Raw genomic sequence first — 72,089 nt, 5'->3', positions numbered from 1 at the left:
CCAAATACAGCCACATACAAGGGAGAAATACCACCACACCGTGACCAGACCACATATTACCACCAAACAGTGAACAAATACAGCCACATACAAGGGAGAAATACCACCACACCGTGACCAGACCACATAGTGACCGAATACAACCACATACAAGGGAGAAATACCGTGACTGACTTACCAGTGACGTCTCTAGCTGACTTTATTCATCTTCGCTTTTTCTCTTCATCCGGCGCTGACCGTCATCACTTCTTCCTGCCAAGACGCGACTCTGCAGAAAATAACAGTCACCTATAGCCGATCACTCCCAGAGTACATTCCTCACTATTTCCCCAATTTCTACACCACGTCAGACTCTTGTTCCCCCATTGGAGACAGTATCCTCAAAATGAACTTATATTTCATCAGTAATAATGTCCCCTAATTTGCCCCTACAGTAATTATGCCCCACGTGCCACCATAAACTAATAATGTATGTCCCTCATTCTGGCCCCATATAGTAATTATGTCCCTCATCCTGGCCCCATATAGTAATTATGTCCCTCATCCTGGCCCCTTTTATTTAATAATGTCTGGGGAAACAAGTGGAATCAGAAGGGGTTGTTAATTGCTTCCTGCACAAAATATCACCCCACAATCCTGCTCTCCAGAATAGCCCCACAAAGTGCCCCTTTCCAAAATGTCCCCCCAAAAATTGCCCTTTCTATAATATCTCTCCCAACTACATCCCTGTATAAATCCCCCCCTCCTCATTATACTATGCTGCCTTCCAAAATCTTTGATGCCTCATAATGTCCCCCATTGCCCTATAATGTTCCAATTTCTTTCACAACGTCCCCCACTGACCTATAATGCCCCAATTTGCTTCATAATGGCCCCCATTACCCTATAATGTCCTTCCACTGCCCTATAATGTCCCCCGCTGCCCTATTATGTCCCCCGCTGCCCTATGATGTCCCCCGCTGCCCTATGATGTCACCCACTGCCCTATCATGTCCCCCACTGCCCTATCATGTCCCCCACTGCCCTATCATGTCCCCCACTGCCCTATCATGTCCCCCACTGCCCTATCATGTCCCCCACTGCCCTATCATGTCCCCCACTGCCCTATCATGTCCCCCACTGCCCTATTATGTCCCCCACTGCCCTATTATGTCCCCCACTGCCCTATAATGTCCCCCACTGCCTATAATGTCCCCCACTGCCCTATAATGTCACCCACTGCCCTATAATGTCCCCCACTGCCCTATAAAGTCCCCCACTGCCCTATTGTGTCCCCCACTGCCCTATTGTGTCCCCCACTGCCCTATTATGTCCCCCACTGCCCTATTATGTCCCCCACTGCCCTATAATGTCCCCCACTGCCCTATAATGTCCCCACTGCCCTATTATGTCCCCCACTGCCCTATTATGTCCCCCACTGCCCCATAATATGCTTCATAAAGTCCCCCACCGCTTCTTAATGCCACTTGTAAAATAACACTGCTCCTCCCCCACCCGCAGCCCCTCATATAAAAGTACATCTTCGGCTCCTCTGGAGCGCTTACCTGTGCCTGCGCGTCCTCCTCTTCATCCCTGCAGCTGCGGCCTCGGTGATGATGATGTCGGTGCAGGACTGAGGCGCGCTCCTCTGCAGCCCTGGCGATGACGGTACGTTGCGGGGCTGAGCAGAGCTGCTCTCCCTCCTGTCACCGGCCGCACTGTACAAATGTATTGCGCGCCTGAAAGACGCGCATACATCTGAATACCGACGCGGTCGGTGCAGGCCTGGGGACTCCCGCAGTGCACCGCTAGGACCTTTGGTGAGTCACATGACACATGTGATGTCACTAAAGGTCCTGCAACTGCGAAAACTTCAGTGATCATACAGAACTTGTACGATCACTGAAGTTTACGATTGAAAGGCTGGGTGCCGGGGCCCACTCAGGCCTGTGCATGGGCGTACCCAGGATCAAAACTGGGGGGGGGGGGCAAGCCATGGTCGTTCACACTGTAAAATATTAGAACGGAAAAGGTGAATGAAACGAAAATTTTGAGAATTAAATGTAACTATAGCTCGATTAATGACTCCGCGCCCCTCTCCACACACACACACACACACACACACACACACACACACAATACAATACATCCCCCCATCACCCACTACATACACACACCCAAATACCATGTACCCCCCATTACCATCTCCCCACGCACACAATACAATTCACCCCCCATCACCCCCTACGCACACACAATGCACCCCCGATCACCCCCTACACACACACACACTACAATGCACCCCCATTACCCTCACACACACACACACACACAATACACGCTCCATTACCCCACACACACACACACAATACATCCCCCCTTCACCCGCTACACACACAAATACAATGCACCCCCCATCACCCCCTACACACACACACCCACAATACAATGCACCCCCACTACTCCCCACACACACACACACAATGCACCCCCATTACTCCCTACACACACACACACACACACACAATGCACTGTCCATAAGCCCCTACACACATACAATGCACCCCCCATCACCCCCTACACACACCCACCCACAATACAATGCACACCCACTACTCCCTACACACACAATGCATCCCCATTACTCCCTACACACACACACACACATAATGCACCGTCCATCAGCCCCTACACACACACACAATGCACCCCGCATTACCCCCTACACACACACAAACACACACACAATGCACCCCCCCATCACCCCCTACACACACACACACACATACACACACACAATGCACCCCTCCATCACCCCCTACACACACACACACAATGCACCCCCCAATCACCCCCTACATACACACACACACACACACAAAACAATGCATGACCCCCTACACACACACAATACAATGCATGACCCCTTACACACACACACACACACACACACACAATACATCCCCCCATCACCCACTACACACACACACACACACACAATACCATGCACCCCCCATTACCATCTCCCAACGCACACAATACAATGCACCTCCCCATCACCCCCTCCAACACACACACACACACACAATGCACCCCCATAACCCCCCACACACACAATGCACCCCTCCATCACCCCCTACATACACACACAATACAATGCATCCCCATCACACCCTACACACACAATACAATGCATCCCCCATCACACCCTACACACACAATACAATGCATCCCCCATCACACGCTACAAACACACACACACACAATGCACCCCCCATCACCCTACACACACACACACACACACAATGCATCACCCCCTACACACACACACAATACAATGCACCCCCCATCACCCCCTACACACACACACACAATGCAGCCCCCCATCACTCCCTACACACACACAATACAGTGCACCCTCCATTACCCCTCCCCAGACATAATAAATTGCACCCCACATCACCACTCCCTGCAGACACAAATTACACTACCCCATCACTACACACTCCTGCCTCCCCCCCTCCCTCGTAATACAGTACTCCTCCTCTGCCTGTCACAAAGCTGTGTCTCCTTCACAAATGTTCCCCGTTATGTGTTCTCAGCTCCTCCCCACACATCTCCATTAATTACACCTGTCTCTTCGGCTCCTCCATGGAGCGCTCGCTTCCTGATGAATCCAGTGTGGCGCCCGCAGCACTGTGATGACGTCGGCAATGTGCTGATCTCTTCACGTTGCTACACGTCGGGGGCGGGGCCCAGTCCCGGCGCGCTGTTCAAATGTATTTACATCTGAAAGACGCAAATACATTTCAATAGGAAGAAGCTGCGGTCACCGGCACCGGCGCGTTCCTCATCAGTGTGTGCATGTTGGGCACACAGCAGGGCCGGAACAGCACAGCGCGCTGCCTCCTGCTAGTGTGCCCGGCATGCACACACTGATAGATACAGGCAGGTGACTGGTAAGAAGAAGAGCCCCCCCGCACATACCCCCGGGGCCCCTCCTCGCTCCCCGGGGCCCCCGCACCCCCCCCCCGGCCCCCACACACGCCCCTGCACACCCCCCCCCGGGGCCCCTGCTTGCCCCCCTGGGCCCCCGCACCTCCCCCTCCCCCCGGGCCCCCACCTTCTATACTCACGCACTCCTGCAGCTGCCAGCACCTGCACAGGAAGGAAGCAGTCAACCCTCTGAGACTGCCTCCTCCTGCAGTGTCGCTGCGCAGATGAGTCAGAGCCACGCGGCACTGACAGTGACAGCAGGCAGAGCAGGGAGATCGCTCTCCCTGCTTGCCGCTGCAGAGGAAATGGGATTGTCACTAATCATATCAGCAATGTGCCAATATGATTAGTGAAATTACCGGCGGGGGGGGGCCCTCTCACACATATCCATAGGGGCCCAGGGGGGTAGGGGGGCGGGACCTAGGGGGCGTGACCATCAATAGCAGGGGCCCACCGGGGGTTCTTCCGACCTCCTGGTGGGCCAGTCCGCCCCTGATGATAGCACAGGGTCATGTGATGACTCCTGTAGCTCACATGACTCAGGTCCTGTAAGAAAAAGCCAAATACTGGCTGTTACAAGAGATGATAATTTCTCCCAGTCTAAATGGTGCTGCTCTGATCGGGATAAATAAATGACTGATCAGACAGCTGATCCTAATAGCCCCCTAGGGGTACTAGTCAAATTTAAAAAAACATTTAAGAAAAAGTTTTGAAAAAGTAAAAAAAAAAGTGAAAACACCTAAAAGTTCAAATCACCCCTCTTTTGCCCCACTGAAAAATAAAGGGTTAAAAAAAATATATTCACACATTTGGTATCGCTGTCTTCAGAAATGCCCGATCTATCAAAATATAAAATCATTTGTTCTGATTGATAAACGGCGTAGCAGCAAAAAAATTCCAAATGCCAAAATTACGCTTTTTGGTTGCCACAAATTTTAAGCAAAATGCAATAACAGGCAATGAAAACATAGCATCTGCGCAAAAATGATACTGTTAAAAACGTCAGCTCGAGATACAAAAAAAAGCCATCACTGAGCCATAGATTTAAAAAAATGAGAACGCTTTGGGTCTCAGAAAATGGCGCAAAACGTCCGTCACTTTTTTCGGACAAACTTCTGATTATTTTTTTTTTTAACCCCTTAGATAAAAGTAAACCTATTCATGTTTGGTGTCTACAAACTTACAGTAACCTCAGGCATCACAGCAGCACATCAGTTTTACCATATAGTAAACACAGTGAATAAAATGTCTCAAAAACAATAGAGCAATCACACTTGTTTTTTTCAATTTCTCCACATTTGGAATTTTTTTGCCATTTTACGTACACTGCATGGTAAAATTATGGTTTCATTTAAAATTACAGCTCATTGTGCAAAAAATAAGCCCTCACATGACCATATTGACTGAAAAATAAAAAAAGTTGCGTCTGTCAGAAGAATGGCAAACCTCCCCCCCCAAATACCGGAAAGTGTAAAGTCGGCCGATCGTGAAGGGGTTAACCTTTCCTCGCGCCTGCACATTACAGTACTTTGATCTGCCCTCAGCAGCGCAGATGAATACACCTGCGCAGGACCGCAATGTCGGCTCGTGTGGATGACGTAGACACATAATCCACACCGGACTAGGAAGAAGGAGGCCGAAGATAGCAGCAGAGAGGATGAGTAAGACCTGAAAGAGGAGGCACCGCACTGGAGAGCTGCGACACCCATTGGACTGGACCCACCCTAGGTGAGTATTATAAAAGTACTTTTTCCGTTTTACAGAGCGGCCTAGGCTCTTATATACAGTATTTTGGAATGCTGTATATAAGAACTCAGTGGTATTGGACACAGCTTGTAGTCCCCAAATCTGGTGACAGATTCCCATTAAAAAATCGGAAGGAACACAAACTTACACAATAAATCACCAACATATTTGTGCTTCTAAGGGCGTGATTTATTACGCCCAGTATCCATGCCAGAAAATCTACATAGGAATGACCACAAGAGACTTAACCTCTTACAGACATCGGACGTACTGGGTACATCGTAGATAATGGCGGTGTAATCATCGTCGGCTGCTGCAGTAAACCGGCACCGATTTCCGCACATATATGCTGATCTGAACAGCAGACATGTGTAGCTTACAAGCAAGGGTGGATCCACGATTCACCCATGCCTTTTAATCCCTTAGACCGCGCTGTCAAATACTGACAGCGCAATATAAATGGCCATGGCAGGGAAATTTCCTTTCCTCGACGCCATCGGAGTCCCCGTGACGCGATCACGGGAAGCCGATGGTTGCCATGGTAGCACAGGATTATGTCATGACTCATGTCGCTATCATGACTCACATCCTGTTACAGCCGGCTGGTTGTAACAGGACAGCAGCATTTCAGCTGAAAACCCTACCAAAACATTTCCAATTGTACCATAAATCTGACTCAAGCAAATTAATTATAAAGGCCATAGATCAGAGGTTAGAGGTGGTAACCTATTTAAGGCCCTTGCGCAACTTGAGTCACTGGATTTATAGATTGGACACAAGGACTCCTATTGGGCTCAATGAGAGCTTTGGCTGCTTTCTTTAATTGGGTATTTTTATGTGGTGTGAGAATGGGACTGTTTGTGTTAAAACTATTTTTAATAGTTTTTTTATCCATAATTTAGAGGTGCTAAATTGATGCTAAAACCATACCTGTGGTGGTCTGCAAATTTTGAGGTACTTCACTCGACCCGCTCAGTAACTTAGATGTTGATTTTGATTGGGTCTTTTCCCTGAATGAAGTGCCTATGAGAAAATAAGAAAAAAGATTATTATCTAAGAAAAGTGGAGAAAAACATTGTACAACAATTTAATTATAGTTTGGATACAACTAATATTTAATACATTTACTCAATAATTTAGTTTCTTGCATTTCTTGATTTTGCTTGCCTAATGGCATGTCATTTTTAATTTTGAATATCATATTTCTGTTTACACAACTACATAAACACCATGCACTTTTTTGTTTGTCTATTGATTAGTGATGGACAGACCCGGACTGTAAAATTTAGGATCCGAGCGATTTTAAAAATACCCGAGTACCGGACCCGGGCCTGGAGTTCTCAGGGAACTCCGGATCATGATCCGGAACCTTTGGAAATAAAAAATAAAGGAAAATTAAATAAAATAAGATTAAAGCAGGCGCGTTATAACAATAGCAGCCCACAGCCACCCAGGATTGTCACATCCATTATATGTGACAATCCTGGCACTTTACCCGGCTCTTCCCGATTGCACTGGTGCGGTGGCAATCAGGCTAATAAGGGGTTAATAACAGCTCACAGCTGCCACTAAGCTCTAGATTAGTAATGGCAGGGTCTATGAAAACCCTACCCCCATCACTAATCTGGAAGTGAAAAGAAATAAACACAAACACAAAATAAGATAAAAACAATACCCTATTTCACTCCTTTATTAACCCCAAAAACACGCAGGTCTGTGGAAATCCACACGAGGGCTCATGACTATTCCAATTGGCTTTCTACACCGCCATCGGAGGCCCCGTAACGCTATCATAGGAAGCCGATGGTTGCCATGGTAGCACAGGGTTATGTGATGACTCCTGTCGCTATCAAGACTCACATCCTGTTACAGCCGGCTGGCTTTAACAGGACAGGAGCATTTCAGCTGATCAGAGCTCTGCCGCTCTGATCAGCAGAAATGAACAAGCGATCAGACGGCTAATCCTTACCCCTAGAGAGACTATTAAAATTAAAAAAAGTAAAAAAATAAGTTTTATAGAATTAAAAAAACAATTAAAAGTTTAAATCATTCTCCATTCGCCCCACTAAAAATCAAAGGGTTAAAAAAATAAAAAATATACACTCATTTGGTATCGCAGAGTTCAGAAATGCCCAGTCTATCAAAATATAAAATGAATCAATTAGATCGGTAGATGGCGTAGCCGTAAAAAAACAATTCCAACCGGCAAAGTTACGTTTTTTGGTCTACGCAAATTTTGAGCAAACTGCAATACCAGGGAGTCAAAACGTAGCATCTGCGCAAAAATGGTACAGCTAAAAATGCAAACAAATAAGCCATCAGTGAGCCCCATATCCCGAAAAATGAGAACACTACAAGTAGCAGAAAATGCCGCAAAAAGTGATCCAATTTTTTGGACAAACCTTTTTTTAACCCCTTAGATAAAAGTAAACCTAAACATATTTGGTATCAACAAACTCATACCAACCTGAAGTATCACACCCACCCATCAGTTTTACCATACACAGCCCACAGCCACTCAGGATTGTCACATCCATTAGATGTGACAATCCTGGCACTTTACCCGATTCTTCCCGATTCCCCTGGTGCGGTGGCAATGAGGCTAATAAGGGGTTAATAACAGCTCACAGGTCTATGAAAACCCTACCCCCATTACTAATCTGTAAGTGAAAATAAATAAACACAAAATAAGATAAAAACAACACCCTCTTTCACTCCTTTATTAACCCTAAAAACACCCAGGTCTGATGAAATCCACACAAGGTCCCATAATGATTGCAGCTCTGCTACATCTGAAGTGACAGCGCGTGGGCATAGAATATGACCACCCGCTGTGATCTTAAGGCAGAGAATGAGTCGCAGCGATGTGTGGTGACGTAACTTAGGTTATTTGCGGTCACAGCTGGAGCTGCCCATTGTCATCCACCTATGATCGCAGGTAACCTGACCTCAGGTGACCTCATTGAACTGAGTGACCACTACTATCCATAAAAGTGGCGAAATACTTTAGCAAAATTACTCCCAGAAATAAAATGTGAGTCAGAAATAGATTCAGGCATCTTCCGCATGCTGTTGCCATTCAGTTTCAACAATTTTCCATCCATTGCAATATTTTTACAGCTCTCGCAGGCCTATTTCCAACGTCCTCTGGAAAATTATTCGAGTTTCCCATTGACTTGGGACTCAGAAGGAAAAATGTATGTAACAAAATTAAAACATTGTCGTCCATTTGGCTTATCCCTAATCTATTAATTTTACATCTAGGTGGTAAGATAGATGACATCTTCATTATCTGGAGAAGTACCGGTCCTGAACTGCAGAGGTTCATGACTTGGTTGAACAATAACCCATATAACATCAAACTAACCTATAAGGCAGATCGGGAGGCAATTGATTTTCTGGACTATAATATAAAAATGGGGTACCAGACAGAAAAGGGTTCTCCACGGGTACAATTATTATCAACAAGTAAGAGGGAAGAATCTTTTCCCTCACAGATACATTTCATCTCCAAGTTAACAGTCAGAGGGGGGCGATCAGGCAGATCTTGAACAAACACTGGTCGTTACTGAAGACCGACCAGAGTTTGAACGACGTTTTACTCATCGCCCACTCTTACCTGTTAGAAGGGGGAAAAGCCTAAAGGATATGCTGGTGAAGAACCATTACGTACCTAGGGTGGTATCTCGCTTTGAGAAAGGGAGTCCCAAATTTGGTTGTTTTCCTTTTGTCTGCCCAGAGATGTTGTCATCTTGGGATGGACCTAAAGAGTATAAAATAAAAAGTTACAAATCATGCAGTAAAAGTCACGTTATCTATTATGCAGTATGTTGCTGTAGCCTAATTTATATTGGGTTAACATCAAGGGAACAACGCGTCCGCACGAGGGAACATGTTAGGGACATAATTGCGGTGTGTGATGTTGTGGATCTTGATTCCCTGAGGATGATCCAGAGACATTTCCAGCTGCGCCATGACTGTGGTCCCACAGGATTGAAAATTTGTGGTATCGCAAGGTCCATTTAGAATCTAGGGGTATATATATATATATATATATATACACACATATTACTATATGAATTTTGTCTCTGCATGATATAGGGACATTAGAAAATCTTTTAAGGACTATACATGGTCATATTCTTTAGGCTAAGGCTGATTCTCCTTATGTTTGGATGATTTTCTTACCACCCTGGTCGTGCCCTTTCACTTGCCAGTAGTAGATATGGTCTCGTTGGGTGCGCATGTGCGGGGCTGCCTCAGCATGAGTCCCCGCCAAGGGAGCTTCCTTAGAAGGATGCATGGGTTAACTGACGTTAGTGGAAGTATTCTTCCAATCCACACTTCCCCTGGAATGACCGGCTGAGGCGGACTCTATGTGCGGCGTCCCACCCCCTGCACGCGCCCAAACAGCGACGATCTCGCCCAAGATAACACATATAAAAACATGCACATTACACTTTCCTCAAGCGAGGAAGCCTGAGAAACGCGTGTCAGGGCTACTCAAAACATCCAGTTATAAGTGCACTTTATAGGTGAGTCCGGATCACGATGATTCATGGCTGTTAGCTCTATCGGTAATAGTAATGGTAGCCTTTGAGGCTTAGGCTGCGTTACATGGGTGATATTAGATTTTTGTGTTATTATAGCGCTACCCGGTGGCTATCTGTATTAGTACATGCAGTGGTACCTGCAATGTATTTCAATGACCCCGATCCTGCTGTACCGGAAGTCGCCGGATCCTGATAGACAGAATCCTGTTTTTTGTACTGAGCATGCCCAGAAAGCAACTTGGCATGGTCAATACAGAAATCTCCCTCTCTCTCAGACAGAAGACCAGGATCGTGAAGGGGTGAGAGGGAGTAATAAAGATGGAGTCCCTAAGTGTGTCTGTGTATTTATTTCTAATAAAGTGTCTGTGTATTTATTTCTAATAAAGTATTTTTTCTGTGTGATGTCTTTTTTTTTAACCCTTTATTGGATATTCTTAATGGCCGGGTCAAACTTGGCCTGACATTAGCAATCTCAGGCTTTATACCAGCAGGTAAAACAAAGCTGGTATTAACCCCTTATTACCCAAGGGCCAGGGCCGCAGGGAAAAATGTTGGATACAACGCCAGAAGATAGCGCTTTTAAGAAAGCGCCATTTTCGGGAGCGACTGTAGACTGCGATTCGCAGCGGGGGGGCCAAGAAAGCTTGGGCCACCCTGCACTGCGTATTCCCATCCCCAGCTGCCTAGTTGTACCTGACTCGTCACAAAAATTGGGCGAAGCCCATGCCGTTTTGTTTTTTTTTTAATTATTTCATGAAATTCATGAAATAATTAAAAAAGGGCTTTCCTGTATTTTTGGTTCCCAACCGGGTACAAATAGGCAGCTGGGGGTTGTGAAGGTCATATGAGCAGTGGGGGTTAGCAGCCAGTAGCTGCTTGGGTTACCTTAGCAATAGAAAATGCAGCGGGAGTCCACACATTTTATTTTTTTTACCCCCTAACCCTAGAGTTAGGGTTATGTGTTTGGGGTTTTTGTTTATTTTTTAATGAATTTAAAAAAAAAAAATACTCATGGGCTACCGAGAACCCGAGCATTTTAGTGCTCACTCATCCCTACTTCTAACCATACAGCCAGCAGATCAAGAAATCTGATCAGCTGACTCCAGTGTTAGCCGATTACTTGTTCTGTGTCCCCCTGCATCCATCGCAGCATGTGCTGCCTGTGAGGTCAGCTGAATTCGGCCGACACTGGAGTCAGCTGATCTGAACTCTGTTGAACTCCAGCCCGCACACTCTGCGATGGATGCAGGGGGACACAGAACAAGCAATCGGCCAACACTGGAGTCAGCTGATCTGAATTCAGCTGAACTCATGACCACACAGCCCGAACATGGTCACACGTGATCGGCAGCAGGCAGTGATTGCTGTTAACCTGCATCCATCACAGCGTGTGTGGGCTGTGAGATTAGGAGTTGAGCTTATTCCCGATCAGCTGACTCCAGTGCCAGCCGATAAATTCTGTGTTCCCCTTCATCCATCACAAGTAGAAATAGAAGCATACAATAAAATAACAATTGCGGTTGCATGCGTTGCACATTCAATCCACAGGATCCGGTCATATGCGGTGTGCATCCTGTCAAATGTGAAAGTAGCCTTACAGCTGGAGCAGGAAGAAGAAAGACAAGATGGCAGACTTACTTTGGGAGCTTACAGGAAGAAATCGCACAGACCAATTTTTGGGGCTCCACTCTAGGGGATCTGGGGCTGAGAAAAAAAGGAGACCGTCAGCTGATGATGAAATAGCTAGCAAAGTTATTGATCATTATCTCAAACCCATTGCCTCCTCTCTCTAGTCCGGCATTTCCTCTCTGTGGCGATCGCCATCCACCTTCTTCTGAGGCCCATCTGCATGACGCGTCCTACATCATGCTCACTAGCTGGCATTGAGGTCCTGCGCAGGCGCACTTTGATCTGCCATGCTCAAAGCAGATCCATGTAACATATCATGTGCATATGCGTAAGAGATCTTTAACCCCTTAACGATCTGGTGGCTATCATGATAGCACAGGGTCATGTGATGACTCCTGTAGCTCACATGACTCAGGTCCTGTAAGAAAAAGCCAAATACTGGCTGTTACAAGAGATGATAATTTCTCGCGATCTAAATGGTGCTGCTCTGATCGGGATAAATAAATGAGTGATCAGACAGCTGATCCTTATAGCCCTCTAGGGGTACTAGTCAAATTTAAACAAAAATTTAAGAAAAAGTTTTGAAAAAGTAAAAAAAAAAGTAAAAACACCTAAAAGTTCAAATCACCCCTCTTTTGCCCCCACTAAAAAATAAAGGGTTAAAAGAAGGGAATTTTGTTACTTACCGTAAATTCCTTTTCTTCTAGCTCCTATTGGGAGACCCAGACGATTGGGGTGTATAGCTACTGCCTCCGGAGGCCACACAAAGCATTACACTAAAAAGTGTAAGGCCCCTCCCCTTCTGGCTATACACCCCCCGTGGGATCACGGGATGCTCAGTTTTAGTGCTAAAGCAAGAAGGAGGAAAGCCAATAACTGGTTTAAACAAATTCACTCCGAAGTAACATCGGAGAACTGAAAACCGTTCAACATGAACAACATGTGTATCCAAAAAAACCCAAAAATCCCGAAGGACAACAGGGCGGGTGCTGGGTCTCCCAATAGGAGCTAGAAGAAAAGGAATTTACGGTAAGTAACAAAATTCCCTTCTTCTTCGGCGCTCCATTGGGAGACCCAGACGATTGGGACGTCCAAAAGCAGTCCCTGGGTGGGTAAAGAAATACCTCGCGTTAGAGCTGCAAGACAGCCCTCCCCTATGGGGAGGCAACTGCCGCCTGCAGGACTCTTCTACCTAGGCTGGCGTCCGCCGAAGCATAGGTATGCACCTGATAATGTTTGGTGAAAGTGTGCAGACTCGACCAGGTAGCTGCCTGGCACACCTGTTGAGCCGTAGCCTGGTGTCGTAATGCCCAGGACGCACCCACGGCTCTGGTTGAGTGGGCCTTTAGCCCTGAAGGAACCGGAAGCCCAGCAGAACGGTAGGCTTCAAGAATTGGTTCTTTGATCCATCGAGCCAGGGTGGCTTTGGAAGCCTGCGACCCTTTGCGCTTACCAGCGACAAGGACAAAGAGTGCATCGGAGCGGCGCAGGGGCGCCGTGCGGGAAATGTAGATTCTGAGTGCTCTCACCAGATCTAACAAATGTAAATCCTTCTCATATCGATGAACTGCATGAGGACAAAAGGAAGGCAAGGAGATATCCTGATTTAGATGAAAAGAGGATACCACCTTAGGGAGAAACTCCTGAATGGGGCGCAGCACTACCTTGTCCTGGTGGAAGACCAGGAAAGGAGCCTTGGATGACAGCGCTGCTAGCTCAGACACTCTCCGAAGAGATGTGATCGCTACCAGAAAAGCCACTTTCTGCGATAGTCGAGAAAGTGAAACATCCCTCAGAGGCTCGAAGGGCGGCTTCTGGAGGGCAACTAGTACCCTGTTCAGATCCCATGGATCTAACGGCCGCTTGTACGGGGGTACGATATGACAAACCCCCTGCAGGAACGTGCGCACCTTAGAAAGTCGTGCTAGACGCTTCTGAAAAAAGACGGATAGCGCCGAGACTTGCCCTTTAAGGGAGCCGAGCGACAAACCTTTTTCCAACCCAGATTGCAGGAAAGAAAGAAAAGTAGGCAATGCAAATGGCCAGGGAGACACTCCCTGAGCAGAGCACCAGGATAAGAATATCTTCCACGTTCTGTGGTAGATCTTAGCAGACGTGGGCTTCCTAGCCTGTCTCATGGTGGCAACGACCCCTTGGGATAATCCTGAAGACGCTAGGATCCAGGACTCAATGGCCACACAGTCAGGTTCAGGGCCGCAGAATTCCGATGGAAAAACGGCCCTTGGGACAGTAAGTCTGGTCGGTCTGGTAGTGCCCACGGTTGGCCGACCGTGAGATGCCACAGATCCGGGTACCACGACCTCTTCGGCCAGTCTGGAGCGACGAGTATGACGCGGCTGCAATCGGATCTGATCTTGCGTAGCACTCTGGGCAAGAGTGCCAGAGGTGGAAACACATAAGGGAGCCGGAACTGCGACCAATCTTGCACCAAGGCGTCTACCGCCAGAGCCCTTTGATCGCGAGACCGCGCCATGAAGGTCGGGACCTTGTTGTTGTGCCGAGACGCCATTAAGTCGACGTCCGGCACCCCCCAGCGGCAACAGATTTCCTGAAACACGTCCGGGTGAAGGGACCACTCCCCTGCGTCCATACCCTGGCGACTGAGGAAGTTTGCTTCCCAGTTTTCCACGCCCGGGATTTGAACCGCGGATATGGTGGATGCTCTGTCCTCCACCCACATCAGAATCCGCCGGACTTCCTGGAAGGCTTGCCGACTGCGTGTCCCTCCTTGGTGGTTGATGTATGCCACCGCTGTGGAGTTGTCCGACTGAATTCGGATCTGCTTTCCTTCCAGCCACTGTTGGAAGGCTAGTAGGGCCAGATACACTGCCCTGATTTCCAGAACATTGATCTGAAGGGTGGACTCCTGCTGAGTCCACGTACCCTGAGCCCTGTGGTGGAGAAAAACTGCTCCCCACCCTGACAGACTCGCGTCTGTCGTGACTACTGCCCAGGATGGGGGTAGGAAGGATCTTCCCTGTGATAATGAGGTGGGAAGAAGCCACCATTGCAGAGAGTCCTTGGCCGTCTGGGAAAGGGAGACTTCCCTGTCCAGGGATGTTGACTTTCCGTCCCATTGGCGGAGAATGTCCCACTGAAGTGGGCGCAGATGAAACTGCGCAAACGGGACTGCCTCCATTGCTGCCACCATCTTCCCTAGGAAGTGCATGAGGCGCCTTAAGGGGTGCGACTGACCTTGAAGGAGAGACTGCACCCCTGTCTGTAGTGACCGCTGCTTGTCCAGCGGAAGCTTCACTATCGCTGAGAGAGTATGAAACTCCATGCCAAGATACGTTAGTGATTGGGTCGGTGACAGATTGGACTTTGAAAAGTTGATGATCCACCCGAAAGTCTGGAGAGTCTCCAGCGCAACATTCAGGCTGAGTTGGCATGCCTCTTGAGAGGGTGCTTTTACAAGCAGATCGTCTAAGTAAGGAATCACCGAGTGTCCCTGAGAGTGCAAGATTGCTACCACTGCCGCCATGACCTTGGTGAAAACCCGTGGGGCTGTCGCCAGACCAAATGGCAGAGCTACGAATTGAAGATGGTCGTCTCCTATCACGAAACGTAGAAAGCGTTGGTGCTCTGTAGCAATCGGCACGTGGAGATAAGCATCTTTGATGTCTATCGATGCAAGGAAATCTCCTTGAGACATTGAGGCAATGACGGAGCGGAGGGATTCCATCCGGAACCGCCTGGCGTTCACATGCTTGTTGAGCAGTTTTAGGTCCAGAACAGGACGGAATGAGCCGTCCTTTTTTGGCACCACAAAGAGATTGGAGTAAAAACCTTGCCCTTGTTCCTGAAGAGGAACAGGGATCACCACTCCTTCTGCTCTTAGAGAGCCCACCGCCTGCAGAAGGGCATCTGCTCGGTCGGGATGTGGGGAAGTTCTGAAGAACCGAGGCGGAGGACGAGAACTGAACTCTATCCTGTACCCGTGAGACAAAATGTCTGTTACCCACCGGTCCTTGACCTGTGGCAGCCAAATGTCGCAAAAGCGGGAGAGCCTGCCACCGACCGAGGATGCGGAGAGAGGAGGCCGAAAGTCATGAGGCAGCCGGCTTGGAAGCGGTTCCTCCGGTTGCTTTCTTGGGGCGTGAGTGAGCCCGCCAGGCATCTGAGCTCCTTTGCTCCTTCTGAGTCCCTTTGGACGAGGAGAATTGGGGCTTGCCCGAGCCTCAAAAGGACCGAAACCTCGACTGCCACTTCCTCTGTTGAGGTTTGCTTGATCTGGGCTGGGGTAAGGAGGAGTCCTTACCCTTGGACTGTTTAATGATTTCAGCCAATTGCTCACCAAACAGTCTGTCTCCAGATAGTGGCAAGCTGGTTAAACATTTCTTGGAAGCAGAATCTGCTTTCCATTCCTTTAACCACAAGGCTCTGCGCAAAACCACAGAGTTGGCGGACGCCATTGAGGTACGGCTCGTAGAGTCCAGTACCGCATTGATAGCGTAGGTCGCAAACGCAGACATTTGCGTAGTTAAGGACGCCACTCGCGGCACTGCTGGACGTATGATAGAGTCCACCTGTGCCAGACCAGCTGAAATAGCTTGGAGTGCCCACACGGCCGCGAATGCTGGAGCAAACGACGCGCCGATAGCTTCATAGACAGATTTCAACCAAAGGTCCATCTGTCTGTCATTGGCATCTTTAAGTGAAGCCCCATCCTCCACTGCAACTATGGATCTAGCCGCAAGCCTGGATATTGGGGGATCCACCTTTGGACACTGGGTCCAGCGTTTGACCACGTCAGGGGGAAAGGGATAACGTGTATCCTTAAGACGTTTGGAGAAACGCTTGTCTGGATAAGCATGATGTTTCTGGACTGATTCTCTGAAGTCAGAGTGGTCCAGAAAAGTACTCAATTTACGCTTGGGATACCGGAAATGGAACTTCTCCTGCTGTGCAGCTGCCTCCTCTGCTGAAGGGGCTGGGGGAGAAATATCCAACAGTCTATTGATGGCCGCTATAAGGTCATTTACCATAGCGTCACCATCAGGGGTATCTAGATTGAGAGCGGTGTCAGGATTAGATTCCTGATCACCCACCTCTGCCTCCTCATACAGAGACTCTTCTCGCTGAGACCCTGACCAGTGTGATGACGTCGAGGGTCTTTCCCAGCGAACCCGCTTAGGCTGCCTGGGACTCTCATCCGAGTCAGAGTCTTCAGCCTGTGATGCCTGGGACCCCCTTGAAGTACGGATTAGTTCCAACTGAGGGGGACCGGGGAGCATAGACACAGCCGTGTCCATGGTCTGAGTAACTGGCCTGGACTGCAAGGTCTCCAGGATTTTTGTCATAGTCACAGACATCTTATCAGCGAAAAATTGCAAATTCTGTCCCCGTCACCGGGGCAGGGTTCACAGGCGTCTCTGCCTGGGCCACTACTACCATAGACTCTGGCTGCCGAAGTGGCACAGGGATTGAACATTGCACACAATGGGGGTCATTGGAACCTGGCGGTAGATTAGCCCCACATGCGGCACAAGCAGTGCATACCGCCTGTGCCTTGGCACCCTTGCGTTTTGCGGATGACATGTTGTTGTCTCCTCAGAGCAATATAGGGTATAAGCCAAGAAGCGACTGTACAGTGCAATATAAATATATATGGTACAGGGAAAAAGTGCACCAAATAACACTGTGGCACTAGTGGGGCCAGCACTTATGTGCAGCTTACCGCCCGCATAAACGCGGGTGTGTGGTCGCCAGAGCCCCTTGTCTGAGTCCCCCAGAGCCTGTGTCCGTTCTCCAGCCAGACTGCATGCAGGAATGGCTGCCGGCGTCCTGTGGAGAGGGGCGGGCCCTGGGCGTGTTGAGACCAAGAGCGGGAAACTTGCGTCCCCACTGTGCCCAGTGAGAGGGCTGGAGTATGTAAATAAGACTCCAGCCCTCGGCGCTGATTATAGAACAGCGTCTCTCCCTTTCCCTGATTGACAGGGTGGGGGCGGGAACGAAGCAGAGCTAGGCCGCAAAAGCCGGGGACTAGATTTATGAGCGCTGCCGCCGTAAAAGCGCGGTCAGCGCGAGTCCCCGGCGCACTACAAGTCCCAGCCGCGCCGCCGCTCCCGGAGCGGCCGGCGCGGTAGTTCCCAACACATAAAATCACTCAGCTAAGCTGCAGTGACTCTAACCCGAGCGCGCAGCGCTACTGCCCCCGGCGCACTAGCACACCCAGCAAGTCTGGCGTGTGCGTGGCCTGTCTGTGCGGGGACACAGAGTACCTGAATGTTGCAGGGCCTTGTCCCTGACGGTACTCAGCTCCTCCAGCAGGGTCTCTGGGTCTGTGGATGGAGCCCGGCCTCAGAGTTTGGGGGCCGGTAAGATCCCACTTCCACAGAGCCCCTCAGGGGGATGGGGAAGGAAAGCAGCATGTGGGCTCCAGCCTCCGTACCCGCAATGGGTACCTCAACCTTAACAAACCGCAAGTGGGGTGAGAAGGGAGCATGCTGGGGACCCTATATGGGCCCTCTTTTCTTCCATCCGATATAGTCAGCAGCTACTGCTGACTAAACAGTGGAGCTATGCGTGGATGTCTGACCTCCTTCGCACAAAGCTTGAAAACTGAGCATCCCGTGATCCCACGGGGGGTGTATAGCCAGAAGGGGAGGGGCCTTACACTTTTTAGTGTAATGCTTTGTGTGGCCTCCGGAGGCAGTAGCTATACACCCCAATCGTCTGGGTCTCCCAATGGAGCGCCGAAGAAAAATATATTCACACATTTGGTATCGCTGTCTTCAGAAATGCCCGATCTATCAAAATATAAAATCATTTGTTCTGATTGGTAAACGGTGTAGCAGCAAAAAAATCCAAATGTCAAAATTACGCTTTTTGGTTGCCACAAATTTTAAGCAAAATGCAATAACAGGCAATGAAAACATAGCATCTGCGCAAAAATGATACTGTTAAAAACGTCAGCTCGAGATACAAAAAAAGCCATCACTGAACCATAGATTTAAAAGAATGAGAACGCTATGGGTCTCAGAACTTTTTTCGGACAAACTTCTGATTATTTTTATAGCCCCTTAGATAAAAGTAAACCTATTCATGTTTGGTGTCTACAAACTTGCAGTAACCTCAGGCATCACAGCAACACATCAGGTTTACCATATAGTGAACACAGTGAATAAAATTTCTCAAAAACAATAGAGCAATCACACTTTTTTTTGCAATTTCTCCACATTTGGAATTTTTTTGCCATTTTACAGTACACTGCATGGTAAAACTCATGGTTTCATTTAAAATTACAGCTCATTCTGCACAAAACGAGCCCTCACATGACCATATTGACTGAAAAATAAAAAAGTTACGTCTGTCAGAAGAATGGCAAACCCCCCCCAAATACCGGAAAGTGGGCCGGTCGTGAAGGGGTTAACCTTTCCTCGTGCCTGCAGATTACAGTACTTTGATCTGCCCTCAGCAGCGCAGATGAATGCGCCTGCGCAGGACCGCAATGTCGGCTCGTGTGGATGACGTAGACACATCATCCACACCGGACTGGGAAGAAGGAGGCCGAAGATCGCAGCAGAGAGGATGCGTCAGACCTGAAAGAGGAGGCACCGCACTGGAGAGCTGCGACACCCATTGGACTGGACCCACCCTAGGTGAGTATTATAAAAGTACTTTTTCCGTTTTACAGAGCGGCCTAGGCTCTTATATACAGTATTTTGGAATGCTGTATATAAGAACTCAGTGGTATTGGACACAGCTTGTAGTCCCCAAATCTGGTGACAGATTCCCATTAAAAAATCGGAAGGAACACAAACTTACACAATAAATCACCAACATATTTGTGCTTCTAAGGGCGTGATTTATTACGCCCAGTATCCATGCCAGAAAATCTACATAGGAATGACCACAAGGGACTTAACCTCTTACAGACATTGGACGTACTGGGTACATCGTAGATAATGGCGGTGTAATCACCGTCGGCTGCTGCAGTAAACCGGCACCGATTCCCGCACGTATATGCTGATCTGAACAGCAGACATGTGTAGCTTACAAGCAAGGGTGGATCCACGATTCACCCATGCCTTTTAATCCCTTAGACCGTGCTGTCAAATACTGACAGCGCAATGTAAATGGCCATGGCAGGGAAATTTCCTTTCCTCGACGCCATCGGAGTCCCCGTGACGCGATCACGGGAAGCCGATGGTTGCCATGGTAGCACAGGGTTATGTCATGACTCATGTCGCTATCATGACTCACATCCTATTACAGCCAGCTGGTTGTAACAGGACAGCAGCATTTCAGCTGATCAGAGCTCTGCCGCTCTGATCAGCAGAAATGAACAAGCGATCAGACAGCTAATCCTTACCCCTAGAGGGACTATTAAAATAAAAAAAGTTTAAAAAAAGTTGTAAAGAATTAAAAAAATACAACTAAAAGTTTAAATCACTCCCCATTCGCCCCACTAAAAATCAAAGGGTTAAAAAAATAATAAATATACACTCATTTGGTATCACAGAGTTCAGAAATGCCCAGTCTATCAAAATATAAAATGAATTAATATGATCGGTAGACGGTGTAGCCGAAAAAAAAATTCCAACCGGCAAAGTTAAGTTTTTTGGTCTTCGCAAATTTTGAACAAAATGCAATACCAGGGAGTCAAAACGTAGCATCTGCGCAAAAATGGTTCAGCTAAAAATGCAAACAAATAAGCCATCAGTGAGCCCCATATCCCGACAAATAAGAACACTACAAGTTGCAGAAAATGGCGCTGAAAGTGCTCCAATTTTTTGGACAAACCTTTTTTTAACCCCTTAGATAAAAGTAAACCTAAATATGTTTGGTATCAACGAACTCAAACCAACCTGAAGTATCACACCCACCCATCAGTTTTACCATAAAGTGAACACGGTGAATAAAGAACCCATAAACCATTGTCCAATCACACTTTTTTGTAATTTTTCCGCATGTGGAAATTTTTTGCTGTTTTCCAGTACCATATATGGTAAAACTCATGGTTTCACTTAAAAGACCAATACGTCCCGCAAAAAACAAGCCCTCTTATGGCAAGATTGAGGGGAAAAATAAAAAAGTTACGACTCGGAAAAAGGGGAGCAAAAAACAAAAACGGAAAAATCGTCCAGGGGTTAGGGGGTTAAAGGTGTGAGTCCGTGAGCACATCAGGGACATTGAGAAAACAAAGACTCTGCATGAGACGGAACACCTAAAATCCCTACCAAAAAATTTCCAATTGTACCATAAATCTGACTCAAGCAAATTAATTATAAAGGCCATAGATCAGAGGTTAGAGGTGGTAACCTATTTAAGGCCCTTGCGCAACTTGAGTCACTGGATTTATAGATTGGACACAAGGACTCCTATTGGGCTCAATGAGAGCTTTGGCTGCTTTCTTTAATTGGGTATTTTTATGTGGTGTGAGAATGGGACTGTTTGTGTTACAATTATTTTTAATTGTTTTTTTTATTCATAATTTAGAGATCTGTATATGCTAAAACCATACCTGTGGTGGTCTGCAAATTTTGAGGTACTTCACGCGACCCGCTCAGTGACTTAGATGTTGACTTTGATTGGGTATTTTCCCTGAATGAAGTGCCTATGAGAAAATAAGAAAAAAGATTATCTAAGAAAAGTGGAGAACAACATTGTACAACAATTTAATTATAGTTAGGATACAACTAATATTTAATACATTTACTCAATAATTTAGTTTTTTGTATTTCTTGATTTTGCTTGCCTTATGGCATGTCATGTTTAATTTTACATATCATATTTCTGTTTACACAACAATATGAGCACTATGCACTTTTTGTTTGTCTATGGATTAGTGATGGACGGACTCGTACTGTAAAGGGTGCTTTACACGCTGCGACATCGCTAGCGATCTCGTTAGCGATGTAACACGCCAGATCGCAAATACGATCTGCCGAGATCGCACATGTGACCGGCGCTACAAAAACGACCTATGTGCGATCTCAGCAGATCGTATGTGCGATCTGGTGTGTTACATCGCTAACGAGATCGCTAGCGATGTCGCAGCATGTAAAGCACCCTTAAAAGACAGCTTTCAATCTAGATGCACATGCTGTCTACATCTAGATTGGTGTAAAAATAAATAAAAAAAAATGGCGTAGGGTCGTCCCAACAAGGACAAGGCATACAGCTGCAGGCTGCAGTCCCCAACTTTGCACGTTATCTTGGCTGTGTATCAAAATTAAAGGAACCGCATGCAGCTTTTAAAAATAAAAAATATTTAAATAAATAATTTTTTTTAAAAATGTTCTGCGGTCCTTTCCCCGCCCATTTTGATACCCAGTCATGATTAACCGACAGCTTGGAGCTGGTATTCTCAGGATGGGTCGGTCCATGGTTATTGTGCCCCCCCAGCCTAAAAAAAGCAGTCCGCAGCCATCCAGGACTGTAACATCCATTAGATGTGACAATCCCGACACTTTACCCAACTCTTTCCGAATGCCCTGGTGCGGTAGCAATTGGGGCAATAAGGGGTTAATAACAGCAGTCATTAACCTTCCCTCACACCTACGCATTACAGTACTTTGATCTGCCTCAGTAGGGCAGATCAAAGTGCACCTGGGCAGGACCGCAATGTCGTCTTTTGTGGATGATGTAGACGCGTCATCCAAACTGGCTAGGAAGAAGGACAGAGATCGCAGCAGAGAGCAGGCGTCGGACCGGAGAAAGGAAGTGCCGGGCTTGGACAGCAGCAACACTCATCAGACCAGACCGCCCCCCCCCTCCCTCCAGTTATTAAAAAAATATTTTTTACATTATACAGAGGTCTCTGGGCTCTTATATACAGTATTGTGGAATGCTGCAAAAAAGGACTCAGTGATAGTGTCCACAGCTTATAGTCGCCAAATCTGGTGACAGGTTCCCTTTAAAAAAAATCAGAAGGAACACAAACTTACAAAAAATCACCAACATACTTGTGCTTCTAAGGGCGTGATATATTACTCCCAGTGTCCATGCCAGAAAGTCTACATAGGGATGACCACAAGGGATTTAAAGGTGGGAGTCCGTGAGCACATCAGGGACATTGAGAAAACAAAGACTCTGCATGAGACGAAACACCTAAAAACCCTACCAAAACATGACTGATGGATTAGTGAATTGCGCTCCTGGTAACCTAATAAATAAGACACCACACACTACGTGACATGGATTAAAATTTTTGGCCACAGCAGCCCTTTATTTTATAAGAAAAACATCAACAAGAAAAAACAAGATTATCGGCCCAGAGATGTGGTTGTTATAAGTCCCAGCCCCATATCCCCCTCCGCCGTGTACACCTAGCTCAAGGGGGAATCTGGGTATACCCCTTGATCATTTTCCTTGTGTCCGCTGAGCTACTCCCCAGGGACCCATCTATTCCACTGTCCACTGAGCTCCTCCCCAGGGACCCATATTCCACTGTCCGCTGAGCTCTGGCCCAGGGACCCCATTAAAAACATAATTCTCCAACCAACAAAGAGGGGGTTTAAACAACCACATCCCGCCAAGACTCGCTCTTGTGACACCTTACAAGAGTGAGTTCCTCCACAACTTAATGGCTCGTTCTACTCCTTCTTGTATTCCCAACATCCATATATCAATGCCAATGTCATTAAGATGTACCTTATCATCTCTGCAAAAATGTTCCTTTGTATTTTCAAGCATCTGGTGACGTATGGCCACCCCTCCATTTTCCAACACAAATTTTGTTATTTTTTTATTAACCTTTATCCTTGTATTATTGATGCGAGCCACTGATCGCGCTGTTCTCCACATTTGTCTAGCTACTATATCCGACCAGACCACCACTGTTTCTGGGTAAGACCTCCATAAATTCAACATATCGAGCTTTATGTTCCTAACTAAATGTCTTGATGTTCTTATTGCTAAATCATTACCACCTAAATGGATAAGTAAGACGTCCGGGAGGCGGTAGAACTCCACATGATACTGGATTTCTTTTAACAGCTGATGCCACTGCATTCCCCTCTTTCCTATCCATGTCACCCGTGCCAAGGAACTGGGCAACCCCAACTGTTTGCCATTAGGCCTGACTGCTGCACGTAAGGCCCCCCAAAAAACAAATGAATGTCCCATGATCCAAACCAGGCATTGCTGTTCAGCTAAAAACAAAAACAAAAAACACAATTATCACACAATTATCTAAATGAAGACACAACTACTATAAGATTACCAAAATGTACACATATATATACATGTACGCCATTTATAATAAATGCAATCTAATGTAGCTCTTAAATCTGCTCGATTCCCATCTCCCGATTTTTTTAACTATGTCAGGCCCTAAGCCCCATCTAGCAGCTTCTCTTGCTGCTCCTATCCTAAATGAGTGTGAAGTGAATGCATTTGGAGACTCTCCCAATATTGTCAGGCATTTTTTAAGAACTGCTGTGAATTGAAATTGTGACAATGACTTACCCATCATGTACGTTACGGCTATCTGCCTTCACTCTGCTTTTCCAATTGTACCATAAATCTGACTCAAGCAAATTAATTATAAAGGCCATAGATCAGAGGTTAGAGGTGGTAACCTATTAAAGGCTATGTGCACACGTGTGCGTAATTCATGCAGTTACGCTGCGCTTTGTAGCGCAGCGTAACTGCATGCGTCCTGCGTCCCCTGCACAGTCTATGGAGATTGTGCAGGGGCCGTGTGCACATGGCGTTTTAGAGCGCAGCGCTTCGGCTGCTGCCGAAGCGCTGCGTTCTAAGAAGCGACATGTCACTTCTTCCGTGCGCTTTGCCGGCAGCCCCTGCTCTGTCTATGGGAGGAGCTGCAGGCAGAGCGCATGGAATCGGCTTTTTTTTTTTTCACTACGGACATTTCTGCAGCGATTTAAAGCGCACATGTGCTCTTCAGATCGCTGCAGAAATTTCTGCAGGGACAGTACGCAACGTGCGCACATAGCCATAGATCAGAGGTTAGAGGTGGTAACCTATTTAAGGCCCTTGCGCAACTTGAGTCACTGGATTTATAGATTGGACACAAGGACTCCTATTGGGCTCAATGAGAGCTTTGGCCCTTTAATTGGGTATTTTTATGTGGTGTGAGAATGGGACTGTTTATGTTAGAATTATTTTTTAATATTTTCTTTTATCCATAATTTAGAGATCTTTATATGCTAAAACCATACATGTGGTGGTCTGCAAATATAACGCAATGCTAGTCTCTCATATAGGCCCTTTGGAAAAATAATTGCTCACCCCTGATCCATGCTCTTTTATGATTTTATTGCTAATGTTAGAACATTTTTACATGTACCTTTTCCAAAATCTATAAAACAAATTGTGAATAAAATATAAAGTCACAGATGTAATCATACCAGATGTAGAAGAATCCGAAGGAAACACCTCACTGCAGATTAAAAAAAAAAGAAAAACACAACACATTACTACATGCATGTAAAACTTATCAACTACAATAAAAAAACTTTCACAGAACTGCTTTCACATACAGCACTCGTATTTTTGATGTTCTATGGGGCTATGCACATGTCTGATTTTTTTTCCTCATAACGAGTGGTCAGCATGGAAAAAAAAAAATCGGTGACATGTCAGATTTTGATCCAAGTGTGGGATCAAAATAGGCAATGTAAGGCCTATTTCAGACATCAGTGATTCTGGTACGTATGTGCTAGTGTTTATACGTACCAGAATCATGGGCATACGCAGACCCATTATAATCAATTAGTCTGCGCACACATCAGTGATTTCTCACTGACCGTGTCTCCGTGCGGTGTACACGCATGTCTGTGATTGCCGCAAGGAGACATGTCCGTTTTTCTGGCATCACTGATGTTCCACGGACCACACAGTGGTATGATCTGTGAAACACGTACCAGAAAAACATGGACATTGAAAATAAAAAACATTTTCAACTCACCTTCTCCAGCGACGCTGTGTTCAGCCTGTGCTTTCAGCTTTTTCCTGGCTGTCTCATTATGGTATGCATATTCATTTATGCAGCCAGAGACGGACCCAGAAGAAGCTGCAGAAACTAGAGACAGTGGCAGGCAGATGCTACAGAGCTGGAGACTTCAGCACCACGGACAGTAGCAACAGGACAGGTGAGTATATCTCCATGTGCAATCACGGATGACGGAGCACGGATCACGGATTGCACACGGACAACCCACGTTGAATGCATCACCGAACACCGAACATGGAGGGACATATGCATTTTTTACACGTCAGTGAAAAACATCCGTGATTTTCACTGACGTGTGAAACAGGCCTAAGTCTGTGTGTCCGTGGCAATAATCAGAACTGCATTTTGATGACATCTGACCGATTTTCGCGGTCTGGCAGAATGTAAAACATGGAGATTTTTTTCCTCTCCAACTCTGAGGAAAAACTGATGCAACCCTGTTCATACTCATTGGACTGGTTTTCTCGAGTGTGGAGAAAACAATGGCGTAAACCTCCCCTTTTTGTAAGTTGTGGGCGCTCAGTAACTGCTTTTACTGAAGTCTGTCTTCTTCACTATAATTTGTGTAGGTTTCTAGAGCAATTATAACACGTTTTTCCTACCATGGTTAGTCATTTTTACATTTTAATTTAGTTTAGAAATGTACTGGACAATTATTGTAGGCATTATTTTATTACCGATATTTTCCTACTGCTCTATAGATATACTGTTACAGCAGGTCAGTTGCAGGAGTTCAATAACGGTCTTTATTAACATTCAATTACAGCATTATACACTTTAATGTTCTTATATATTTTTCAGTTCTCTTCCTTTCTTCTAATTTTTTTCTTCTTTTATTTTTCGTTTACTATATAAACACATCTGAATAAAATTTGGTTACACAACACACGTGAAAACGCTACAAACACACAAAGAAGCCATGAAAAAAAAAGTGCCATTCATCCCAAACAGTGTATTCAGCTGAGGCACACGCATGCATCTGACAGAGTGAGGGAGAGGATTCAATATTCCTCTGTGTTTCCACCTCCTCTTCTAACTCCTCTAGTGAGAATGAACCCCCACCTAGACGCCCCCGGACTTCCGATGAGGAATGCCGACAGATAGTGATCCCCAATGGTCCTCACACCCTGGCAATTAGGAGTCTCTGATTCCCGGTTTTGTGGCTTCATCAGGAATCCAATTTGATACTGCAGGCCTCATAGAAAGAGACTATTTTAGCTCGTTCACCACTCAAGCCCGTTTCCACCAGTTTATAACCTTTTACATGCTTCACAGGAAAATAAAAAAAGCAATATGGAAGGAAAAAATGAATCTAACTTTTTCCCACAAAAATGTTACTATAGCACCAAAATTTTGCACTTTCACAAGGGTAACAGGAGAAAATGCAATGTTCAGTTTGTTGTTCAATTTCTCCTAAATAAACCAATACCTAATATGTGATGGAAAACTACTGTTATGGCACATGGCAGGGCTTGGAAGGGAATGAGTGCCATTTGACTTCTTGAATGCAAAACTGACTGGAATAATTATCAGACGCCATGTCATGCTTGGAGAGTCGCGTATTTGCCTAAGCAATGGAAACCGCCCACAAATTACTCTAATGGACACACCAATTCTTGGGCGATTGCGGGCTGCTATTTTTATCCTGAGGGGGCCCAATAACCATGGAACTCCCCTGCCTGAGAATACTAGCCACTTTATCTTGGCTGGGTATCAAAATTGGGGAAATGTCACAACGATTTTTTAATGTATATATTTAAATAATTAAAAAACGCATGGTGTTCCTCATATTATCATATACTGCCAAGATAAACGCACACAGCTGGGTGCTGCAGCATGTGCTTTATTTATATTATATTATATTAAAGCATCTGCTTTATTTGTGCCGGGTACCAAAATACGAGGGACCATACATAATTTTTTTTTAAATTATTTACTTATTTTTAGTCCACGCTAGGGACCCAGACAGCTAGTGTGATGGCAACCAATCACAGACGCTGGCACAGAGTGTGGGTGGGGGTAGCAAGACTGCAACAAATCACCAACACTGTTACAGAGAGTGGGCGGGGAAATAGTGCATATTCATGAACTTTAATGATCGGACCGGACGCAGTGTGACAGCAATGGGGAAACTCACTAAGCATAATTCTACTGCTTTAATGACTACAAGTCATTTTTTTTCCACTGCGCCTCCCATAATGCCAGTAGTTAAGATGGCTACAGCATTACTGTGATTGGGAAGCAATCATCGCATGTGTAGAGGCTGAAAATCAGGCAACAAATATGTGGTGAGGAGACTCGAAAATCACGAGGCAAGGAGAAAAATACAAAAATAATCAATATGGTGTAAGATTACCCAAAATTTATGATAGAAATAGCAGGGCAATACTGATATGTGGGTGCCAAAAACAAAGTAAAATATAACTTTTATTAATGAATAACAATAAAAAACACACTGACAGACAAACAAATAAGCTGTAATGAAACAGGCAGAGTCCCAAAAAGAATTCACATAGGAGAAAGATCCAATGGGGAAAAAAAAAAAATCCAATTAAATACTTAAAATGTCCATCTAGGATATAGGAGGGGGGGGACAGTCGTATCTTTATCACAACCATAGGGATGATATGAACAAAAAGCAGTAAGAGAAAAAGGTCACCATAAAATAGAGGGGGAGTTCAAATATTATTACCACACCATACTCTCCTTGGTGGCAACCCTTTGACTTCAGTCATCAAAGCTCCTGGACCTCCCGACACAATTTGTTACACTCATCAGGGGAGAGACAGTAGCCAGTAGAGCAGTTAGATCTTACTCATGAATAATGCTGGGCAAATACAGAAACATCCGGGCGGTGTATTTTATTAACCATAGGATACATTCTATGTGTATAGCTCTTCATTTGACCTTCTCACTCATACATGGTTCCTGCCTACAGACTGCCTTTATCCAGGCTTTGAGTGGGATGGGTTGTTTAGGCTATACTCATGAACGTGTTTTTCTCTGCTATGTGTGCTTTGAATTAAGCTATATCTCCCCCTGAATTCTTTTGGGAGGTTTATGACTGCATAATAACAGTTTATTGATTAATAACTGTAATTGGTCCCCCCACCCCCCGGTTATTTCTCTTATGAGAATTCACTTTGGGACACTGCCTGTTTCATTACAGCTTAGGCTAGGTTCACATTTCCGTTGTTTTGCATCAGTCACATGCATTGCTTGACGCATGTGACTGATGCGTTGTACAATGGATGACAAGAATTGAATTGTCGGACTCTGTTGTAAAAGAGAGAACGATCAGCCACCGACTTTTGAGAGCGAATAGATGATCTCCCGGCGGCCGGCTAATGAGAGCGATCAGATGATTGCTCACAGCAGCCGGCCGCCAGGTGATCAGCTGATCGCTCACAGCAGCCGGCCGCTGGGTGATCAGCTGATAGCTCACAGAAGCCGGCCGCCGGGTGATCAGCTGATCGTTCGGCCGCTGAGTATGGTTCCGGGGGGTGGAGTGCGGGGTGAGTGGAGCCGAGCAGGGCCATGGCGTTGAGGACGTCAGTGTCGGAGACTGCATGGCTGGGGACAGGTGAGAGTGTGTGTGTGTGTGTGTGTGTGTGTCTGTGTACATGCGGAGTGCGTGAGGGGGCAGAGCTGAGCGGGGAAGTGTCGGGCTCCCTGCACACGTAGCCAGGGTAAATATCGGGTAACTAAGCTAAGCACTTTGCTTGGTTACCCGATATTTACCTTGGTTACCAGCGTACACCGCTTAGCGCTGGCTCCCTGCACACGTAGCCAGGGTAAATATCGGGTAACTGAGCAAAGCGCTTTGCTTAGTAACCCGACGTGTACCCCGGTTATGTGTGCAGGGAGCCAGAGAGAGCATGCGCAGCGAAAGCCTACGGATTGCACTGCTCAAAAAACTTTACAGGCTGCATTCCTGCCGCCCGACGGTCAGTCGTTCCATGACTGATCAGTCGGGCGGAGGATGCAACGCAGTGTCATCAGTCACAATCCACCGCTAATACAAGTCTATGGGAACAACGGAATCCGCCAAACGGATTCTGTTGTTTACCAGAGCCGCGGATTGTGACTGATACAAATTGACGGAAATGTGAACCTAGCCTTATTTGTTTGTCTGTCAGTGTGCTTTTTATTGTTAGTCATTAATAAAAGTTATATTTTACTTTTTGGCAGACACATATCAGTATTGCCTTGCTAAGGACCAAAATACTCAACGAGTAACGAATAACGTGAACACTGTACTATTCGTGCGAGTAACAAAAATCACGAGGCAGGGACCGAATGACTCGAGTAACGAATAACGTGAATACTGTACTATTTGTGCGAGTAACAAAAATCGCTCATCACTAATTATAACTAATGTACTCAATGAGTTTATTCGAGAATTTTAGATCTAACAGCATGATCTATTTAGTTTCTATCTTTAGAAAAGGTTTTTTTTAATGTCTCCTCCACAGATATAAACATTTAGGGTAAGTTCACACAGTGCGTTTTTCGCGGCGTTTTTGCGCAGTTTTCGGGTGCGTTTTTGCTCAGAAAACTGCATGACTTTGCTTCCCCAGCAAAGTCTATGAGTTTTCATTTTTGCTGTCTGCACACAGCGTTTTTTTTCAGCTGCGTTTTTGTGGTGCCACAAAAACGCAGCATGTTAATTATTCTCGCGTTTTTCACTGCGCTTTTCATCCATTGAGTGCAATGGGATGTTGAAAGACGCAATGAGAAACGCAAATAGCTGCGTTTTGGTGCGTTTCCAAGACCAAAAACGCAGCTATAAACGCAGGAGGTGGGTAGTAAAGTGACATGTACAGGAAGAGGATTCCTTCTGTCAGTAAACACAGAAGCGTGAATCCTCCCGGTACCGTCATCGTCGCGTCCACCTCCAGTCCTGTGCATGTATGCTGCCGTGCGGCGCCATGTCTGGGCGGGAGGTGGAAGCGGCTGCGAAAACAAAAGTGAACAGTAGAAAAAAAAAAAAAAAAGTTATACTCACCTGCTTGCAGCCTCCCGGTGCCATGCCCGCTCCCATCTCCTCTCACGGTATCACCGCTCCGGCTGTGTGCAGACAGCCGGGACATCTCCGATAGATGCAGGACCTGGCGATGGATCACCTGATGCAGTCACCTGACGCATCAGGTAATCGTAAGTATCGCGGTGACGCGGGCGCCCAGCCGGTTTAAGCTATCAGCGGATGCGTCAGGAGACTTCATCCCTGATTACCGGCAGCTGCTGCAGCGATCGGACAGGATCAGACTCCCGCCCCATCGCTCCAGGAGCTGCCGGTAATCAGCACATAAGTGAGTATTTTTTTTTTTTTTTTTTTGCACCGATGCATCTGCTGATTGCATAAACGGCTTTTATACAATCAGCTGCTGTGTGATGTGCTTCAGCCCCTAGAACCTGACACATCATCTGATCGCTTTGCCTTCCAGCAAACCGATCAGATGATATTGGATCCGGATTGGACGGCGCGAGACCCTTGACCCAGGATTACTGCGGAGGGGGGTTCATTATTTCAATAAAGATGGAGTCACTAATTGTGTTGTGTTTTATTTCTAATAAAAATATTTTTCTGTGTGTTGTGTTTTTTTTTTATCTTTACTAGAAATTCATGGTGGCCATGTCTAATATTGGCATGACACCATGAATTTCGGGCTTAGGGCCAGCTATACAGCTAGCCCTAACCCCATTATTACCCAGCGAGCCACACGGCATCAGGGCAGCTGGAAGAGTTGGATACAGCGCCAGAAGATGGCGCTTCTATGAAAGCGCCATTTTATGGGGTGGCTGCGGGACTGCAATTCACAGCGGGGGTGCCCAGAAAGCATGGGCACCCTGCACTGTGGATTCCAATCCCCAGCTGCCTAGTTGTACCCGGCTGGACTCAAAAATTGGGCGAAGCTCACGTCATTTTTTTTTTAAAATTATTTCATGAAATTCATGAAATAATTAAAAAAAAAAGGGTTTCCCTATATTTTTGGTTCCCAGCCGGGTACAAATAGGCAGCTGGGGGTTGGGGGCAGCCCGTACCTGCCTGCTGTACCCGGCTAGCATACAAAAATATGGCGAAGCCCACGTTATTTTTTTTGTTTGGGGGGGGGCAAAGAAATCCTGCATACAGTCCTGGAAGGAGGATGCTGAGCCTTGTAGTTCGACAGCTGCTGTCTGCTCTCCTGCATACACTATTGGATGGAGGATGCTGAGCCTTGTAGTTCGACAGCTGCTGTCTGCTCTCCTGCATACACTATTGGATGGAGGATGCTGAGCCTTGTAGGTCTGCTCCCCCTGACTCTCCCTCAAGCATACAGTCCTGGATGGAGCATGCTGAGCCTTGTAGTTCTGCAGCTGCTGTCTGCTCTCCTGCATACACTATTGGATGGAGCATGCTGAGCCTTGTAGTTCTGCAGCTGTCTGCTCTTCTGCATACACTAGTGGAGAATGAAGAACACATTGAAGAAGGAAATGACATCAGACCTTTTTTTTTTGTTCACTGATAAAAAACGCATAAAGACGCAGTGAGCAAAAACGCAGCAAAACGCAGCAAAAAAACGCACCAAATCGCGGCAAAACACGTGCGTGTTTTGCCGCGTTTTTTTGCCGCGGGTGCGTTTTTGTGCGTTTTTGCCGCAAAAAACGCACAAAAACGCAGCGTCAAAAAAACGCAGTGTGTGAACCTAGCCTTATGTCGTCTGTTCCTCCAATATGGAAACTTTTGAGATTACAATGATGGAAGTCATGAAAATGTAGTGGAATTGGATGTCATTTATCACTGCTTTTATATTTTTAACATGTTCAAGGGCACAGACTTTTAGCTATTGAGTCGTTATGCCTGCATATGCAAGGTTGCAGGGACAGGTTGCTAAGTAGATGACTGACGTGGCATTGCAAGTAAGATTATGCACAATTCTATATCTCTTCAAACCTTTTGAGTCAGAAAAAGAGAATGTTCTGACCATGTATAAGGTGGGCCATAAGTATGGATGGATACACTCTGATAAAAAAAAATAAAGTTGAATTAAAAATGGCTGCTTTGCAGATGGCCACCATGGGCATGACCCGGCCTCAAATGTTTTGCCCCTCCCATGTACTAATAAGCCACAAACGGTAAGGTGATATCATCAGGGTGTATCCATACTTATGGCCCACCCTTTATTTACATTTACATTCAGAACAATTACTGCATGCCAGCGGCTGGCTGCCAGATTTTGGCCTGGGGGGAAAGTACACAGGAGTGGCCCATGAATAGCAACCCATTCTTAATAGGAATCTGTCATTAGGTTTTACTGATATATAAAGTACAGCCACCGCCTTTAAGACTTCTTTTACAGTAATCTAGTAAGCTGCATGTATTTCCCCAAGCCCCTCTGCATAGTACAGAAAAAGAGCTTTTATTATACCCACCGCCATTGCGGTCCGGTCCGATGGGCATCTCTGGTCTTGATCCAGTGCAGCTTCTTCTTACAATCGCCATCGCCATTAGGCTGAGGAAAGTATTGCAGTGTGCATGTGGCGGCTTTTTTTCTGGGTAATCAGCACTCTTTAGCCTTACCCAGCCCTTGCCACATCAAAGAGAAGTATGCCTGTGCAGGAGCGAGGTCGGGAAACACATGTGGATGACGTAGGACACATCCGCTACACAACGCAGGGAAAGGCAATGGCTATTGTAGGAAGAAAAAAGGCTCCAGATCAAGACCAAAGGTCCCCATCGGACTTGGTCGCCAGCTGTGGATATAAAAAAAAAAAAAATCCCTTATTTGTGCTATGCTTGGCGTCATACACGCAGCTTACTATAATGCTGTAAAAGCGGATTTAAAGGTAGTGGCCGTACTTTATATTAGGAAAAACCTTGTGACAGGTTTATGTTCAGCTGCTTCATAGGCTGTATTCACTCAGCCATATTGTCTGTGAGTACGGCCTGTGGAAAAAACTGACAGCACTTGGACCGGTTCCTCTGAGCTCTTGCACTTCTCAGGTGTCATACATGGGTACGTATTACAATCTTTAAGCCAGATATACGCTTTCAAATATGCAGTAAAGCAATGTACACTGTGCTTTTCTACACTCCTCAAAAAAACATATCCTGAGTAACAGTGGTCACACATAAGCATATGTAGCACCCCATGGGGCAGGCGGATTAACCTACTCATCGCCGGGCCGTCGACTGGGACGGTCACGGGCGGCCTAGCCCGCTTCCGTTGCCCCGTGGTGTACAGAAGATGGCAGGGAAAGATGATGGGTGTACTTGTGAGGTGGTTGTCGTGACGCCACCTGGGGTATGCGGCCAGGGAATGGGCCACCGCTGCTGTCACTGTCCTCTGGAGCAGATGGTAGTAGCAGCCAGGGATGGGATTGCTCTCCACAGGTAGAACGGGCCCCAGGGAGGATGATGAGGGGACTAGTAATGGCAGCAGGGAGCAGCAGTACGGTTAATAAGGAGTCAGAGTCTATAGCTGTGGTTCCACGTTGTTTACTCACTTTTGTACAATGCCGCTCACTCAGATAATATCGGTCATGTGCTATGATGGGCTCAGTCTAACCTGAATCCCTTTAGAGATTAGTCCGGTTTGGTGTTTGGTTGGTTTCTCCTTGTAACGGCTGTCTGTGGATCCCCTGGCTTGAAGCTACGAGGGGACCCTGGGTTTCACAAGATGCACTCTTGTCCCTATCTGCAGGTGCCGCAGTTCCGATGTGGGGTCCGGCTTGAAGCGAGGCCCCGGATCCTATATGGCACTGTGCTGTCGGGTGCTGTGTGGGCAAGGAAGCTTGAAACTTTCCCCGACCGGACAGATTCTGGAAATCCAACGTGAAGTATGATATTCCCTAGGGTCCTGCCGCCCTGTGTGGCACTGACTCCGTGGGGAGCAGGTTCACTCTCCCCATGGCAACCGTGTGAGCTCTCTCCTCCTTCCCACCGGAGCACCTGTAAGATGCGACTGCTCCCTTCCTCTCCTGCTGGAGAACTCTCTAACTGTTGTGTAGAGTTGAGCGATGTTCGATTCAAACGGTTCGCCAATTTCAAATTCAAATGATTTGGGGCGGTGTTCGACGAACTCAAACGATTTGCTTCAAATTCGGCAGTTCGAGTTACATTCGATAATGGTTCGATCACCATAAAGCGTAGCTAGTTACTAGCTGGCTTTTCACTGTATTACTGTGAGTCACTGTGAATCATGATATTATCAAAATTCAGCGTATAGTGTGCGGGGGGGGGGCAGGGTTTAGATCAGTGCTGCTGCTGAGTGCTGAAAGAAAGGTGATCACCATTTTTTTTTTCCTAACCGTGCGTACAGTGGGGCGGGCCAGGCTGTCAGCCAATCACAGACACACACACAGCAAAGAGGATTTTTGCCAAACAAGCAAGGGCATGCGTCATTGGCTGTGCATGTCACATATCTTTGCCCTATAAGACCTGGTCATTTTCCCCGTCGCCACCATTATCTCTCTGCTGCGGGTGGGTGTCAGTCACCGCTCCCGCTGCTGCTGTGTGCGCTATAGACATACAGTGCAATCTACGCATCGCTTAAGGGATTAGGGACTACTTGTAATTTCAGTCCTTTTCAGGGCTACATTACAGCCGTTCATAGCAATTTTTGCTAGGCAGGTTTGTGCCAGCGCTGTGCAGGGGTTTATATCACAGCGTCTGGCTAAATCAGCTCAGGCAATTCCTTGGGGCATTGTTTCATTGGCAGGGATAGAAATTGAGGCTTCCTCTGCTGACAAGCTAGCTACAGCACCTGTGCATTCTACACACCTCTCCATTTTTGCTTTGCAATTTTAATTGCAAAAATTGCTGCCACTTTTAGGGGCATACTAAAATTGTCTGGGATACTAACTTAGGGTTCCTCTGCTGTCAAGCAAGGTACACCAACTGTGCATTCTACACACCTGTCCATTTTTGCTACGCAATTTTAATTTCAAAAAGTGCTGACACTTTAAGGGGCATAGTTTCATTGTCTGTGATATTCAGTGTTGGTTCTTCAGCTGTCAATAAAGCTAGACCAACTATGTATTGTACACCACCTCTCCATTTCTGCAACGCAATTTTTAACTGCAGGTAGTCCATCAATCTGTGACGAAGGTACAGGCGTGGATATAATGTTGCCTTCATCCAAAAGGTGGTTCTCTCAATGTCTGAGACAGCTCAACACCAGCAGCTGTTTCCACTTCAAAAACAACTGATGACCTGCCAATGACACTGCTTGTTGCGGGTACAGGGGTGGAAGGTCAGCGTCAAAAAGCATATGTGACTGCTGTCCCCACAGTCACAGAGGATGAAGAGCACACAGATGCCATTGATGGGGCAGACGGTGGTTGCACCGCCCCGCTAGGCCGCATTGTAGCATAGTGACCCTTCCACATAGACTTATGCTTCATTTAAAGTAGTGTATAGGGTGGGCTCCCCAGTATACAGCAAAACCACGCAACAGGAAAAGGACTCTAGGCAGTTGGGTTGATAAATGATTGTTTAACTCTCCCAAAACAAACAATAAGGACCATGCATAAAACTGAAAGAATAGAACAATCTATTCACAAGTCCAAAAGCCTACACCCCTATGCTGCAACACTCGTAATGGCAATTTATAGCCCCTTCTCACCAACCTTTGCCTAACCAAGGGACTGTCTAAACTGTTGCCGCCTACCTGGTAATTGTGTGTGTGTGTGTGTGTGTGTGAACACGACTTACCAGTGGCGCATCACAAGAGCTTACAACTTATCTACCTAAACATAGACAAAACCCATTAACCCCCCTGAATACCCTTGTTAGCTGAAGCCTCACAGATAAGGCAGATGATAACAGTGGTGAGTCAAACCACACAGCTCAGCAACACAGTCCTGGAAATCTTGTAAAGCAACAGTCAGTGCAAACATGTGTTGCTGTCCCTCTAGAATTTTAACTGTAACTGACAAATTGACAGAGCAGAAGCAGCAAATCTTATTGTCTATATAGTCTGCCTAAGCAGAACAGATGTGTTTTGTTAACAAAAGTGTTGCGTGCACGCATTACTGTCTGGGCCCAGCCTACCGTACCCGGGTACTGTGGTGTCCAGTTGCCATAAATACAGAGTTTACAATCCTTTCACGGTAAACAGTATAGACAGCACCGGGAGAATGTCGGTCTCCGGCACAGGATGCTGCTCACATGCATTATGGTCCTCCTCACCAAACTCCAACACGAGTCTCCTCACAATCCACCATAGTGTTTCCGCGGTGGCTACTTGCTGTAACGCACACCTTTAGCGTTTTCTTAAGTTCACAGACAACACCTAGTCCGGTCTCCAAGTCCACAGCCGAAGACCGTTTTGCTATTGCTATAGTGACCAAACAGTCAAAGGCAGATGCAAAAAAACAGCCGCCCCTTGTGGGTAGTCTGCAACAATGCATACAATGAACGGCAAATAAGCATGTTGCATTCACAGTGGATAAAGCTCATCAATACACCCTCACACTATCACTTCATATCCATGTGACAGTTCATGGACGAAGTACTCAAAGCAGTGAGTTTTTGGCCTCTACTTAGAGATTGGTGACAAATCTTACAGATGACGTGACTTGGGTGATCTTTTGCGATGTAAAAAAAGCACCAGGCTAGGCAAGGCTTACAGCCCATGCGACCTGCAGAGCCACCATGACTTCTGCTCAGAGGCAGAGTTATGGCTGAGAATTCAGTTGTTGACGTGCTTCCAGTACTTTGTCTCTGTCCAGGAAGACGCAACCTAACCTCGTCGTCAGTAGCATCCTCCTCCAACTCCTCTGCTGACCTCATCGACTGGCTGACTGTGGTTTGACAGTAAGTGGGGTCTCCAACCTCATTATCACCCTGTGTGTTTTCATTCCCCTCGTCCAGACTCCTCCGAGCCAACCTCTTCCTGCCCTGACCGAATAGTAAAGTTGACGTTCCAATCAGGTATCGGAGTCTCATCAGCATGTTCTCCATTGTCTCCACCAGGAGGATTTATAGTTTGGGAATGAGGGTGTACATTATGCTCAGAACCTTCTTCATCGGGGCCTGGATCCGACTCACAAAGCTTCTGGGCATCAGTGCAGATCATTTCCTTGTCTGGACTCACTGCAGCTTTGGAGCAGACCTCTGATTCCCAGGCTATAGTGTGACTGGACAGCTCTGCAGACTCAACCATCTCTGTCACCCCCATACTCAGCAGGGCTGGTGGAAACTTGAGAGCTGTTAGGAAGCAAGTGCGATTGGGTTGACACCACAGAGGAATGGAGTATTTTGGATATTGAAGTTGAGGTGGAGAGGCCACTTGATGGAGCACTTGAGATCCATTGAAGCACCTGCTCTTTTGGTGCCTCATCTACATTTGGTAGCGATGGTCGTGTCCGTAAGAAAGGGATCATATCAGATTATCCATGGGAAGAAATACACCTCTTATTTTGGCTGGTAGTTGGTATTACGAATCGGTGCCGCCGTTGACGCAAGCAGCCTGCTGCGGTTCCAGTTGCGCCCAAGCGTCAGCTGCCATTTTTGGCCATGCCTTTGGTCGTCCAGCTGGCTGCTTCCTCCTCCACGTCTAAGTGTGGAGAGACGGCTAGTGCGGATGCGTGTGCCGATTTACCCCAGACACAGCCTAAGTCCAGTGTTTCGCCTAGTGAGCATGCTTAGCATGACTGTGCCATTCCTGATCCTAAGTCCTCAGTTCGTGCTACAGAGCATGCTCCCACACTTAATGAGAAAAGCCTCTTTGCACAGGTACTTGGACTCCGTGCCGTGTCTAAGTCCTGTGTTGTGTCTACAGAGCATGCAGAAGCTGATAGTCTGTTTTCTGAGACTGTTGTTCAGGCTCCTGAGCATGCTCAGGCACTTAGTGCATCAGAGGCTAGGTACATTAAGGAACTCACTGGCCATGTCCATGAGGTGGCAGTCCATGCTAGTCCAGAGGACATCAGGTGTCCTGATGATGTGGCCACTCCGGACTGGCTCGCAGAGGCCCGCCCCTATGATTTTGCACCTCATCATTGTTCGTCAGACGATGACTGGTGAGGTGTTTGGGGCGTGGCTGACATGAAGTCATCATTGAAGTGGCGGTTCCGGATAAGCTGCTGGTTATGTCACTGATGACGTGGCACTCTGCTATTGGCTCCTGGAGGTGCCTTGTGGTCCACCCTGCGTTGGGGCGGACCCAGGTTATAAAAGGGGCTGTAGACAACAAGGAGGTGCGCATTCTTCTATTATGCTGAGACAGAGCACACGTCCATGTGTTGAACCCATTGCGGCTTTAGGCCAGAGGTAGGCAGGGATAGGGCGTCGGTGCAGGACGCCACCACACTTGGTAACGCAGAACGGTTACGACCAGCTCCTGTCCTACCAATCCTGCTAGTGCAGCTCAGTGGCATTAACTGGGCTGCTGCTGCGCCTGCTGTCCAGAGGTGTGCCCCCTACGCACACAGACAACGTACCCAATAGCCCCTGTGTTGTTAACAGGGAGTTCCTGGGCTGGGTGTGTGGACCCTGTGACGCTAACAGGGTTCACAGTCTCCAGAACCGAGTGTCGTCTAACTCAGTTCAGGCTACTATTAGTTTGAGAGCCACCCAGCTCTGTATCCTCCGCCTAACCTTCGGGTTGCCAGCATCTCCTTCTCCATCTGGGAGCACGGTGGACCCCGACTGGCAATTGGGATATATACCACCTTATCCAAATCTGTTAGTCCCCCCGTAACAGATGGTGTTTCTTCAGAAGATGTTACTGTTGCTTAACCACCAAACCCACGGACACAAACTTTTTTCCCCTTTCCAACACACGTGTTCCCCTTTCCACCAGCATCTGTCCTTTTTCCACCTTTTTGACCAAATTTGCAACTCTGCAGGGACACCCTACTCAACGCCGTCTCAGCACAGCAGCCAGCCCTCGGTCCCTTAGATGTGGACAAGTAAAATACCATTTCCTCTTAGCCATGACAAAGCGTTGAGATTCACTCTGTGCAGCACTGGTGTTTAATGTAAAAGCAGATCAAAGATTGAGTACCAGCTTCTGCGGATACTCCTGCATACGTGCGTCCCTTTCTATGGAAGGGCTTATTTCGCCAAATTTTGTCTTGTACCGGGGATCTAACAGTGTGGCAACCAGTAGTCAGCATTACTTCGAATTGTGACAATCCGAGGGTCATCTTGTAGTGTAATGTAGTGAAACCGGGACTGACCTCCTCAGGAGGTAATGGCAGATACTATAACAGCTTTTAAAAAAGGGCTGGATGATTTCCTCAGTACACACAACATTGTTGGTTATAAGTGACTTAATGTAACTTAAATGTAGAATTGGTGGAGGAAGGTTAAAGAAGTTGTCCAGTTACCAAAACTGATTTTTTTTTTTTCTGATAAATCTTGCTAATATGTGCCCCTCAACACATCTATTATGTTTTTTTCCGCAAAATTACCTTTTATTGTGCACTAGCAGCACATGCTCCTTGCTGGCTCCAGCTCTGATGGGGTTAATCTCTCCTCTGACTTCCTGGGTTCAGTTACTACAATTTCCATAATCCTTTGCAGTAACTAGCAATCTATCTCCCAACCCTCTCTGACTGTTCCCTCCCCTCAGATCTCCACCACAACAGTTCCCTCCCCTCCTTCCTGTGTGCACTGCCTAATCATGGTAATAGAGCTTTTATCATTTGGTCTTTCTGATCTATTTCATAGTATCTATTTCAGGATATATTTATAAGCTATATATATATATATATATATATATATATATATATATATAGAGAGAGAGAGAGAGAGAGAGAGAGAGAGAGAGAGAGAGAGAGTTATCTAACTCCACACATGTTTCTCTATGGCTATATATGCTTGTGTATATGTGTGTTTATATATAATGTATATACACACACACAAATATAGACAGTACATGTGTGTGTAGCTATATCTTTCTACATATACTTGTATGCGTGCTTATCATATTATATATGTGTGTGTTTTTTACATGATGGGTTGTGTCAGCCAGAAGATGCACCTGTCCTGGAAGAATATTTTAGTAGCCCCTCATACTACATAATTCCTCCTGTTTTGGAGGTATAAGTGGCCCCCTCACCTTTTGTACCCCTGTGCGTGGAATGTGATCCCTGATATACACACAAGAATTTTTTTTCCTTATACATACTCAAGGAACACGTATACAGTCTCAAGGAACACAATACTTTTTCCGGTGTGTGGCCATGAAAATCTCAGTGGCGAACATGGCCGTGTATCAGATCCCTACAATCACATAATGATGTATTATACTAAGGATACACCATCAATATAACAATATTGCTCTAAACATTTATTGTTACAGAATCTAATCTCCAATCCTCTAATGATTGCAGGGATTATCACAACTTGAGCCACTCTGGGACTTGTTGTGCAGTTGAGAGTGGAGAAAGTGTGTCCCATGCATCACAAGTAACAGTGTGGATTTCGGCTAAGTTCACACACTGCGTCGTTTTATTTAAGCGGCGTTTTTGTGAGTTTTTTTGCGTCAAAAAACGCACAAAAAAGCATCCGTGGCAAACAACAGACGCGTTTTTATCGTGTTTTGGTGCGTTTTTTGCTCTCTGTGTTTTTATGCTTTTTTTTATCAGAGAAAGATTGTTGAAAGAAAAAAAAAATAAAAAAGGTCTGAAGTAATTTCCTTCTTCAATATGTTCTTCATTCTCCACTAGTGTATGCAGGAGAGCATACAGCTGCAGAACTACAGGGCTCAGCATGCTCTATCCAGGACTGTATGCTGGAGGGAGAGGCAGGGGGAGCAGAACTACAAGGCTCAGCATCCTCCATTCACTAGTGTATGCAGGAGAGCAGACAGCAGCTGCAGAACTACAAGGCTCAGCATCCTCCATCCAATAGTGTATGCATGAGAGCAGACAGCAGCTGCAGAACTACAAGGCTCAGCATCCTCCATCCAATAGTGTATGCAGGAGATCAGACAGCAGCTGCAGAACTACAAGGCTCAGCATCCTCCATTCACTAGTGTATGCAGGAGAGCAGACAGCAGCTGCAGAACTACAAGGCTCAGCATCCTCCATTCACTAGTGTATGCAGGAGAGAAGACAGCAGCTGCAGAACTACAAGGCTCAGCATACTCCATCCCGGACTGTATGCAGTTTTTTGCCAAAAAAGAAAAAAAAAATGACATGGGCTTCGCCATATTTTTGTATGCTAGCCGGGTACAGCAGGCAGGTACGGGCTGCCCCCAACCCCCAGCTGCCTATTTGTACCCGGCTGGGAACCAAAAATATAGAGAAGCCCTTTTTTTTTTTATTTCATGAAATAATTAAAAAAAAAAAAATGACGTGAGCTTCGCCTAATTTTTGTGTCCAGCCGGGCACAACTAGGCAGCTGGGGATTGGAATCCACAGTGCAGGGTGCCCAAGCTTTCTGGGCACCCCCACTGCGAATTGCAGTCCGCAGCCACCCCAGAAAATGGCGCTTTCATAGAAGCGCCATCTTCTGGCGCTGTATCCAACTCTTCCAGCTGCCCTGATGCCGGGTGGCTAGCTGGGTAATAATGGAGTTAGGGCTAGCTGTATATTATCAGCTAGCCCTAAGCCCGAAATTCATGGTGTCACGCCAATATTAGACATGGCCACCATGAATTTCTAGTAATGATAAAAAAAAAAAAAAACAACACACAGAAAAATATTTTTATTAGAAATAAAACACAACACAATTAGAGACTCCATCTTTATTGAAATAAAGCACCCCACTCCGCAGTAATCCGGGGTAAGGGTCCCGCGCCGTCCAATCCGGATCCAATATCATCTGATCGTTTTGCTGGAAGGCAAAGCGATCAGATGATGTGTCAGGTTAAACTACGTGAATCACATGACACATCAGCTGATTGTATAATCTGCTTTTATACAATCAGCTGATGCATCAGTTGAAAAAAAAAATAAATAAATACATACTCACTTATGTGCTGATTACTGGCAGCTCCTGGAGCGATCGATTGGACAGGAGAATGATCCTGTCCCATCGCTGCAGGAGCTGACGGTAATCAGCTGATGAAGTCCCCTGACGGCAGGAGCAGCTGATAGCCGGCCGGGCGCGAAAAAGCCGGCAACACCGCGAGAATCGATGAGCTGATGCGTCAGGTGACTGCATCAGGTGATCCACCGCCAGGTCCTGCAAGCTTCGTACGTGCCCCGGTGAGACTGCACACAGCCAGAGCGGCGGTACCGAGACAGGGGCTGGGAGCGGATATGGCACCGTGACCCTGCAGACAGGTGAGTATGACATTCTTTTTTTCTTCTGTTCACTTTGGTTTTCACCGCTGCCTCCACCTCCCGCCCAGACATGGCGCCGCACGGAGCTGACATGGCACCGGGCGGGTTGTGGACGCAGCGGTGACGGTACCGGGAGGATTCATGCTTCTGTGTTTAACAACAGAAGGAATCCTCTTCCTGTACACGTCACTGTAGTACCCACCACTTGCGTTTATAGCTGTGTTTTTAGTCATAGAAATGCAGCTATATGCGTTTTTCATTGCGTTGTTGAACATCTCATTGAACTCAATGGGTGAAAAACGCAGTGAAAAACGCAGAAATAATTGACATGCTGCATTTTTGCGGTCAACACAAAAACGCAGCTACAAAAAAACGCTGTCTGCGGACAGCACTTATGAAAACCCATAGACATTGCTGGGGAAGCAATGTCACTGCGTTTTCAGCACAAAAATGTTGTAAAAAACGCCGCAAAAAACGAAGCAAAAACGACTAGTGCGCACAAGGGCATAGACTTTACTCGGGAAACAAAGTCATGCAGTTTTCTGAGTTAAAATGCACCAGAAAAACGCGCAAGAACACCACGAAAAACGCACTGTGTGAACTTACCCTTAGTTGGTGACATGCAGCATCGCAGGTGACAGAGCAGAGCAAGTTGGTGACATGCTCTGCTCTGACACATAGTGTGCTGCATGTCACTGTATCCACTCTGAGACTTGTTGTGCAGGTGACCGGATGCTACATGTCACTAACTGTCTCCACTGTGGTACTTGTTCTGCAGGTGAGAGTGTATACAGTTGGTACTATGCAGCAGAAATCACAGAGTGGAGACAGATAGTGACATGTAGCATCCGGTCACCTGCACAAGTCCCAGAGTGGATACAGTTAGTGACATGTAGCATCCGGTCACCTGCACAACAAGTCCCAGAATGGAGACAGTGACATGCAGCACACTATGTGTCAGAGCAGAGCATGTCACTGTCTCCACTCTGGGACTTGTTGTGCAGGTGACCGGATGCTACATGTCACTGTCTCCACTGTGGGACTTGTTGTGCAGGTGACAGAGTGGAGCAGATTGGTCCCATGCAGCGTCCGGTCACCTGTGCTGCTGGTGGGAGTATATGATCACACTGCCGACACCGCCCGCTCTCCTGACAGCTGAGCACAGCGGGCGGGTGGACAGTGTGATCACATACTTGCGTGACAGGGGGGATTTCAGTGGAGGAAACCCCCCCTGTACTCCACACTGGAGCCCATACCTCCCACAGCTGAATGATGGTAAGCGCGCGCTCTGCCTTCACCGCTCCACACACTGGCGTTCTCCGGATCCTCCCCTCGATGCTGGGCTGTGACGTCAGGTAGTCACCGCCCACAGCCCAGTCAATCACTGTGAGTGGCGCCGGCATCCTCTGACGTACCCGTCCAGTTTGAGAGCCCGGAAATGCCGGGACGTCAGAGGATGCAGGCGGCCACAGCTCCAGGGGGTCATGTGACCGGCACTGAGCATGCAGGATAGCGCCGCTCAGTGCCAGAACTGGAAACTGAAGCCAATGCAGAAGCTGCAGACAATGGTAAGTGGCAATCATTGGGGAAAAAAAAAAATGGGTGAACCACCCCTTTAAACTAGATGGACATAGGTCATTTTTTTAACCTATGTAACTATGTAAAAGGGAACTGGGTTTAGCATTACACCCAATGTTAGGTGCAATACTCTGAAGCCTCAGGGGCGCCACACATGCGTCTATGAATATTTTTTTGTGTATTTTTTCAGATGCTTGATCAACCAAGTCACCAATGTAAACTTCAACACCACATCAACAAATAGTGGTTATAGTATATGATGTACCAGTCACTTATCCTGTGTATACCATATGATGTCTAGATATTCTACCAGTCACATATTACCTGTATATAACCTGAGATATCTGTACATACAGTATATTACATAGAGTTTACAGAATAATACATTTCTAGCATACATACAGGGGTGAAATAAGTATTGAACATGTAACTGATTTTAGTAAATGCTACTGAAATGCATTTCTTACCAGATGTTGCACACATGAAATGTAATTAATATTTTGCACGAAAGCCTTTTATTATTTGCTTCCAAAGTGTTGGTCTCATCTGACCAGACTATGTTCGCCCATTATTTCACAGACTTGTCTAAATGTTGTTGAGCAAACTTTAAACATTTCCACAGAAAAGAATTGCCGCATCTACTGACCCACTAGCATCAGCCTTAATACACAAAACGGAATATGGACAGGGATCCTCCACGTAACTGGCTGGGAGGAGCACGTCCAAAGTGACTTATAGTTCATAGGCAGAATCCAACTCAGAGAAGGGCACTCACCGGAATCCAGCAAAAATTCTTTATTGAAGTGCGGTGCAATAAAAAGACAGGAGCAGAGCTGACAGCGAGCCTTCTCACGAACGATGGCCGTTTCGCATATGGATACGCTTCATCGGGTCCATGTGGACAGGCATAGACCGTCGCCTTATGAGAGGGCTGTGTCAGGACTACGTCACTGCCAATTAAAAACAGATGAGGAGTGCAACAAGTAACAGCATAGTGCATGATACTGACAATGTTATACAAAATACAATTAAAATCAACATGGTAAAAAACCATTACAAACAGACACATACAAAAATATGCGGACACATAGAGATGTGCAGAAAACCGAGAGATCATTTTTGTCATTTAACCCCAAATCCCCTTGGGCTCTATATTTAATAATAAGTCTTGCCTCGGTTTGTAGGAGCAATTTGTGTAAATCACCTCCTTGAGGGGGAGAGATACTCTCTCTAAGCCTGCAAACCGCAGTATATTCGGATCACCATTATGCACATTACAAATATGCTCAATTAACTGAGGAGAGCCTTTACCAGACATCACAGAGTTAAAATGTTCTTTGAATCTCACATACATTGTCGGTCTGATAGTCTAACCCAGACCTGGGCAAGGGGCGGCCCGCGGGCGACATCCGGATCGCCTACTCTCTGTGACCGGCCCGCCTGGTTCAGGGCGTCCTTGCTGGCCGGTCAGTGATCAGATCGCCGTCATCACACGCTGCGTGCCGGGCAGGGAGCGATCCTGCAGCACCGCACAGTGTAGGCAGCGGAACGCAGGAATCTCTCCTCTGTTTCCTGCCCAGCACCTTTCTCTGTGACACACGCGCGCCCTGATGTCGTCAGTACGGCGCGCATGTGTCATTTGAAAAGGTCCCGCCCGGCAGAAGAAGAAGCTGCAGCAGCCGGGGCCGGTACGGAGAGAAGCAGCGGCAGGGGCTCCTAGGAATACAGCATCGGCGCAGCCAGGGCATGTAAAAGAGAAGCAGCTCAGCGGGGGGGGCACATACGGATGTGCCTGAGGAGGGACAGTAAGAAGGGAGAGGTGAGTGGTTACTAGTAACCTGCAGTGACAATGGGGTGCGGTGGGGAATTGGGGGAGGAGGTAACTGTTGACAAATATTTGGGGTGTAGTGATGTACAGGGGCGGACTGATCATTGACGCAGGGGGGCCGGGCCGGTCTATGAGCAGCAGTTTCGGGAAGCCCGACTATCTGTCTCATTGGTGTGTGCGGCCGCTCCGGCCCTGAAGCTCCCTGTCTGCAGTGACAGGAGGCCGGCAGCCGCACACACTGCTCTACGGAAGCTGCATTCCGCCACTCACACGGAGCAGACCTGGGGGCGAGGCCGGAGCTTCACTTCAAAGAAGCTGATTCCTGACTTCCTGCACTGTTTCTGCTCTCCGCTGAGGCCCTCCACTGCTTGTAGAGACACTTTTTTTGAAGGTAAATATACATATGTATACACACACACACATATATATAATGCCGGACTACTATCATTAACTCGGTTCTACATCTTTTTATATATATATATATATATATATATATATATATATATATATATACTAGCTGTATTACCCGGCTTCACCCGGGTTAATAACTGCTGTTAACAAAATAGAATGTATTAACAAAAATTTATTCTGCACACAAAAACCACAAAACAAATAGATAGAAATGTAATTATAATGTCTGTCTCCCCCTCTGTATATATCTCTCTGTTTCTCTCTCTCTCTTTGTCTGTCTGTCTGTCTCTTTCCCTGTCTGTCTCTGACTGTCTGTCTCTTTCTCCATCTGTCTCAATCTCTTTCCCTGTCTGTCTATCTCTTTCCCTGTCTGTCTGTCACTTTCCCTGTCTGTCTCTTTCCCTCTCTTTCCCTGTCTGTCTCTTTCCCTCTTTCTCTTTCCCCGTGTCTGTCTCTTTGTCTCTTAACCTGTCTCTCTCTTTCCCTCTCTTTCCGTCTGTCTCTTTCCCTATCAGTCTGTCTCATTGTCTGTGTCTGTCTCTTTGTGTCTGTCTCTTACCTTGTCTATGTCTGTTTCTTACCCTGTCTATATCTGTTTCTTTCCCTGTCTGTGTCTGCCTCTTTCCCTGTTTGTGTCTGTCTCTTTCCCTGGCTGCATTGTGACACGCCAACATTCCATATAAGGGCGTGGCTGCGCATTCTTCTGAAGTTCTGGCTGCACTGTGGCTCCCAGCTCCATTCGCTTTAATGGAGGCAGGTTTTTTGGCGAATAACTGTAAAGAGCGGGGTTAAAATTTCCCCTCAAAACATAGCCTATGATGCTCTCGGGGTTCAGAAGTGTGAGTGTGCAAAATTTTGTGGCTGTAGCTGCGACGGTGCGGATGCCAATCCCGGATATACACACACACATACACACACACATTCAGCTTTATATATTAGATATATAATGATGTAGAACCCAGTTAATTATAGTAGTCCGGCCCTCTAAAACCAACACAATTTCTTATGCGGCCCCATGTAAAAATTAATTGCCCACCCCTGGTCTAACCGATGTAAAAATGACCGCAACTGCAAAATACAATGTAAACAACAAATTTTGTCCTGCACGATATAAAACGCCTGACATGATGCACAAAAGAACCGATTGTTATCGGATTACCCGTAAAATGCAGTTGACAAAATCTGCAATTACCGCACCTGTAGTTACCGACCGGGCTACTCCTCTCTATCCACGTAGACAGCTGAGTTAATCTGTTTTTTACCAACACATCTTTTAGGTTATTACCCCCAGTAGGTAACTAAAGGTTTAGCAGCAGTCATTTCTTTTAGGTCACTATCTTGTTCTAAGATGTGTCAATTTTTGTACAGGGTGTTTTTTATTACTGATTCCAGTGGGCCGAATTTAAAATTGAAAATAAAGCTACGGAGCTGCATCCTCCTAGTCGATCGGTCAACGAAGCCAGAATCCCTTATTGGAGCATAATTTGATATACATTTATTAACCTCTTAACGACCGCGGGCAGTAAAATTACGTCCTAGCGGTCGGCGCATATCTCAGCTGATTTTCACAGCTGAGATGTGTGCCTGCTAGGCACCAGCAGAATCGTTATCTGCTCGTGCCGTTTAACCCCTTAAATGGTGCTGTCAATATGTTACAGCGCCATTATAAGCGCGATTGCGGTAAACTTTTACTTACCGCCCGATACCGGAAGTCACGTTACGTGATCACGTGACTTTCGGTAGTTGTCATGGTAGCACAGGGTCATGTGGTGACTTCTGTACTGCACATGAATTGCTTTCACTTTCACTGTGGCCGCAGCTCAGTGAAAGAGAAACTGAGCATATCTGCCGTTTACAGCGGTGTAGCTGTGATCAGCAGATAGTGCAGAGCGATCGGATTGCTGATCGCTATAGCCCCCTAGGGGGACTAGTAAAATTTAAAAAAAAAGTAAAAAAAAAAAAAATTAAAAAAACCCCTAAAAGTTCATATCACCCCCCATTCGCCCCATGGAAAATTAAAGGGTTAAAAAAATTAAAAATATACACACATTTGGTATCGCCGCGTTCAGAAACGCCCGATCTATCAAAATAAAAAATCAATTATTCTGATCAGCATACGGCGTAGCGGCAAAAAAATTCCAAACGCCAAAATGACGTTTTTTTTGTCGCCACAACTTTTGCGCAAAATGCAATAAGAGGCGATCAAAATGTAGCATCTGCGCAAAAATGGTACCGTTAAAAACGTCAGTTCGAGACAAAAAATAAGCCGTCACTGAGCCATAGATCACGAAAAATGAGAATGCTACGGGTCACGGAATATGGCGTAAAACGTGCGCCACTTTTTTCAGACAAACTTCCGATTTTTTTTTAACCCCTTAAATAAAAGTAAACCTATACATGTTTGGTGTCTACGAACTCGCACTGACCTGAGGCATCACACCCACACATCCGTTTTACCATATAGTGAACACAGTGAATAAAAAATCTCAAAAACAATAGTGCTATCGCACTTTTTTTGCAATTTTTCTGCATTTGGATTTTTTTTGCCGTTTTCCAGTACACTATATGGTAAAACTTATGGTTTAATTTAAAAATACAGCTCGTTCCACAAAAAATGAGCCCTCACATGACCATATTGACTAAAAAAAAAGTTACGTCTCTCAGAAAAAGAATGTCGAAAAAAAACCCGGAAAGTGAAAAATCGGCCGGTCGTGAAGGGGTTAAAGGAGGTCTCTATCACCTGTTCTGGGTACCCTCTCTCTCTTAATCTCAGTTTCAAATCTGCAGATTGTTGCAGAAAACCCGCATCATCACTGTTAATACGTCTTAACCTCACAAATTGACTGTATGGCAACACATTTTTGGTATGAGCCGTATGAGCACTATCAAAGTGCAGAAAAGTATATGAAGCAGTAGGCTTGCGGAACACCTTAGTTTGAATCACCCCTTCTACAATCGTCACTGCGACATCCAAAAAATTCAAGGATTGACCTCCAAAATCATAAGTGAATGACATATTCATTGTGTTACATGTATTCATGTATGTATTTTGGAGGGCAATCCTTGAATTTTTTGGATGTCGCAGTGACGATTGTAGAAGGGGCGATTCAAACTAAGGTGTTCCGCAAGCCTACCGGTTCCAATACTTTGCTGCACTTTGATAGTGCTCTTACCAAAAATGCGTTGCCATACAGTCAATTTGTGAGGTTAAGACGTATTAACAGTGATGATGCGGTTTTTCTGCAACAATCTGCAGATTTGAAACTGAGATTAAGAGAGAGAGGGTACCCAGAACAGGTGATAGAGACCTCCTTTAATAAATGTATATCAAATTATGCTCAAATAAGGGATTCTCGCTTCGTTGACCGATCCACTAGGAGGATGCAGCCCCGTAGGTTTATTTTCAATTTTAAATTCGGCCCACTGGAATCAGTAATAAAAAACACCCTGTACAAAAATTGCCACATTTTACAACAAGATAGTGACCTAAAAGAAATGACTGCTGCTAAACCTTTAGTTACCTACCGGAGGGGTAATAACCTAAAAGATGTGTTGGTAAAAAACAGATTAACTCAGCCGTCTACGTGGCTAGAGAGGAGTAGCCCGGTCGGTAACTACAGGTGCGGTAATTGCAGATTTTGTCAACTGCATTTTACGGTTAATCCGATAAAAATCGGTTCTTTTGTGCATCATGTCAGGCGTTTTACATCATGCAGGACAAAATTTGTTGTTTACATTGTATTTTGCAGTTGCGGTCATTTTTACATCGGTAAGACCATCAGACCGATGTATGTGAGGTTCAAAGAACATTTTAGCTCTGTGATGTCTGGTAAAGGCTCTCCTCAGTTAATTGAGCATATTTGTAATGCACATAATGGTGATCCGAATGTACTGCGGTTCGCAGGCTTAGGCTGGAAACACATCTATGCGAGTAAAATCGGTCCGACTGGGCTGAAAAAAACTCGGCTGATTTTAGTTCACGTTAGGTCCGAGTGCAACGCAAGTGCGATGCTTTTTCTGAATAAATTAATGATTTTACTAGCGTGTGTAATGCGTGTGTAATACGTATTTTTTACTATGTCATCTGCCATTCAGCGCTGCTACATGGCCGCTGACAGCAGACACAGACAGCCATGTAGCAGAGCTGAATGGCAGATGACAGCAGACACAGACAGAGCCACACTGTCAGAATGAACTCGGGTGAACTTCACCCGACTTCATTGTCATGCTGCGGCTCTGTCTGTGTGCCGCGTCCTGATTAGCGGTCACCAGTGAAGGACTCACCGGTGACCGCTAATCCCCTGAGTGACTGAAGTTAGCAGCCCTCTCTCATACTCACCGATCCCCGATCCCCAGCGCGGCGCTGCATGGCATTCACACTGCTGCGGCGGCTTTTACTATTTTGAAAAAGCCAGCCGCTCATTAAACAATCTCGTATTCCCTGCTTTCCCCGCCCACAGGCGTAATCCACGGACCTCCAGCGTCGCTTCCAGCTCTGCTGCATGCAGGTGACAGGAGCTGCAGCAGACACCGTCGCTCCTGTCACCTCCACACAGCAACTGAGGTGAGTATCGCGATCAGCTGAGCTGTCACTGAGGTTACCTGGATCCAGCGGTGGCCGCGATTAACCTCAGTGACAGCTCAGCTGATCGCGATACTCACCTCAGTTGCTGTGTGGAGGTGACAGGAGCGGCGGTGTCTGCTGCAGCTCCTGTCACCTGCATGCAGCAGAGCTTGAAGCGACGCTGGAGGTCCGTGGATTACGCCGGACATGGAGGGCTTTTTGGGGCTTATTAAATTGCTGAACCAGGGAATTTGTTAGTGTTTTTAATTTCTAATAAAGGATTTTTTCGGGTGTGTGTGTTTATTTACTGTAACTTACAGATTAATCATGGAAGGTATCTCATAGACGCCTGACATGATTAATCTAGGATTTAGGGGCACTTTGCACACTGCGACATCGCAGGTGCGATGTCGGTGGGGTCAAATTGAAAATGACGCACTTCCGGCATCGCATGCGACATCGCAGTGTGTAAAGGCTGGATGATACGATTAACGAGCGCAAAAGCGTCGTAATCGTATCATCGGTACAGCGTCGGCGTAATCCATAATTACGCTGACGCAATGGTCCGATGTTGTTCCTCGCTCCTGCGGCAGCACACATCGCTGTGTGTGAAGTCGCAGGAGCGAGGAACGTCTCCTACCGGCCTCACTGCGGCTTCCGTAGGATATGCGGAAGGAAGGAGGTGGGCAGGATGTTTACATCCTGCTCATCTCCGCCCCTCCGCTCTGATTGGCCGCCTGCCGTGTGACGTCGCAGTGACGCCGCACGACCCGCCCCCTTAACAAGTAGGCGGGTCGCCGGCCACAGGGACGTCGCACGGCAGGTGAGTGTGTGTGTGAAGCTGGCGTAGCGATAACTTTCGCTACGCCAGCTATCACCACATATCGCTGCTGCGACGGGGGCGGGCACTATCGCACTCGGCATCGCAGCATCGGCCTGCGATGTCGTAGTGTGCAAAGCCCGCCTTAGTGGCAGCTGTGGGCTGCCATTAACTCCTTATTACCCCGATTTGCCAACGCACCAGGGCAAATCGGGAAGAGCCGGGTACAGTCCCAGAACTGTCGCATCTAATGTATGCGGCAATTCTGGGCGGCTGCTGACTGATATTGTTAGGCTGGGGGGCTCCCCATAACATGGAGCTCCCCATCCTGAGAATACCAGCCTTCAGCCGTATGGGTGTATCTGGCTGGTATTAAAATTGGGGGGACCGCACGCCATTTTTTTAATTATTTATTTATTTATTTCACTGCACAGTATAGACCCGCCCACCGGCTGCTGTGATTGGTTGCAGTGAGACACCTGTCACTCAGCGTGGAGGCGTGTCTCACTGCAACCAATCATAGGCGCCGGTGGGTGGGTAAAGCAGGGAATACGAGATTGTTTAATGAGCGGCCGGCTTTTTCAAAAGAGGAGAAGCCGCCGGAGCAGTGTGAACGCCGTGCAGCGCCGCGCTGGTGATCGGGGATCGGTGAGTATGAGAGAGGGACGGAGAGGGATAGACCGACATGGACAGAGAGTGAGGGACAGAGATAGTGACCGACCGACAGACCGACAGAGAGATAGTGACCGACGCAGAGAGAATAGAGTCCAAGAGGGAGACACCGACTGACAGAGAATAGTGATTGACAGACATTGTGACACATCACTCGTTTCCAGATTTTTAGGAAACATGCGAGAAATGTATTTAGAAAATCGCATGTCACTAGGATGGTGTGAGTGCCGTCCCGTGACATCCGATTATTTACACGCTCCCATAGACTTGCATTGGAGAGACTCGCAGTAGAAACTCGCAAAAAAGCAGCATGCTGCGATTTTTTTCCCAGTCCGATTTGGACTGAGAAAAAAATCGCTGATGAGAGCTGAATCATTCACTAACATGTGTCCGATTCCAATGCGAGATTTTCTCGCATTGCTCTACTGCGAGAAACTCGCAAGTGAGAAGCAGCCCTTAGAGAGAGTATTTCTCCCCCCTCAAGGAGGTGATGTACACAAATTGCTCCTACAAACTGAGGCAAGACTTATTATAAACCCCTTCATGACCCTTGACGGATCTTTCCGTCATGGATCGTGTGAGGTTAATCCCCGCCCCCTGCCATTGGCAGGTCGCAGCGACCCGCGTAAATATCAGCTGTTTTCAACAGCTGACATGTGTGCCTGCATGTTCTGAGTGGAATCGCATTTCACCCAGAACATTTAACCCCTTACATCTCGCTGCCAAAGTCTGGCAGTGAGATGTATATGCTTGTGGCCATTATTTTCACTTACTGCCGCCCCCACCGGAAGTCACGTGCGTGATCACGTGACTTTCGGTGGTTGCCATGGTAGCACAGGGTCATGTGATGACACCTATAGCTATCATGAGTCACTTTCGGTTTCACTCGGCCGGGGACCGAATGAATCAGGAAGTGACCATATCTACTGTTTACAGCTGTGTAGCTATGATCAGCAGATAGGGCAGAGCGATCGCATTGTTGATCCATATAGCCCCCTAGGGGGACTAGTAAAATAAAAAAAAAGTAAAAAAAAAAAAGTTTTAAAAAATAAAAAAAAAAACAAAAAACCTAAAAGTTCAAATCACCCCCCTTTCACCCCATTGAAAATTAAGGCGTTAAAAAAATAAAAAATGTACACATATTTGGTATCACCGCGTTCATAAATGCCTGATCTATCAAAATATAAAATCAATTAATCTGAGTGGTAAATGGCGTAGCGGCAAAAAAATTCCAAACGCCAAAATTACGTTTTTTGGTCGCCGCAAGTTTTACGCATAGTGTAATAACAGGTGATAAAAATGTAGGATCAGGGCAAAAATGGTATCATTAAAAATGTCTGCGCGAGACGCAAAAAATAAGCCATCACTGAGCCATAGATCCCAAAAAATGAGAAAGCTACGGGTTTCGGAAAAAGGCGCAAAACGTACGCCACTTTTTATGGACAAGCTTGTGAATTTTTTTTAACCCCTTAGATACAAGTAAACCTATACATGTTTGGTGTCTGCAAACTCGGACCGACCTCAGGCATGATAATGACATATCAGTTTTACCATATAGTGAACAGGATGAATAAAACATCCCAAAAACTATTGTGCGATCACACTTTTGTTGCAGTTTTTCCCCACTTGGATTTTTTTGCTGTTTTCCAGTACATTATAAAGTACAACTTATGGTTTTATTTAAAAGTACAACTCGTCCCACAAAAAACAATCCCTCACATGGCAAGATTGACAGAAAAATAAAAAAGTTACGGCTCTCGGAAGAAGGGGAGCAAAAAGCAAAAAACGGAAAACACCCGGGGGCTGAATGGGATAAATATAGAGCCCATGGGGATTTGGGGTTAAATGACAAAAATGATCTCTCGGTTTTCTGCACATCTCTATGTGTCCGCATATTTTTGTATGTGTCTGTTTGTAATGGTTTTTTACCATGTTGATTTTAATTGTATTTTGTATAACATTGTCAGTATCATGCACTATTTTGTTACTTGTTGCACTTATCATCTGTTTTTAATTGGCAGTGACATAGACCTGACACAGCTCTCTCATAAGGCGATGGTCTATGCCTGTCCACATGGACCCGAGGAAGCGTATCCATACGCGAAACGGCCGTCGTCCGTGAGGGGGCCCGCTGTCAGCTCTGCTCCTGCCTTTTTATTGCACCGCACTTCAATAAAGAATTTTGCTTGATTCCGGTGAGTGCCGTCCCTTCTCTCAGTTGGATTCTGCAAACTTTAAACATGCTTGAATATACACTTTGGTCAGAAATTGAGTCTTTCGTGGTGAGCGTGCATACAGGCCATGGAGGGGGGTGTATTGCGTATTGTTTTCTTTGCAATAAGGCTGTGTGCGCACATGTGCATTTGTCCTGCATTTTGGCTGCGTTTAAAACTGCAGCACCTCAATGACAAAATGCATGCGTTGTGCTTCCCCAGCAAATGAGAAGTGTGCAAATTTCCATGCGCACGTTGCTTTTTTTTAGGCAGCGTTTTGGATGCCAAATATTTGACAAAATCGATGCGTATAAAAAAGCAGTATGTCACTTCTTTTGTGCATTTTGGTTGCATTTTCTACCCATTGAAATGAATGAGGTGTGTCAAAACGCAACCAAAATGTTTAGCTGTGCACTTGCACTACATTTTTGTTGCATTCTGCATGTTTTTTTGACAAACAAAACACAGGTCTTTCGGTCTTTCTCTCTGTCCGTATCGGTTTCTCTGTCTGTCGATCTCACTCACTCTCTCTGTCGGTTGGACTCTCCCTCTCTCTGTCGATCTCACTCACTCTCTCTGTCGGTCGGTTGGTTTCTCCCTCTCACCCCCTTTCTCATACTCACTGATCACCGGCGCGGCGCGACGCTGCACAGATGTCACACTGCTCCAGCGGCTTCTCCTGCTTTTGAAAATGCCGGCCGCTCATTATTCCATCTCATATTCACTGCTTCGCCTCGCCCACCGGTGCCTATGATTATTTGCAGTCAGAAGAAACCCCACGCTGAGTGACAGCTGTCTCACTGCAACCAATCACAGCCGCCAGTGGGCGGGTCTATATTGTGCAGCAAAATAAATAAATGAATGAATGAATGAATGAATAAATAAATAAATAAATAATAATTAAAAAAAAAAAAACGGCTGCGGTCACCCCTAATTTTGATACCAGTCAAGGTAAAGTCACATGGCTGAGGGCTGGTATTCTCAGGATGGGAAGACCCACGTTATGTGGAGCCCCCAGCCTAAAAATATCAGCCAGCAGCCGCCCAGAAAGGCCGCATCCATTAGATGAGACAGTCCAGGTACTCTACCCAACTCATCCCGATTGTTCTGTTGCGGTGGCAGTCGGGGTAATAAGGAGTTAATGACAGCCCATAGCTACCACTAAGTCCTAGCTTAGTGATGGCAGGCGTCTATGAGACACCCCCATCACTAAACTGTAGTGAAATAAATAAACACAAACAGTGAAAAATCCTTTATTTGAAATAAAAGACAAAACAACACCATCTTTCACCACTTTAATAAACCCCAAACACCCCTCCAGGTCCGATGTAATCCACACGAGGTCCCACGAAGCTTTTGGCTCTCCTACATCGGAAGCTGACAGGAGTGGCTGTAGAGCACGACTGCTCTCTCTGAGCTTCACGGAGCAACTGAAGTGAGTCACGCTGTCAGCGGTGACGTGACTCAGGTTACCCACGGCCACATCTGGATCCTCCAACTGTCTCAGGTGGAGGAATTCAGCTGTGGCCGCGGATAACCTGAGTGACGGCACCACTGATCGCGCGGCTCACTTCAGTCACTCAGGTGATTTGCGTTCACAGGTGAGTCCTTCACTTGTGATCACAAATGAGGCCGCGACACAGAGAGCCGCACGATGACAATGAACTTGGGTGAAGCTCTGACATCACTGCTGCGGACCCCTGTGTCCGGCCACTGACCTCAGAGGTTCATCTGAGTTCATGACAGCACACAGTCACGGGATGACAAAGAAGTCGTGTGAAGTTCATCCGAGTTCATTCTCATCCCGCGGCTCTGTCTACTGTCACCGGGCATGTAGCAGAGCTGAATTGCCATGGAACCGCACTTTCAAAAATGCATCCAAAATGCATGTAAAATGCATTTATTTTTGTCAAACGCAGTGTTTACAGTTATCAAAGTCTGCCAGAGGGTGCATGTTTTTTTCACAATTACAGAGCGCAGCCTGCGCACACACCTTAATTCTACCTACTGATTCCATGTCTTTCTCTAGCTCTCCACAGTTAAGGGGGCTCTACACGCAGCGATATTGCTAGCGATATCGCGAGCGTACCCGCCCCCGTCGTTTGTGCATCACGGGCAAATCGCTGCCCGTGGCTCAAAATATTGTTAGGAGCCGTCACACGGACTTACCTGCCTAGCAACGTCGCTGAGGCCGGCGAACCGCCTCCTTTCTAAGGGGGCGGTTCGTGCGGCGTCACAGCGGCATCACTAAACGGCCGCCCAATAAGAAGCGGAGGGGCGGAGATGAACAGCTGTAATATCCCACCCACCTCCTTCCTTCCTCACTGCAGGCGGCCGCAGGTAAGCTGTAGTTCGTCGTTCCCGAGGTGTCACAGATAGCGATGTGTGCTGCCTCGGAAACGACAAACAACTTGCGTCCTCAACAATCAACGATTTTTTGAAAATGAATGACGTGTCAACGATGGACAATTTAGTGAGTATTTTCCATTGTTAACGGCCACTTGTTGGTGTCAAACGCAACGACGTCGCTAACGATGCCAGATGTGCGTCACGGAATCCGTGACCCCGCCGATATATCGTTAGATACGTCGTTGCGTGTAACGGGGCCTTTAGTCCTTTGCTCTTGGACACCTCTTCTGATCATTTTTCTTCACTCCTCTGTCGAAATCTTGAGAGAAGCACCTAGGTGTAGCCGGTTTATGGTGAAATGTTGTTCTTTTCACTTCTGGATTATGGCCACAAAAGTGGTCACTGGAATTTTCTGTAGTGTAGTAATATTCTGTATCCAATGCCATCAATATGTTTTGCACAACATAGCTGCAAAAGTCGTGAGACAGCTCATTGATTTTACCCATCAGGCAATGTTTCTTGTGTGGCACCTTGGTAATGAGTCACTTGTTTTTATAGGACATCAGTTGAACCAGCTGCTATTTTTCAATAAGTTGCAGGATTGCTTTCTAATTACTGATAAGATTTCAGCTGGTGTCATGACTTTCCATGGCTTTTTGCACCTCTTTCTTTATGCATTCAATACATTTTTCCTGTTATTTCTCATTATTACACATCACTTAATTTATGGACATCTACGGTTTGATTTCTCTTTCCTATGTGGACTGGATAAGTTGTTACCAACATCTGATGAGAAATTCATGTCATTATCACCTTAATAAATATGTTAACTTAGAAAATTGGTGACATGCACAATAGTTATTTCACCTGCTGGATATACTGTGACTACAGATAGTACACCAGCCACATATTATCCTGTATATAAAATCTGATGTCTGCTCATGGTAATTCCAGGGGCGGATTAAGAGTGGCAAGGGCCCTAAGCAGTTGAGAAGGCATGACCAAACCCCCAAAATCCGATGTAACATGTTAAATGATCTCCCCTTTGAAAGATCATGTGACAGGTCATGGGATTAACATTCAGGTCCTCTGGTGCACATCTGTAGATACAAAACAAGAGACAGTAGGCTGCATAGAGCGCCTCACAAAGTTTTCCTTTATGTTCCACACTATGCATAACATAGCGGTATACATATTGGACCTTGGGTGGAAAATTCATTATTCCGAGGGGCCACATGAGATTGTGAATGTTGTGGAGGCTGAACCAATAGGCTGAAATGTATTCTGCTTAATATTAATAACATGTCAATTATAGTTATTTGATACTAACATTAATTATATCCAAAACAAACTGATAGTGAACTTAGATTGTGAGCCTCAATGGGGAAAGTGATAATCACGTCTGTAAAAGGACTGAGGAATTAATAGCACTGTATAAGTGAGTGAAATAAATAAACTAAGTATGACGACATCCCTAAATATACAGAATGAGCCCTCACATAGCTCGCTATAAACAGTATGAGCCTACACAAAGTAGCACTATATACAGTATGAGCTCTCACATAGTATAGAGGATGCTATGTGGGAGCTCACATACAGTGCCTTGTGAAAGTATTCGGCCCCTTGAATTTTTCAACCTTTTTCCACATTTCAGGCTCCAAATATAAAGATTACAATTTTAATGTTATGGTGAAGAATCAACAAGTGGGACTCAATTGTGAAGTTGAACAAAATGTATTGCTTATTTTTAACTTTTTTAAAATATAACTGAAAAGTGGGGCGTGCAATATTATTCGTCCCCTTTACTTTCAGTGCAGCAAACTCACTCCAGAAGTTAATTGAGGATCTCTGAATGATCCAATTTTGTCCTAAATGACTGATGATAAATATAAGCCACCTGTGTGTAATCAAGTCTCCTTCGTATAAATGCACCTGCTCTGTGATAGTCTCAGTGTTCTGTTTAAAGCACAGATAGCATCATGAAGACCAAGGAACACAACAGGCAGGTCCATGATACTGTTGTGGAGAAGTTTAAAGCCGGATTTGGTTACAAGAATATTTCCAAAACTTTAAACATCCCAAGCAGCACTGTGCAAGCGATCTTATTGAAATGGAAGGAGTATCATACCACTGCAAATCTACCAAGACAAGGCCATCCATCTAAACTTTCATCTCACCAAGGAGAAGACTGACCAGAGATGCAGCCAAGAGGCACATGATCACTCTGGATGAACTGCAGAGATCTACAGCTGAGGTGGGAGAGTCTGTCCATAGGACAATGATCAGTCACACGCTGCACAAATCTGGCCTTTATGGAAGCGTGGCAAGGAGAAAGCCATTTCTCAAAGATATCCATAAAAAATGTTGTTTAAAGTTTGCCACAAGCCACCTGGGACACACACCAAACATGTTTAAGAAGGTGCGCTGGTCAGATGAAACTATTTGGGCACAATGCCAAACGATATGTTTGACGTAAAGGCAACACAGCTCATCACCCTGAACACACCATCCCCACTGTCAAAATGGTGGTGGCAGCATCATGGTTTGGGCCTGCTTTTCTTCAGCAGGGACAGGGAAGATGGTTAAACTTTATGGGAAGATGGATGGAGCCAAATACAGGACCATTATTGAAGAAAACCTCTTGGAGTTTGCAAAAGACCTGAGACTGGGACGGAGATTTGTATTCCAAAAAGACAATGATCCCAAACATAAAAGGAAAATCTACAATGGAATGGTTCACAAATAAATGTATCCAGGTGTTAGAATGGCCAAGTCAAAGTCCAGACCTAAATCCCATCAAGAATCTGTGGAAAGAGCTGAAAACTGCTGTTCACAAATGCTCTCCAACCAACCTCACTCAGCTCGAGCTGTTTGCAAAGGAAGATTGGGCAAGAATTTCAGTTTCTTGATGTGCAAAACTGATAGAGACATACCCCAAGCGTCTTGCAGCTGTAGTCGCAGCAAAAGGCGGCGCTACAAAATATTAACTTAAAGGGGCCGAATAATATTGCACGCCCCACTTTTCAGTTATTTATTTTTTAAAAAAAGTTTAAAATAAGCAATAAATTTAGTTTAACTTCACAATTGTGTCCCAATTGTTGTTGATTCTTCACCAGAACATTAAAATTTTTATCTTTATGTTTGAAGCCTGAAATGTGGGAAAAGGTTGAAAAATTCAAGAGAGCCTAAGGGGTGCTTCACACATAGCGAGATCGCTACCGAAATCGCTGCTACGTCACGGTTTTTGTGACGCAGCAGTGATCTCATTAGCGATCTCGCTGTGTGTGACACTGAGCAGCGATCTGGCCCCTGCTGTGAGATCGCTGCTCGTTACACACAGCCCTGGTTCGTTTTTTTATTGTTGCCCTCACGCTGTGACGCACAGATCGCTGTGTGTGACAGCGAGAGAGCAACGAAATGAAGCGAGCAGAGAGCAGGAGCCGGCGTCTGGCAGCTGCGGTAAGCTGTAACCAGGGTAAACATAATAATAATAATAATAATTTTATTCATTTATATAGCGCTATTATTTCCACAGCGCTTTACATACATTGGCAACACTGTCCCCACTGGGGCTCACAATCTAGAGTCCCTATCTGTATGTCTTTGGAGTGGTGGTTACCCGATATTTACCTTCGTTACCAGACTCCGCCGCTCTCACGCTGCCAGTGCCGGCTCCCTGCTCTCTGCACATGTAGCTGCAGCACACATTGGGTTAATTAACCCGATGTGTACTGTAGCTAGGAGTGCAGGGAGCCAGCGCTAAGCAGTGTGTGTGTGCTGCTCTCTGCACATGCAGCTGCAGTACACATCGGGTTAATTAACCCGATGTGTACTGTAGCTAAGAGAGCAGAGAGCCAGCGCTAAGCAGTGTGCGCGGCTCCCTGCTCTCTGCACATGTAGCGACGTTATGATCGCTGCTGCTTCTGCTGTGTTTGACAGCGAAGCAGCGATCATAACAGTGACTTACAAGGTCGCTGCTACGTCACAGAAAATGGTGACGTAACAGCAACGTTGTTGTCGCTATGTGTGAACCCAGCCTAATACTTTCGAAAGGCACTGTAAGCTCTCAATATACAAGGGGCTGCTGATAAGTCTGAGTTTATCCAGTAAGAAACGAGATAGGATGATAAAACTTTACATTTATTCCACATACTCTCCACTGATGTCAACACACTTCTTACATGGGTATTCCAAGTTCTTTCTGTAAGCCTAGCAAAAAGGATTTCGGTTGTGCCTCAAACCAGGCATCTGTAGCAGCCATGGAATCAGAAATGGTGTGAAATTTGGTACCCTTGAGTTTTTTCTTCAAGTTTCCAAACAGATGATAGTCGGAGCGAGCTAGATCTGGTGAATAAGGTGGGTGGTCAACCAGCTGGAAGCCCAGTTCTGCCAGTTTTGCCGTGGTCACTTGTGCAGTGTGAGTGGAGGCATTGTCTTACAGGAACAAGATTCCTTTGGACAGCTTGCCGCAGCTTTTGGCCTTCAGAGCTGCCTTCAGTTGTTCCAAATGTTCATTGTAATAGCTTGCATTGATGGTGGAACCCTTTTGAAGGTACTCCACTTGCAGCACACCCTCCTTATCCCAGAATACAGATGCCATCACCTTAATGGGTGATTTTTGCTTCCTGAACTTTTTTGGGCGAAGAGAACCACTGTGCCTCCACTCTTTTCATTGCTCCTTGTTTTCAGGGTCATACAAATAAATCCAGGTCTCATCCATAGTGATCCAGGAAGTTATCAGTCCGGAAACGCTGACAAATGGACCTGGAAGTTTAGGGTCCCACTTTGCAGATAGCTTCCTCCAAAATATCCAAATGTTCATGGATAAGAACACAAAATCATTCACGGGAAATCCCTATGATGTCTGCTATTGCTTTAGCTGAAATTCATTGATTCTTAGTATGCGGTTGTGCACAGCATCGACGATCTCCGGAACAACCACTCTCGGTCGTCCAGGACGTTCCTCATCACTGGTGCTGAAGTGGCCTGTTTTAAATTTGGCAACCCAGTTCTTAACTGTGGAATAATGTCTGTGGCATATCACCATGAATATCCTTTGCGGACTTTCCTTGCAGAAACAAGAATTTTATCACTCCTCTGCTCTCAGTTGCTGTGAATATTGCATTAAACTCTGCCATTTTGATTTCCCACGTGCATAGAACACCGTTTCCATAAGATTCAAATGTGAAATCTTGAAAACATATATTAGACACATAAGGCTTTCATGTGATGTAATATGTGTTACCATAAAAACAAAAAAAGATCACAAAGCCAAAGATTTATCAGCAGACCGTCGTACAGGATGAGCACCCACATAGCTCTCTATATAAAGGATGAGCCGTCATATAGCTCTATATACAAAACAAGAAAGCCTGCGGAGACACCATCACATGTTTCTCAACACTGACAGGAAACTAACCAGGTCTTTCACTGGGAAGGAACAACCACGGGAAGGGCAGTCTCCAGTCAAGGAGACCACCTATGTCAAACATGGTATCCATCCACAGACAGCTGTTTCGGGGTATTTGCCCCTCATCAGTGTGGAGTAGGAATCTGGCTAGTGGGAGCAAAAAGTGTAGTCTTTTACTAGGCAATGCTCCCACTAGCCAGATTCCTACTCCACACTGATTCCTACTCCACACCAGACAGCTGTTTCCGGGTATTTGCCCCTCATCAGTGTGGAGTAGTCTTCTACTAGGCATTGCTCCCACTAGCCAGTTTCCTGATGAGGGGCAAATATCCCGAACCAGCTGTCTGTGGATGGATACCATGTTTGGCATAGGTGGTCTCCTTGACTGGAGACTGCCCTTCCCGTGGTTGTTCCTTCCCGGTGAAAGACTTGGCTAGTTTCCTGCTAGCGTTGAGAAACATGTGATGGTGTCTCCGCAGGCTTTCTTGTTTTAAATATTTCCCAGGGGACATTGCTCTAGAATTACTGCGTTGTGAAACACGTGATGGTGTCTCCGTGGTGTTGGATGTTGATCTCCCTAAGGTCAACCATCCTTGCTTATGTAGTCTTCTACTAGGCATTGCTCCCACTAGCCAGTTTCCTACTCCACTCTACCATTCTGTATTGCCAGCAGTGGAGCTCCAGGAAAGCTCCCAATTCAGAGATGTGCACAGCTGTTAATGGTGCAAACATTATAGTGAGGGTAATCTCACTTGCCCTTATTATAATCTACCTATCAGTATGTCATAGACTAATCTGTACACTGCATGTGCTATGTTTCACTGTACTAATCACACCTGCACATCGCCATATCAGTTTTACCATATAGTAAACACAGTGAATAAAATATCCCAAAAACAATTGTGCAATCACACTTTTTTTTGCAATTGTTCTGCACTTGGAATTTTTTTGCCGTTTTCCAGTACATTATATGGTAAAACTAATGGATTCATTTAAAAGTACAACTCGTCCCTCAAACGTACGCTCTTATATGGCAAGATTAAAGGAACAATAAAAAAGTGACGGCTCTCGGAAAAAGGGGAGCAAAAAACAAAAACGGAAAATCGCTCGGGGTGAAGGGGTTAAACAAAAGACATTTTAGGACTTTTCCATTACCATATAAATGAATAGATTTGGAACCTTTTATTTCCATTATGTTATCCTAAAATGCATTAAAATCATGAAACTACTGGAAATGTGAAGCAGAGCCTTAGGGGTACTTTGCACACTACGACATCGCAGCTGCGATATCGGTGGGGTCAAATCGAAAGTGACGAACATCCGGCGTCGCTGTCGACATCGTAGTGTGTAAATCCTTTTAGCTACCATTAACGAGCGCAAAAGCGTCGTAATCGTATGATCGGTGTAGTGTCCGACATTTCCATAATTTCGCTGTAGCGACAGGTACAATGTTGTTACTCGTTCCTGCGGCAGCACACATCGCTGTGTATGAAGCCGCTGGAACGAGGAACATCTGCTTACCTGCCACCGGCAGCGATGCGGAAGGAAGGAGGTGGGCGGGATGTTTACGTCCCGCTCATCTCCGCCCCTCCGCTTCTATTGGCCGGCCGTTGTATGACATTGCTGTGACGACGCACGACCCGCCCCCTTAGGAAGGAGGTGGTTCGCCGGCCAGAGCGGCATTGCAGGGCAGGTAAGTGCATGTGAAGCTGCCGTAGCGATAATGTTCGCTACGGCAGCTATCACAAAATATCGCAGCTGCGACAGGGGCGGGCACTATCGCGCTCGGCATCGCTACCATCGGCATGCGATGTCGTAGTGTGCAAAGTACCCCTTAGAATGTAATGTAAAGATACTGGAATGGGGCGGAGTGATGTAGCTGAACTGAGCGGATGCACATGAGAGCTGCTCCCACCATCCTGCATATCCTGATATTGTTGCCTGATTGCCTGTTCTCCCTTGCCTGCAAAGTGCTTCCCGAGGTAGGGGACACTCTAGAGGCCAGCGATTCCACCGGAGCTGTCCCCCAGCTCCTGACGGAGGATATTGTACCAAATGAGGCCGGAGAGTGAGACGAGGCACCAACTTCCCTGCACGAGGCTTTGCAGCTGCATAGCGCCGCGGAGTCCCATCACCCGGCGAACGGCTTACCCCCAGGAGGACGTGGAGGAGCTGTTGGAGGTGGCTTCACAAGTCTGCAGGGGCTAACTGGAGGGGAGATCTGGAGATCGGTGAGCGCCACTAATAATTTTATCATCAGCTGCACCGCCTGCAGCCGGCACATCAAAGGGCCAGCAGCAGTGAACGAGCCATTAACCGAGGCAGCAGGATTGGGGTGGGTGCTCTGAAAAACAGGCCCCTCAGGTCTCCCTCTGACATTGACATAGTACGAAAAAGATATACATTAAGACTCCACGCTGGAGAGGCCTGTATTACTCCTGATTATAACAATCAGGCGCTGTGCTGACTCGGGACTACCCTTTGCTGTAGATACATGTATGTACAGATGCTTCCTGGCTGCCTGAGCTGGATAGGAGAGAAAAGGTGCTCATTTCACTGGACACATATTACAGAGGCACAGGATTAGGTGTACTGGGGTGCAGCAGGAGTGGAGAGTGTAATATACAACGATCCAGCTAGCTATTCTGAGTCCCCTTAAACAATCTGGAGGCATCAATAAACTCAAGGAGTTTGCCAGGAATGGTCAGGGAGACACTCCTAAGGCCAAGAGGCGTGCTTCTTCCAAAGCCCAGGCGCTGACGGGGGATGGGGATGGAGATCAAGATGACTTAACCCTGAGACAAATGTACGAGCAGCTCATGCAGGCAATATCTCCATGTAAAGGGTGCTTTACACGCTGCGACATCGCTAGCGATTGCTAGCGATGTTGCAAGCATTAGCACCCGCCCCCGTTGTTGGTGCGACATGTGGTGATCGCTGCCGTAGCGAACATTATCGCTATGGGAGCGTCACAAGCACATACCTGTTCTTAGACGTCGCTGTGCCCGCCGAACAATCCCCCCTTCAAGGGGGAGGGGCGTTTGGCGTCACAGCGACGTCACAAACGGCCGTCCAATAACAGAGGAAGGTGGAGATGAGCGGCCGGAACATGCCATCCACCTCCTTCCTTCCTCATTGCCGGTAGACGAAGGTAAGGAGATGATCGTCGCTTCTGCGGTGTCACACATAGCGATGTGTGGTGCCGCAGGAATGAGGAACAACCTCGCTACGTACGAGACAACGATTTTTGGTAAATGAACGACCTCTCATATACCAACGATTTTTGTCTCTTTTGCGATCGTTTAAGGTAGCTCCTGCCTGTCACACGCTGCGATCTCGCTAACGGTGCCGGATGTGCGTCACAAACACCGTAACCGCAACGATATATCGTTAGCGATGTCGCATTGTGTAAATGGCCCTTAAGACCTCCCTTACAGGGAAGATTGAGGAGGTATATTCTGAAGTTGGCCTTTTGCGCCAGGATATGAAGAACTTGAGGACCCGTACTACAGAGGTTGGATTACGGCATCCTACTACCCGGGAGTTACCTGTCATTCTTCAGGTGCACGCTGTCACGTTTAGATTATATTTTTGGATCAAGTAACGTGGCAGCCTGGGTTGACAATGTGGTACATGGAGTACAGGGAATATCATTCTTACATCTGATGTTAACAGACCCCTTTGGCGGTTAAACCCCTTTTGGTTCAAACTAATCAAAGTGATAGGACCCTGGCCCAACTAGAAGACTTCTTAGTAGCTCAACTCAAACCCTGAACAATAATTTGGTGTGGGACACTCTCAACGCTTACCTTCAGGGATACTTAAAAGAGTTATCTGACATAAACTCAAAAATTTTTGTTCAGCTAATCTGTGCTGTATTGTCATATAAATCACACCTACATTGTTATTTTTTGTTTTCTAACTTTTGTTCCTCTTGAATTCACCCTTTATTCTCTGCAGCTTCTTGTTTACATTCAGATACAGCAAACATGACCACTTCCTGTGCTGAACCTCAGTCAGAGCTGTCACCACCCACCCCAGTGTCCAGCCTCGCCCTCTGCCCGCCCCCTGCACACACACATTCCCTGTCAGTATATTCTGCCCCAGCACCTGACCTATTATCACTACAGCATTGCAAATAACAACCCCACATCGGGCTGTGCACCGCACACGCACACATATGGCTCTGTACCGCACACATATGGCTCTGTACCGCACACATATGGCTCTGTACCGCACATGCACACATATGGCTCTGTACCGCACACGCACACATATGGCTCTGCACCGCACACGCACACATATGGCTATGTACCGCACACGCACACATATGGCTCTGTACCGCACACGCACACATATGGCTCTGCACCGCACACATATGGCTCTGCACCGCACACGCACACATATGGCTCTGTACCGCACACGCACACATATGGCTCTGCACCGCACACATATGGCTCTGCACCGCACACGCACACATATGGCTATGTACCGCACACGCACACATATGGCTCTGTACCTCACATGCACACATATGGCTCTGCACCGCACACACACACATATGTCTAAGTACCGCACACGCACACATATGGCTCTGTACCGCACACACACACATATGGCTCTGCACCGCACACATATGGCTCTGTACCGCACACATATGGCTCTGCACACGCACACATATGGCTCTGCACACATATGGCTCTGAACACGCACACATATGGCTCTGCACACGCACACATAGGGCTCTGCACACATATGGCTCTGCACACGCACACATATGGCTCTGCACACGCACACATATGGCTCTGCACACGCACACATATGGCTCTGCACCGCCCGCCCCCCATCCCCATCGGGAACACATGTAAGGAATACATACTCACTCGTCCTCGGTCCCCGCCGCTCCTGCACGTTCGCGTGCTGTCTGTGCTCTGACGTCACCACTGTGCTGAAGAGAGCTCAGACAGCGGGAGGGACAGTGATGAGAAGCAGCGCTGCGCTGCTTCTCATCAGCACTTTCAAATGTACCGGCATCTGTGATCTGTGATGCCGGTATATCTGAATGTGTGATCCTTAGCAGGGGGGCCGGTGCTGGAGCTGACACCATGGCAGCTGCCGCCAGGCCCCGCCGCCAGGTCACGGACCCCCACAGCAGTGCAGGGGGAGGTTACTGGAGAGTAACAGAGGTGCGGGGGAATGTGTGGGAGGGTGCAGGGAAGGGGGGGGGACTCCACGAACTGTACTTCCCAGCAGGGAGGCGACATGCTGTTCCACATTTGCATGTCAACATGGTCCTGCCCATGTTGACATGAAATGACCGGAAGCAGCAAAATCGCGGCAGGAGCGGGCACATGACCGCTCTGAGCCGGGGGAGAGGGGCTGACAGCAGGGCAGGTAAGTGGTCTCTATCTACTTACCTGCCCCAATGTAGCCCCATAGGGTAATTAAAAAAAGAAGTCAAAGAAGCCGGATAACCCCTTTAACTTCGACCATAGCACATCTTAAACGGATGACAAGGGTGGAGAATGACATAATAGAAAGAAGACTCAGGGACTCGGAGGCAAGATATATATCTAGCCCAACTAATGGGAACAGGGCGGCTTGGTTGCACTCATATAGAACATATGTACAACACTCTGAAACTAAATCTAAACGTAAGCTATTCTTCACCCGACTGTCATACTTTGAACTTGGGAACGAGTCAAACAAATTACTTGCATATATAGATAGGCAGCATAATGCTTCAAATACAGTACTGGCTATACCAAAGGCGGATGGTTCGATTGTCACATCCCCTGAGGGCATCTCACAATGTTTCTACACGTTCTATAAAACTTTGTACAGCTCTAAAAGTGTTCATGGCGTCCAGGATTGTTTGGCATATTTGTCAGATGTAGAATGTCAAACGTTGAGTCAGTCACAACGAGAATTTCTAGAGGCAGACATAACAACAGAAGAAGTAACAACAGCCATCTCAGATATGGCTAGAGGGAAATCTCCCGGTCCAGACGGCCTTCAAATAGACTTTTACGGCAAATATTTGTGACACCTTGGCCCCAGTCCTTCTTGATATTTTTTCACACCATACTCTTGGTGGCTCTCTAACTGCCTCTCTATACAAAGCGCATATTCTTGTACTGAGGAAGGAGGGAAAGGATCACTGGACTGTGGCTCATACCGCCCTATATCATTGGTCAACGTTGACTATAAGATTTTTACCAAAATATTGGCGTCCCAGCTTAATTCTGTTATACTAGATGTAGTGTCCCCGGATGAAACAGGATAAATGCCTGGGAAAAACAACTCTATAAATATTAGATGGGTCCAGTCCATAGTGCAATACACTATGTTGGTCCAGGAAAACGAGTGGGCCTTGGCCTCGCTGGACGCGGCCAAAACATTTGACTCGGTGGAATGGCCATTCTTATCTGCCTGCCGCCAGAGATTCGCTTTTGGCACTAAGTTTAGTAATTGGATCTACATGCTGTATAGATCCCCATCTGTTGTGTCAATTCCTGTTCCGTGTGACTACTGTGTCTGTTTGGGGTAATGCAGGGGTGGGATTCAGCCGGTTCTGTCAGGTTCGGGCGAATAGGTTGTTAAAATAGCAGCCGGTTCCCCGAACCGGCAAGAAACAGCTCCGGCGATCCGGTTCTGTATTTATTTGTGTTAGTGTATTTAAGACACTAGCACAAATGAATCCCCGTACCTCCGCGCCGCACTTCCGGGTTCAGTGGAGCCTGTCTGCTCCCTGACCCGGTGTGCAGCGACTCGCTGACGCTGTTGAGGTCCGGCAGTGTGGGGAGTTAGCTGCTCCTCCTACTGCCGTCTGTCAGCGCCAGTGTCAGTGTGCAGAGTGCAGCAGAGGAAGACAGAGGAGAGTCCACCGCTGCTTGGAGCAGGTAAGCGCTCAGTGAGCCGAAGATGCAGGGAGCAGGGAGAGGAGCCAAATAAGATTGGAGCTATATGGGGAGAGGAGCCGCATAAGATAGGAGCTATATGGGGAGAGGAGCCGCATAAGTAGGGAGCTATATGGGAAATGGACACATATGGGACAGGATCTGCAGGGGAAAAGGAGCATATGGGATGGGATCTGAAGGGGAAAGAGGCCATGATGGGATGGGATCTGCAGGGGGAAGAGGCCATGATGGGATGGGATCTGCAGAGGAAAGAGGCCATGATGGGATGGGATCTGCAGGGGAAAGAGGCCATGATGGGATGGGATCTGCAGGGGAAAGAGGCCATGACGGGATGGGATCTGCAGGGGAAAGAGGCCATGACTGGATGGGATCTGCAGGGGAAAGAGGTCATGATGGGATGGGATCTGCAGGGGAAAGAGGCCATGATGGGATGGGATGTGCAGGGGGAAAGAGCCCATAATGAGATGGGATCTGCTGGGGAAAGAGGCCATAATGGGATGGGATGTGCAGAGGGAAAGAGGCCATAATGAGATGGGATGTGCAGGGGGAAAGAGGCCATAATGGGATGGGATCTGCAGGGGGAAAGAGGCCACATGGGATGGGATCTGAAGGGGGAAAGAGGCCACATGGGATTGGATCTGCAAGGGGAAAAGGCCATATTGGGATGGGATCTGCAGGGGGGAAAAGGCTACAATGGGATGGGATCTGCAGGGGTAAGAGACCACATGGGATGAGATCTGTATGGGGAAGGTCGTCCATTCCAATTTTAGCAGGGCTCCTTTAGTAATAATTTTTAAAAATTGTAGAAAAGCCATTTAATTCAATATGACTGACAGTGACTGGAACAACTGGTACTGGACAGGAGAGTGAAGGTACAGGAGGGTAAGAAGGGGCAAGAGATTTTACTTTAAATTACTTGTATTTTTTGGTTGAGGAAAGTGCGTGAAAATGGGTGTGGCTAACAAAATGGCTGTGGTTACATAATCGGTGTGGTTTTCAAATGTGCGGGGTTTACAGAGAACCTGTTGTTAAAAAATTGAATCCCACCCCTGGGGTAATGGACCAGGAGTCATGGTATCAATCCCACCCCTGGGGTAATGGACCAGGAGTCATGGTATCATTACATGAAAATATTTCTTAGGGAAACCTTGTTCATGGCTAGGAAGTTGATAGCTCTAAGGTGGATGGGAGGTTCAGATCCAACAGTGCGGTCTTGGGTCAAATAAGTTAATTAAATCATACCCTATGGGTGGTGCATTACAATAGGGGATGCCCAGAAAAATTCTACAAAATCTGGAGTCTGTGGAACTCCTTTCCCGACACACTTACAGAAGATTAAAGGGAATGATTGTGACATAGATCCCTCTAGGTGTTAGAATACTGTCCAGCAGTATATGGATATTGAGATGCTGTGTAGCTGTTATTGTTGCCTTTTGTTTTGTTTAGGTTCTTTGATTAGATTAAGTTGTCTGTATACTTAATACAAATCTGTTAAATGTATAAATGCTAGGGTGTATGAACAACAACACTATTTTGTTTTAGGTAAAGCAGGTGCCATGAAAACTACATGACTGCCTATTACTATGTGTAAAATGTCACCATCCATGTACCTGTAACGGTGTACATTATGTCAGCTGTACCGTGTTTGAGTTGTTAATAAAACAAAGGAAAATAAAAGATACAGATATAAATATGGCTTACCATGGCTGCAAAAGGCGCCTCTTGTTGGGGACATTTATTTCCTCCCTTTGTTTGCGTTTTACTAAAATATAAACCAAAAGTGATTATGATCCTAGTTCACATACCAGAGGAGCAATCTCCAACCTTGGAAGAAGCAGAACCTATTACATACTATATGGACAAAAGTATTGGAATGCCTACACATTACACCCAGGGAAGTTATACGAAATCTCATGCTAAATCCCCTCAGTGGTATCAACCACTGAGGACTCTCCGTTCTTTTAAACAATGTTTTTATCTCTACTGGCTAACATGGTACAAAGATATACTTTGCCTGTAAGGGTACCTTCACACTTTAGCGATGCAGCAGCGATTCGACCAGCGATCTGACCTGGTCAGGATCGCTGCTGCATCGCTACATGGTTGCTGGTGAGCTGTCAAACAGGCAGATCTCACCAGCGACCAGTGACCAGCCCCCAGCCAGCAGCGACGTGCAAGCGACGCTGCGCTTACACGGAGCCGGCGTCTGGAAGCTGCAGACACTGGTAACTAAGGTAAACATCG

The sequence above is a fragment of the Anomaloglossus baeobatrachus genome, unplaced genomic scaffold (assembly GCF_048569485.1).
Source record: "Anomaloglossus baeobatrachus isolate aAnoBae1 unplaced genomic scaffold, aAnoBae1.hap1 Scaffold_28, whole genome shotgun sequence".
In the NCBI taxonomy this organism is placed as follows: domain Eukaryota; kingdom Metazoa; phylum Chordata; class Amphibia; order Anura; family Aromobatidae; genus Anomaloglossus; species Anomaloglossus baeobatrachus.
This window is presented reverse-complemented; position numbering follows the sequence as displayed.